The sequence below is a fragment of the Sesamum indicum genome, linkage group LG3 (genome assembly GCF_000512975.1).
Source record: "Sesamum indicum cultivar Zhongzhi No. 13 linkage group LG3, S_indicum_v1.0, whole genome shotgun sequence".
NCBI classification, from domain to species: Eukaryota; Viridiplantae; Streptophyta; class Magnoliopsida; order Lamiales; family Pedaliaceae; genus Sesamum; species Sesamum indicum.
The window spans coordinates 10,385,811-10,447,328 of NC_026147.1; the positions used below are offsets into that span (position 1 = coordinate 10,385,811).

The 61,518-nt window shown below is 33.4% G+C and overlaps 5 protein-coding genes and 1 pseudogene across 15 annotated transcripts; 4 read left to right on the forward strand and 2 right to left on the reverse strand.

Moving 5' to 3' along the window:
* Positions 5,760 to 13,975, reverse strand: LOC105157969. 8 transcript variants are annotated; one of them, XR_002286867.1, is made up of 8 exons: positions 13,836 to 13,975; positions 12,416 to 12,774; positions 12,126 to 12,316; positions 11,912 to 12,019; positions 9,656 to 11,802; positions 9,152 to 9,224; positions 7,284 to 7,486; positions 5,760 to 6,473 (listed from the first exon to the last, which is right to left on the reverse strand). XR_002286867.1 is itself a non-coding variant. In XM_020693048.1 (8 exons), exons 5-8 carry the CDS (start codon positions 11,981 to 11,983, stop codon positions 7,337 to 7,339), a joined length of 2,442 nt encoding a protein of 813 aa, XP_020548707.1. In that variant the 5' UTR covers positions 11,984 to 12,019; positions 12,126 to 12,316; positions 12,416 to 12,475; positions 12,547 to 12,774; positions 13,836 to 13,975; the 3' UTR covers positions 6,506 to 7,336. The 8 variants fall into 8 exon arrangements, 7 of the variants coding, with proteins under 7 accessions (XP_011072839.1, XP_020548705.1, XP_020548704.1 ...); XM_020693048.1 differs by lacking the exon at positions 5,760 to 6,473 and having other exon boundaries at positions 6,506 to 7,486; positions 12,416 to 12,475; positions 12,547 to 12,774; XM_020693047.1 differs by lacking the exon at positions 5,760 to 6,473 and adding an exon at positions 7,685 to 7,745 and having other exon boundaries at positions 7,353 to 7,486.
* On the forward strand, positions 28,345 to 29,094 carry LOC105158106 (agamous-like MADS-box protein AGL86). Its single transcript, XM_011074744.1, has one exon. The coding sequence runs from the start codon at positions 28,345 to 28,347 to the stop codon at positions 29,092 to 29,094; it is 750 nt and encodes a 249-aa protein (XP_011073046.1).
* Positions 31,627 to 36,849, forward strand: LOC105157970 (cell division control protein 6 homolog B). The gene is made up of 16 exons (XM_011074538.2): positions 31,627 to 31,890; positions 32,174 to 32,273; positions 32,407 to 32,627; positions 33,304 to 33,378; positions 33,453 to 33,559; positions 33,758 to 33,864; positions 33,950 to 34,009; positions 34,469 to 34,542; positions 34,993 to 35,043; positions 35,133 to 35,182; positions 35,370 to 35,502; positions 35,701 to 35,790; positions 35,990 to 36,052; positions 36,133 to 36,228; positions 36,361 to 36,450; positions 36,573 to 36,849. The coding sequence occupies exons 1-16, from the start codon at positions 31,711 to 31,713 to the stop codon at positions 36,603 to 36,605; spliced, it is 1,530 nt and encodes a 509-aa protein (XP_011072840.1). The 5' UTR covers positions 31,627 to 31,710; the 3' UTR covers positions 36,606 to 36,849.
* Positions 43,518 to 47,443, forward strand: LOC105157971 (biotin carboxyl carrier protein of acetyl-CoA carboxylase 2, chloroplastic). 4 transcript variants are annotated; one of them, XM_011074541.2, is made up of 7 exons: positions 43,518 to 43,942; positions 45,057 to 45,092; positions 45,237 to 45,370; positions 45,455 to 45,770; positions 46,321 to 46,392; positions 46,896 to 46,961; positions 47,204 to 47,443. In XM_011074541.2, exons 1-7 carry the CDS (start codon positions 43,796 to 43,798, stop codon positions 47,225 to 47,227), a joined length of 795 nt encoding a protein of 264 aa, XP_011072843.1. In that variant the 5' UTR covers positions 43,518 to 43,795; the 3' UTR covers positions 47,228 to 47,443. The 4 variants fall into 4 exon arrangements, with proteins under 4 accessions (XP_011072843.1, XP_020547877.1, XP_011072841.1 ...); XM_020692218.1 differs by having other exon boundaries at positions 45,060 to 45,092; XM_011074539.2 differs by having other exon boundaries at positions 43,520 to 43,942; positions 45,057 to 45,113.
* On the forward strand, positions 53,144 to 55,831 carry LOC105157973 (NAC transcription factor 32). The gene is made up of 3 exons (XM_011074542.2): positions 53,144 to 53,445; positions 54,307 to 54,590; positions 55,493 to 55,831. The coding sequence occupies exons 1-3, from the start codon at positions 53,235 to 53,237 to the stop codon at positions 55,565 to 55,567; spliced, it is 570 nt and encodes a 189-aa protein (XP_011072844.1). The 5' UTR covers positions 53,144 to 53,234; the 3' UTR covers positions 55,568 to 55,831.
* Positions 57,094 to 60,342, reverse strand: LOC105158107 (annotated as a pseudogene).

Here is a 61,518-nt window from a genome sequence, read left to right on the forward strand (position 1 = left end):
AACATTACATGGCTCTTCTGCACAATCGAGATAAGTTCGATCAAAAGACTTCCATGCTCGACATCGGATAGATGACCATTGACCCCTCCTCTATCTGATGTGTGGCATGCCACGTCATGTGCTCTGCAATTGCCCTCAAAGAGTACAACCTCTGCAGATAGGGAGTAAGCGGCAGGCGGCATGGGTCTCGCCCTCGAGTCGGCTTGTACATAGCGTTTTTACAAAACTTGCAGTACTCCAAATCGACATCATCCTTCCGGTACAACATGCAGCCATTCTTATACGCATCGATCTTCTCAATGGTAAACTCAAATCTTTTATCAACTTTTTCATGCTGTAGTAATCACTCGGCAGGGTGTGACCGGGGGTAATATTTTATTAGCCCACTGGGATATTCGTTCTCAGATATATGGTTGTCTACCTTGATATCCACCAACTCAACAACAGATGCCAATTGAGATTGGGTGCAACTGTTCCACAATGGTTGGTCGACAACATGCACTCCATTATAGAAACGATCTTTGAATCCTAACTCATAATCATAAGGACCACCGCAATAATAATATGAATTAGGACCCACATCAACAGGGCGGGAACTCGTACCATCATCAGGCACACTATCGTGAGAAGAAGAAAAATAACTCGGCCCGGATGCATAAAAAATCATCCTCTGCGCCCAATCCATATGTTGTTCATAACCCCAATTTGAATTACCTTCAACATGGGAAGTTGGGGTTTGTTCCTCCGACACTGGAGGGACAGCCACAGCCTTAAAGTACTTCTGCACCCTATTATCGCCATGAGAAATCTAATTATAATATTTTGGCATAAATCCCCGCATACACAAGTAATAACTGACATCATCAGGTATTCTGAACTTTGTGTTTTTGCATTTTCGGCAAGGGCACTTAATTTTGTCTCTATCCATATGTCCACGCTGACACTTTGCCCATTTTATGAAAGTCTCAAGCCCATCCTCAAACTCCAATGTAAGACCTGCCCTCCTTGGAAGGTTCTTACTATACATCCATTTCATCAATTCTCGTAAATCGATGATATATATCACTATATATATATATATATATCTGATTAAGTTTCTAATTTGACAACCTACAAATCTATAAAGATTACACTACACTATTTAGGAGAATAAATATAATTAATCTGATACAATATTAATAAAAATTTATAAAACTAAAATAAGTAAACTACAATTAATTTAATAAAACACAATAAAATATTAAAATTAGTTTTTTTACCTGGTCAACCAACTTAAGTGATGATCAACACTAGTTGACGATCCAAAATTTGAGTAATAATCTACAAGCTATTCAAATGTATATGCACGAAAATCAGAGTGTTGAGAGTGTGTGTGGTTAGTATAAGAATTTCTACAACAAATGAAATGAAATGAATATATAAGTTTTTTTGTACATGCTTTTGTAACGGCTTTTAGAACTCCTAATATAGCCGTTTAAAACTAACCGTTAGAAAATATAGCCATTATTTTGTAACGACTATTACAAACGAAGAACGTCTCTAATGCCACGATTTTTGTAATACCGTCTTTTTGTATGTTTTTCAACGATTTCTGTCACTGCTATTGTAACGGCTCCTTATTTCACCAAAAAGTCGTTACAAATATAACTAGCCGTTACAAAAATCATAGCAAATTAATAACGGCCTACAAATTATAACGGTTTTAGGCGCACATAGATTTTGAAATGACATTTGTAAAGGTTACGACCGTTACAGAATAATTGTATTTTTATTACCCCCTCAATGACGTCAGCATGGTCGCTCTATTACAAAATTGTTATAAAGGTTGTGTGTATTGGAACGGCCATATGGCCTTTACAGAAAAGTCTTTACAAATCCCTTCTTTTTTTGTAATGGTTCCTTATCTGACGAAATAATAAGAAAATGTGAAATCATTTGGTCGTACCAATTGCTATAACTAATTTATTTGTTTAAACGATTGACATTCTGCATCAAGAATTAATAGTGGAATCAAGAATGAACCTGACTTTAATCAGAAAGCTTTATATCATATTTATTCATCTTATTTAATTTCGTCTTTTTACTCTTATCACAATCAAAATCCCCCCTCCTCTTTTTATTTTCGAAGGAACCACTTAAAACACATATATGAGGAATAGACCCAACTCACCACTTTTCCAAAGTGTTTGTAGAAAATTATTTTTTATGATTTCGACACCCATCAATAAAATTATAAGTGTATCCCTTGAAATTATACTTTTAATTACAAGTACACTCTATATTTCATGACGAAATTTTGCATAGCACCCGTTATGGTACATTACACTAATATTCCCTACTTGTAGTTATATAAATGGCATAAAATATTTATATAATTAGGTTTAATCTAAATGAAGTGCCAATGTAATTTACCCCACAAATACTTTTCCTAAACACTTATTCATCCGCAACACCACATGAAAAAAGCGTCACAAACAATGTGTAACATAGTTAAACACGACAAGATCCATCAACAACACGTTACCTACAAAGCATGCATGTTTTGATCACATTCAAAAGTACCTACTCGACAGATAAAATTAATTACAAACACAATTATGTAAACCGCATTTGCAGAGCAGATGATCGAGCGGAACGAGATGGAGTTGAAGCCCAGAAAGCCTGCGGCACATGCTCTCAGTCCCATCTGGAGATTCAGCCCAAATCAAAACGGCAGCAACCTGCTCGACTCCTACGAACTCCAAGCAGTCACCAGACAGCTCAATCGTGCTATTCGTGCCTCACATGGCTTGCCAACGTCGGTCTCTCCGTCGCCCCACCTCATGAAATCCCCCTTGTACCTCCACTGTCTCAACAAGATATACAGAGAGAACGCCAAGACGTCGAAGAAGATTTCCGGATCGAAGCTAAGTGGAGGGGCGAGCAGTGACAGCAACAACGACGATGCAACGGGGAAGAGAGGATTCGTAGTGCGGCTCTGGAAGAGGATCAAGACGATATTGGCGAGAGGGAATGAAGAGCAAAGCTAAAGGTTCAAATTTATGGAAATACTTGAGTAAGAAAAGACCCATGAATTTAGTCGCTTAAATATATTTTTGGTCCTATAATTTTAGTACTTTGGTATTTTATCTTTTATTTTTCTAGAGTTGGAAAATACTCTTATGACTTTTGACATCCAACGATTTTATCCTTCCAGTGTCGGATTTTGCACAAGTTGTCGAAATAAATTATGTCTCCCTCTCTATTTTGGTATTTTTATTCTTTATCTTTCTAGGGCTGCAAAAGAGTTTTGTATCTTTTTAACATTTTGCAATTCTGGTCCTGTTTGGTGTCGAATTTTGCAAAAAGTTGTCAGAATAAATCATGTGCCACGTCATTTATTATTATTATTATTTTATTTTTTCATCCATATAAAAATCCATAATTTAAATGAACCACGTGAGCGTAATTTATTCTAGTGATTTTTACAAAATTCAACATTAAAAGAATCAAAATTACGAAATATTAACAAATTACAAGACTCTACAATTTAATAAAGATAAAAATTAAAAATATTAAAATTACATGATCAAAAATATATTTAAGCATAAACGTACTGGATGGAATACACTTCTAAGCTTTCATATATTGTTTCTTAAATGCAATACATTTGAACAAGTAAATGATATAGTGGATCCTTATTTTTAGTTGACCTTCATCTTGCCCCAAAAATAATTGGTTGAGATATTATATGAAAAAAAATTAGTTTATGAAAAAATAAAAAATGAGATAATTTAATGTCCTTGTTTCATTTTGTTTGGATTGAATTTTCTATTATAAATCATATTGCTGCGTGTTCTATCCCATTTACTATATACATTATATGCATACATAATAAAAAATACAACATTATTTAAAATAAAAAAATTTAATATGATTTCTGTTGTCTAGTAGATTATAGCATTTTCTATGTCATACTTAAATCATTCATGTAATCATACTTTTTGTAGAAAAAGATAGAGAATGCAATTTTTAAGGCCAGAGTGAGTTCAAAATGGAAGACATGTTTCTTGACAAAATTTAAAACCATGATCATGTTATTATTGATAATTAGTCCTATTCAGATTTTGTATGTAGTTTCAGGATGCTGAATTATGGAATTATAAATTTGAGAAACTATTTTTTGAATTGAAGTAAAATAATAAGTCTAATATATTGTGAAAAAAAAATTAATATTTCCATAAAGAAATTTCTTAAGGTACATACTATACTTTTCTATTACGGGCAAAATGCAATTTGCCTTCTTGTGTTATTTGATTCCTCCCTAAATTTTTAAAAATTAAGCAAAATACCCTTCTCACGCGAATGGTGTGCAACACGTGCCATTTTTTTTAAATTTGTGTCTTAATTTTATAACTGTTGAATCTTATCTAACACAAACCAATGGTTCATATTACATCCATAATAATTCACCGTCGATATAAAATCTTACTAAAATCTACTGTTGATATCTTATCATTTAGAGACTATGCTCCAAATTTAATTTGATATATATAATTTATACAAAAACTAAAAATATATTTCCAACAATATATGTATAATACATATTTAGAATATATGCGTATAACATATATATAGGGAAAAAGAAAATTTTCATCGTATAACTTTGTCCCGGATTCTTTTTGGTCCTTTAATTTTGATAATATTACATTTAGTCCATTATCTTTAATTTTTTGTAGATTCGGTTCTTTAACCTAATTAATGATCCTTTTGTCCTTTTAATGCCATCCTCATGCTCTCAAAAGGCCTCAGGTGCTTTCCAAATAAAATTTAGCCTCCATAAATTCATACTTTGTTTCTATTGCCTTCCCACCGAGTATTCCATATTCTTGATTTTACGGACTTTCTCCAACTATACTACCACAATAAACGATTTGCATGTACTTGACTCATTCAGTAATAAACAACACAGCCGTCTTTCGTCTCCTACCTTAAAGCGTAAGGCACTCCAAAATTTTGGATAATCAAGTTGAACAAAAACCTTTAATATATTGAAAAAATAGTTGAAATATTACATAGATATTTATGTCTCTATTGGCGGCGACAACTATTAGCCTCTCATGGATAAGATGGCTTGACTCATTTGAAAAATCCCCACACACTAAAGAATCCTAATACTTGAAAAATTTAAAGACTTAATTTATTTTCTGAAAAGTTAGAGAAGTTTTTAGATATCCTCCATCTGCTTCCAACCTCTTTATTTATAATAGCTTTCGGATTTCAAACCCAGACTTCATTGCATTCGTTACCTATTTTGGCTCTCAAGTTTCCAACTGTAATTGTTATGGCTTGTCAACTAGTATCCGTGACTGTTAGCGCGTTTGTCCTCTTTTATCAACAGACTTCTTTTTTACTTTTTATAGTTTGAGTTTTTACCTTGTTTTGTAAAAATCCTTTCTTTTATCCTTTTTTAATTTTGATTCGAGTTTGCTTTGGGTTACTCGGATCTTTGTCACAAGCAAGGATTGGTCTTATTTTTCACAGCAAGGTCATATTTGATTATGTCATTATCCGGCATGCATCATGTTGTATGCCTTCTTCCTTGTGGCTTTTGTTGCTCGCAGCTTATTCTCCTGAACGAGCATTCTTTTCTTTTCAATGAGCTTTTTGCAAACTCAGTGTTTTTCCTTATCATAGAGTTAAATACGAGTGATCCATTTAATTTAAATTCAAAAATATTTTAAACGAATATTTAACTTTATCCATCTCAGTGAGACAGATCCAAAATGTCCACTAATAAATACATACAATCCGGACAGAAATACTTTGATAAAGCAGTGGATTACTTGGAAATACAAAATCCAGATTTCAGAAGTAAAAATCTCGACGACAAATCAAAGAGCATCTGAACAAATTTGCAATTAGAAATCATCATCAGAAGGCCCGAAACAACAATTTCAATATTTGACACAAACATACTACTTCAAGAACCAACTCAACCGGATCATCACTCATCTTCTCCCACAGTTTGTGCTTTACTTCAGATGCAGCCTCAGACATGCAATCCCAGAATCCTCCATCACACCAATCAAGGTCCAGAATTCCTGAACGCATCGACAATGTCCTCGTCTACCTCTGACAGAAGAGGAAAACCGATCGCGATAGAGCCAGCTCTTGGAAGTCGAGGTTCTGGATATCTTCTCCTTCATGACAAGCCATGACAGAAGACAAACAACTGTATTACCCAGGCCCTTGGAACTCTGTGAGAAATGGGGAAGAAGCGGTTTAGCCATTCGATGGATTCTTTCACCAAGTTGGCAAGAACATTCAGGCCATCCCAACGAGAGAGACAATAAAGGACATGTTTCGATCAACGCAAACAATGTGTCTTGAGGAACTTGAAAAGGATTCATGAGCTGCTGAATCCATTGTTTGTTGGTGTAACTGCAGACTGTTAATTATATGTATCCTCAAATATCCAATGACTTGAGTTCCTGTCATCAAAGTTGGAGAGACTGTACGTATTCTCAAGAGGGCTCATACTCAATTACATAAAATCCAATCAACATGCATTGTTTATTTTATGTTATGCACAAAGTTTCTCAAGTATTTTACATTTTATTCATATGTACGTATCAAATATTTATGTTGTGTACAGGTTAGCACTGACTCAGTGGTGAAGAAATATCTATATTTTATCATGTAAATCTTTTGTTAGAAAATGCTTTTAAAATGTATATGAATTAAAAAAAAAAGCAGATGAAAATACCACATTTGGAAAATTCACATAAACCAAAAACACAAGCCCCTAATTTATCAGACTAGATTTCCTAACTGTTTTTAAAATAGGAACAGAAAGACTTAAGCATCCAAGTGTTGGACTTTGGAGCACAGCAGTTCCGTGAGTGGTGTATGTTAAATTTTGGTTTATCGATTACCAAACTGAATTAAACTAAATTATTTCACTATTTACCATACCCAACAACATTAAATCAGTTTGGCATCCAATTAAACAATTGATAACAATAATTCAAGTAAAATTGGAATTTCAATTCATTTCGGATCAACAAAAGATGAAAACAGCTCATTTAATGGAAATCTCAATTCAATTCATTAAGTATTTACAAAATTGCTGCTCATGGTCTACGTCCCTAACCTGAGTCACTAGATCCAAAAAGATGACATATCCTCATATTCAGAGTAATCCAAGTTATAATAAGGGAGGACCGAAGCCTAAGGGTGATTGAGCTTCAAAGTATAGCCACCAGAATTCAGAATAATCTATTACTCTTAGGCATATATACCTGCATGAAAATTACAAAACCTGCAGAAAAGCTCACGTAAGGGTAAAACTTCATCAGGGCTTTGGGGTTGCTTTGCTGAGATTCCTCCATTTATCCTTAAGGTCTACTGTTGAACGACTTTCGTTGAAAATGTTTGCGCCAAATTCCAAAACTTTCTTCCATGGCAATCTGTCATGAGGAGTAGAAAATTTGCGCATCCCCTCCTGTAACAAAGAGACCAGCAAATTATACTTGAGCAGGAATTAGAAGCACAAGTTCACAAAACTAAAACATTTCAATGGGTGAACTCTCCCAAACTTAAGCTTTACGTATGAAACTTTCAAAACTAGAAAAGAAAAAGAAAAATGACGTTTGCCAGAATGGATAGCACCTAAATCAGAAGGATTGTTATAATCTTACACCTTAAGTATGGAATTGCTTGTCTGCTCTGTAGTGGGAACTTCTTTCTTCTCCTCCACTCCCCTAGATTAAGCATTTGACTAAAAATTATGGCAAGTCTATTGAAAAAGTTTCTTGGTATGAAGACAGGAAGGATAACTTGGTGAAAGTGACTTCTATAGAATAAGAGGACGGAAGCATGGGAGTCACTGCCGTAATTCTTTTTATTAAAGCCTCATTTGGTTTGTGAGATTCTGCAGGATATGATAGTAATCCCTCGTTTGGTTTTTGTCATAGGAGTTTGTGACAAAACGAAGGTCCAATATACAAGCCATTAGCCATGGTATGGATGCACAGATCTCACATCCAAGGTTGGATGCGCAATCACACTTTTCTTGCTGTGGAACTAATTAGTTTGATGACCAAAATTTGCTCATCTTCCACTAGAAGACAAAATCTATTAATTCAATTGGGTACAACCGTACAAGTGTGTTAATGACAATAACTATACATATTTTGAACATACCCAATCTTGTACTGTTGCATTTTATCTTATATTCCTCATTAATGCATTAATGATTGTAAGCACTACAAAATGCAAAATGCATCACTTATATTGTTAATTACATTTGTGCATTATGAAACAATATTTTCAATATAAATAGCATTCAAATATGAAGAAAATGGAAATAAGTTAAATTATAAAATATATTTTTTCACCAATACAAATTAAATAAGAAATTAAAGGCGATAAAAATTCTTATATGTTTCCAAATTGAAATTAAATAAAAAATAAAGAAGTATGAAATATAGTTTGCCATTGTGTTATCAGTTAAAGAAAAGAGCATAAACATATCTAGAGGTGATATGTATTCTTGCATAAACCATTTATATGTAGAAGGGCATGAGCTCAATATCTTGAAAAGTCTTACCTTTGTGATATTTGTGCATGTGATCATTTTCAATGATAAATCTAGCCAAACACAAGAATGAGCTACCGCATGAGATATCACACTAGTCAATCCATCAAACCAAATGCAAGCTTATCACATATAATCCCATCCCATTTAATCATATTCTCTATAAGCCTATCACTTGAACTAAACAGGGCCTAAGAGTAATTTAAATAAACCCAGATTTCCTAACAGGATAAGACCCATCGCTACTTGAGATGCACTGATATATGAATATTATACAATTATTTTGACTGAAAGTGTTAAGAACAAGGCAAATGTGTCAACGGTTAAAGCTACATAAGCCTTTTCAATGGTCAGTCTAATCAAGACTAGGGAGATCTGACTTCTAGGGATAGACCACCTAGGAATATAAAGCAGAACATGATAGGTAATCATGTGAGCACTAAAACTGGGTATCTTGCTATTTACATTTGACTTTTTTCAGAACAGTGGCTCCAAGTGTGAAATCAAAAGTAGAAAAGGGAAAGAAAACTATAAAATACAGGTGAATAGAATTAAATGAAATTTTTCTACCTTTAATGCCTCTTCTTCTGCAGTCGTCCATGGGACTCTTATTCGCCTCAATTGTGGAAATGTCGGAGATGAGCTGCAGATGAATATAAAGATCGTCATTAACATTTCTGCTCTGTTCCTGAGATGAAATACATTTTATCGAAGAACATCTCAGAATCCTGTTTGAATAGAGTTATTTGGGCAGGATCATCCTGCAAGGATATACCTTTTTGTTTTGATTTTCAAAATCAATATATATGAATGCTCATCCAGAATAGATATAAAAATAAAGCTAAGCATGTTGTTAGCTAAAATACATCTCTGATATGCCAAGCATAAAATTGCACAAAGTTTCATGGCCAAAAACTAATTAATGTCATAACCAAACTTTATTTCAACCTTTAGATAAATATTGCATCTCTAGAAGCAGAATTTCTCTAAATACAGAGTCTCACTGAGACAAATAATTCCATAAGCAATGGTGGAGGTGGATTATCCTTACTTTACTCAGGAAAAAGAACTTACTGTTGCCTTTTGTGACTTTGAACTCTTACAAAGTATTTTGAGGCACCAGAATTTGCATTTTCTTCTTCAGATATTTCTTTAGCATCAGCAGATTCAGTAACCGGGGGAAAGTTGCATTCATGAGGTAAATCTGTTTCTGGTGAACATAAAACTCTTTTCCTGGATCTGATGTCAGCATGACTCTCACCCTCACTACCTTTCCCACGAACCTGGCAGGATGGATTTTCACCCTGAGATTTAAGAATTGCTAGTGCAGCCATCTGGTCTCCACAACGAACTCTCTGAGTTTGGGACATGCGCTCTGTGTTTCTCTCCTCTTGTTTATCTTTTTTCAAAGAGTCAGGTGTTCCATTGGCAGAAGCTACAGTTTTTCCTCCACAAGTGAGACTGTCACCAAAACTCAACACTGAATGCCCTGCCTGTTCATATCCCGATTTTCTCTTATGCTGATGATCATTGGTACTTCCATTAACATCTTTGTTGTTCAGTTTGTTACTTTGGCGCAAACCTTCATCCTGTTCAAAATGTTTTATCTTATATGATCTGTAAGACTGTTTCTCTGACTCCTTTCTGGCTCCCCAGCAAATAAACGTTGCATAGGCCTTTCTTGTTAAGGAGACCTTTTTCTTAATTTTCACGCTCTTTGAGATTGCTCGAGAGTGTGCACAAAATGGGCAGTAAAACTTTCTCCTTTTGTAAAGTTTCGCATCAGAACTCAAACAGTTCTCATGGATGACTAACTGGCAGGATTTAGTATTACAAACCAATAACTTTCCAGCTTTGTGACATTTCACACAAGCATTTAGCTCTCTCCAATCAATTGTTGCCAGAGAATCTTGGCCGTATGTGCACCTAGAACTCAAGAAAGCTTTCTTCTTTTTAGCAATATCAATCAATTCTTTATGATACCAATCACCATCAATTGAAATATAAACATCTTTAGCTTCACAAATATTCCGCATATCCCTATCAAAATTTTGCTCAAATTTATCCATGTATTTCTTAGTTGTTTTGAGCTTACAGGGACCTTCCTCACCAACTACATTCTCAGAGTCATACTTGCGCCCCTGTTCCTCATCAGAATTCTTGTTGGGTGCTTTAGTGCTACGATGACAAACCTGCGTTTCATGATGCAAAATTTCATCTCGCCCACCAAGTGCCTCTGACGAAATGAACTTGTTATTACCATCTCCAGGCTCAATTTGTTCCATGCCCCCAAGACAAGTTTGTTTCCCCAAGCTGCAACCTAGAACTTCACTGGACTGAAGAATTCTTGAAGATATGTTGGCTAACAGAATTAGATCTCTCCACTTAGTGGCTAAGCAATCTTGACGGTATGTGCACTGGCTACCATTAGAGAGGTGGAGATTTTCTTCCTCCTCACCATTGGGGACATTCTCTTGAATATCTTGCTCAAAGTTATCCATGTTTTCAGAAGATTTTTTATTAGAAAAACCTTGCATGTCACCTTTCAGTTCTCCAATCTCATTTTCTTGCCCATGTTCCTCATCATTTGACAGTTTATTGTCGAAATGAGGAACCTGATTTTCACGAGGCAAAACTTCAGTAGGACCAACAAGATCTGAAATATGCTCATTACTATCATCTGCAGGAGGTCCATGTAATTCAACATCCGCAACATGAGTATTTTTGTCCAGGCAGCAGCTTTCTCTTTCACTTTCTTGTGCAACTACCTTAGATGCATCTTCTAACTCTTCATTTACACCTGAAGATATTAATTTCCCACCTAAATCCTGTTTGTTGTGGATAACGTCATTCTTATGCTTCTTGACAGTTTTTAGATGGTTATTACAACCATTCTTTGATATGATCTGGTCTTTAGAGGACTTGCCTCCTGCACTGTCAGTTGTGGCACTTCTCTTCCTGTTAACTGATAATAAGTCTTCATTTGGCAAATCACTGGGTAAGAGGTAACTGATATCTCCAGGGGCAGGAGAAATCAACTGATCATTCCCCTCACTGATATGGGCATTTCTATCAGGTCCATCAAATCCAGGCTTAATGCTATTGCATTTATCATCATCCACTTTAACTACACTCTCAGGTTGATACCCACCTGACAAGCCACTTTGATCTTTCAAGGATGCAAAAAAGGAGGGGCTACCTGAAAGAATTGCATCCTTCAGCTGTTTTAGAAGAACACCAAGGAAAATTAGAAGAAGCAAGTGTAAAGGGCCCCTTTGTTTTATATTCTTGTTACGCAAATTTATATGAGGGCCAAAGTGAAGATTTCACCTTTTGTAGAGTGTGTTTATCCAAGCTACACCTTTTATGCGCTATAAAGGGATGAATATCCCATTTCCACATATCTGGTCCAGCAGCTTTTGCATTTGATAAAGATGTCTGTCAATATTTACATTAATTTTCAATACTACTCCCAGATGACGTAATTCTGAGCAGACTGTCTTCCTAATAATAGAAAATTTCTGAAACTGTACACATTAAGTACCTCCAGTAATATCTCTTCTAGGACTTCCTCACAGCTCTCAGATGGATCAAATCCAATTTTCGGACTTGAAGTAGATACATATTTGGATGGAGCTCCCTGAACGAGAAAGCTTTCTAAGATTCTCAAGGACACCAGTTCTCTTGCATTTCTACCAAGATCATCAGATAATAGTGGAGACTTCTCAACCAAATCTGCAGTACCATGAATATGTAACTGGTTAGAATCTTAACGATGAACTTTCAAAGTCATTACAATATTTCACTTTGTAAAATAAAAGGCCTCGCCATTACCAAGTAGAAGAGATGGATCAATTTGATTAGACCGTGCTAGTGTTTCGATGACCCAAATCCCTGGAAGAGGTGATTTAGATAGCTGGCAAGCCATTAAGGGCTGTTCCAAAGCTTCAGATACAGTGAGTTACCAGTCTGCCCTGTTATTCGCAAGTGGTCCAGTAAAAGATACACGCAACTCGCAAGTCAAAGTTGGGGGTGCTTCCAGATTGAATCCTCTAAGAAGCAATAGCCACAATAAAGATGCTAAAGAAGCATCAGACATGACAGCAATCAAGCAACTGTGTCAAACATATTGTCACGCCCAAAACACACAGAGGCCACAAACAAGAATGTAACTCAGGAACACCATAGGCAACCTGATCAAAAAGGAAAAGTAATAAATATGCATATTTTGTCATTCAGAAACTGGCTCAACCAAATTTGATAAAATAGCGAATGTCAGAGATGTATGCAGAGATCACAACAAAATGTGAGCACATATTCGCCATTGTCTAATCAAATATCATCCTGAAAATTACCGACTTGCATGTTTAAAATAACTTAAGTCCAGGCTCAAAGCATCCGGGGATTACAAATTCGATAAAGAAACTGACAATCAAACAGTTCAATAAGAAGGCAAAAAAATATCCCAAGATAAGTACAACATAAATCTCCTTCAAGTTGACCATAGGCATCCACTCATACAAAGTCAATGGTTGTCCTCCCGAAAAATTTTAAAATTGGGCCAACGCCACTGCTCAGCAATTAGCTATATATCATCCTAGTGTCAGAATGAGCATCAGAACTTTTGTTTCAGTAACCTAAATTAATAACAAATTTTGGTAAAGTCAAATGCAATTCAAAGGAATGGTAATGTTATAATAAACCCGTTGCAGTATATATAAACTACCCAACACGTACAAAGTGGTCAAATGTATTCCCGGCATCAATGAGGTCGATGTTTTGTTCGATTAAGAAATGAATAAGCGTCCAGAAAATGCCAATCATTGATCTAGCCAATATGGAAATCATTAAACCCTACCTAAGCCCCAATGACTCAATGCATTGTCAGGCTGAAAGAATCCCAATCAACATGACAAGTTTCACAATCAACCAACTCAAGAAGATGTCAGCAATTCTTTTATAATCAATGTTGACAATTGATTTTGCGAATAATAACTTGCATCATTCGCACTAAAAAATGTTCCTCGTTCATCCTATAATATAGATACAACGACAATTACCAAGCGAATCTAAACTCCGAATCATAGCGCAAAATAATTTAAATAAATAATTCCAATCAGTTCCTTTCAAGATTGAGAGCACGGTATTTGAGACACTTGCACTGAAGCATACGCGTACATAAAATATATATAAGCATTCACATACACACCGACAGAAGCGCAAAATGGCAGCACAGTGGAGATGAGAAAATCACCGGAAAATACACAGAGTTCTCGGAGGATTTGTCTATAGCTTCATTTTCATCATCCACTGCACTTCGGCGTTAGACAATCAAAACAGGTGTGTTTGTGTGAGTGTGTGTTTATATAGTCAAGTGATTGTACCTTTGCCCTCTTCCTGCTGCACCCAAATTGCATGCTTGGTTTAAAATAATTACTGCTTTATTTTTCAAAAGGTTATATTATTTTTTTATTTTTTTTTTGGATAGCGTTCCTTAAGTTTTGCGTAATTACATGTAAATTTCTTGTAGCTCGACAAATTATATCGAGTGCTCTTGAGAGGTGTTTCTGTGTAACAGTTAGTCAAGATTTTATCGAATTTATTGATATTAACAAAAGAAATTGAATGAAAAACGATGAAGTTATATCTTCTCATATGTATTAACTCGTGAACACGTATGAGGGTAATTTGATCATAAAAAGATTTACTTAACCAGCACCAAAATCAGTAATAAGTTAATTGAGGTAAATATAGATTCTTTTTTCTTATTTTTTTTTTGTTAATATCAATAAATTCAATGAGTTTTGACTAACGAAATGACTTATTTATTAAACGAAAGCAACATCAGGGTCTTCAACTTCGTCAATTGGCCTAAGCCTCATTAGCGAGTGAATTTATTAATTTGAAAGTAATAATTAATTTTTAAAAAAATGAATAAGTCCATATTTACATCAACATATACATATATCAACAATTTTTTTAAAATGTGTCTATAAATAATCCATTAAATAAACAAATGTAGGGTGTTCATAGTTCATGAAACCAGCAGAACTGCATCGAAACTAAAAATTCAATACGTATTAAACCAACCAAAAAATTCAGCTCGGTTAGTATCAGTTTACTGAATCGTACCTAATATCAAGATATTATTTTTTATATATTAATTAGTTTATACTAATTTTGTTATTCATCTATTAAAATTAAAAAATAAATAAGAAGTGTAATTTTTATTTTTAATATTTAGTTTTAAATTATTTTCATATTTTTTCACGAAGAATTTGGGTAAATTTGGATATTTAAAAGTTGGTACCATAAAAGATTTTCTTTTATAATAGTAAATAGATAAGCTCTTTTCCTAAAACATTTACCAAATACAATGTAATATGTTATAAGCTTTCAAAAATCTTATAAGATATTTTAAATGGCTTATAAGCTCACCCAAACAACCTTTGAATCTATTTCGCAAAAATATTTGATTGTGTTTGGATTTACATTTTAGCCCATTCCCGAGATGGGCCAAAATAATAGCAATATTTGATTTTAGTTTTTACACCTTGATTTGGTGTAGAAACAGAAATTGGCCTACTAAGCTTTTTCTTTTTTTTTTTTCTTTCTTAAATTTATAGGCCTATAGCCCATAAAACAGAAATCTATTTTTTAAAAAAACGTAAAATTGCAGCTCTCCTCTCTCAGACGACTTGAACCTTCTCTCCCTACCCATTTCTCCGTTGATCTGAACATAGCATAGCCCCAGCCGCGCCATCACCCGCGTCGGACTCCCACCACGGCGTAGTTAGATGAACTCCACCGACAGTACAGCCCCAGCGTCGCCATCACCCGCGCCCTCCCACCACGACGGTGTTACGATGAATTTGCCACAAACTCTGTTGGACTCCGCCGCCACTCGTCATTCATGTCAAAGGTGTGCCGTCGGCTGTTGGAATTGGTATCTCACGCGCCACCTAGTCCCCGTTCCACACACCACGTCAATCAAGCGAAAAGGCGGATTTGGGTCTGTAAAGTTTACCGAAAATTTCTTGTTCTTTTACTTTAATTGCACGCTTTCTTTCATTTAATTTTTTATTTCTAATTTTTTTGAAGATTTGAGAGTTGGGTTTGGATGTAGTATACTGAAAAGTATGTACGATTCAATAGTAGTGGCCTTCAGTAAATTATTGTCTGCAATGATTCCTGATTTCTCTATTCTTTCACATGGTGAACAGTGATATTTTCTTTAAATTATTGTCGGATTTTCACTTTTTCCTGAGGTTCCTGTTGATTCACACGTTGCACAGTGGAACAATTTTGAATTTACAGCAATCTGCAAACGGTTGTATCTCTATATATACCATATATAAAGTGTGATATAAACACTACATTCAAGCTTTCATAGTTCATATTGCTAAATCAGAGCGTTATAAGATTCGGATCCCATTTTATAAGGTTCTGAAGCTGCCAGTAAAAGCGAAACCTTAGTACCTTTTCCCAGTGAGTAAAACTGAACGGCCTATATGTATATTCAAGGATGTGTTGTTATTGCCTTCATGACAATCTGATGTCTATGATCTGTAGTGATGATTTATGTTTGTTAATACAGTTATCACTGGGTTAAGTTACTTTCTATGTCAGTTCTGTCTTGTGACATCTTTCAATTTTTGTTGCTGTTGAACATATTTACTGTTTATAATAGTAGATATTCTTCATTTCTTTTTGTCTATGTGATTAATCGGGAAATTAATTGTGGAGTGCGTCAGGCAGTTCCCTGTCTTATTTCTTTTAGTTGAGTACTGGATTATTTTGGTAACTATCATCTCTAACACTCACTGTGCCAAGTAATTGCCCATCTTTCTCAATATCCATGCAACTCATACAAAGAGGTATTTTTAGTGCTGTCAGAGGAATGAATTAGGGAGAAGTACAATGAAATTAAAGTGACTAGGCACAATGATTTCTTAACCTTGTAGTTATATTAGCTTAAGTTTGTATCAAGTAATCTCTGTGTGCCCTTTAAGGTGGGTCCTAAAGCAATTTTCACCCATGAGCTGTTGTCTAATGGTTACTACGGTGACAGATGCATTTTGGATTTATTAATTGCGCCTTCATGCATAATGTTTTAGCGTGCACTTGAAGTGTTCTAATCCCATTCCTTATGTTCTACATAATGAATGTGTTATAGTCATGGCTGGTCTCACAACAATCATGCCTGTTTGAGTTACTTTTATTAATACATCTGTGTCTTTCCTTCATTATGATTAAATTGAGGTAACGGGTGAGAAACTTTTGTTGTCTCCATTGAAAGTGTCTCAGGTTTTAGAGTTTTGGTTATGACCTCCAGCGGAGGTGAAGAGAGCTGTTATTGTGGTGTGCTTGGGCAGTTTAGAGGTTTTCTTGGAGTGATACAATGCATGTTTCCAACACAGGGAAATGAGGTTGTCATGGCTAGATGAATAGATTAAAGATATTGATCTTCTCTAAATGCACAATAGAAAATTATACAATTTTATAGATTCAGAACTATAAGTGCTGAACAATTATACACGTATATGGATTGAAAATTATATTTTCTCTTTCTTTAAGTTGGCACAATTTACATTTTTTCACCCCAACAAAGTGCTGCTTTCATCCTACCTTTGTTTAATGTTGTTGCACTTCTGCGTCTAATTTATTCATTAAAGTTCTGTCTAGTTTATATGTTCACTTTTCTATGAATTAAAACCATGACGCTGATGAATTCAATAATAGTAACATGTCACATGTTTTGTTCATTGTCTACACGAGCACACTTCTAAGACTTACATTTTCTATTTGATAAATTTGGTCTTAGTATTTGCTTACTTTGTTCTTAATGTTTTCATGTTTTGTTCAAGATAGTATTTTATTAAAATATGTTGCACCGCATAAGCACATCGAATAATGATGTGGTTATATATATAACTTTATGTTATAAATATAGGAATTGGAACCTATAACTAAACAAAATTTGTCTTGTTTTATTCTTTTTGTGGTAATGTAGATATTATCAGTAAATATATATTCTATGTATGTTAATTTTATTAAAAAAACAAATTGTTACTTTTTACTTGTTTCACACAAAAAAAGTATAAGGGCTAGGTGGTTGTTTTTCAATTTAATTAATGATAAATGTTGAGTTTGGGTGTTGTTTCTTTTTTAACAAAAATGTGTTATGTGCTTTTTTTAAAATCAGCAATTTAGTCAAAATTGTTGAATTTTGATCGAAATATTTTCTTCAAATATATATATATATATATATATAAATAGAATAGATATATTGAGATACTAATGCTGATTTAACATATAAATATAAGTTCAATGTTAGAACGTATAATTCGCATTCTAAAATTAATTTTCATAGCATTTTCGTGGTCTAGTTGTTTTTAAACAATAATTTTATAATTTGTGTAACATATTCATATCTCGTGTTTCAAAATGAGAAAAAGTAAAAATTATCATTATTAAAGCTGGTAAAATTCCAGCCAAAATATAGTTATTGCAATAATTATAAATTATTATAATTGGTGAATATCAATATTTTTTATATAACAAAAATGTAGCTTGCCTGTTAAAAGAGAAATTTTAAAAACAATGTTAGTCAATTTGCCCTATGAAGGTGGTATAAAAACTCCCTTTCTATTTAATAGTGAGTGTTGTTTTTAATATATAATAGGTATTGATTAAATATAATAGTAGAGGGGCATTTTTTATACGATCTTTATCTATACTATGTATAATTGAAAAGCGGTAAATTGACGTCTCAATTGTTTTAATATGATAATTTTAATATTTAATTTGAATAATTTATTTATTTATTAAATTTTCACTCATTTACTATCTTTCAATAGTTATTTCTTTTTTTTTCAATTTTTTTTCATTTTTTTCACTATATTTTTTATAATTTTAATAATTAACTTATTATTTTATATATACTTTATTAAATAATAAAAAATTATAAATATTGTACTTTAATAGAAATAATAACACATGGTTTTATGTCATACTAACTCATTAGCGAGATAATGATTGTTTGTTTATAATTCCAACCCCTTGTGACGTGCGGCAGTTTTTTTCCTTATGAATATATAAACGATGGTGGTTGGTGAACAGGTATCCTAACAACAAATATATCTCAGTAAAAGTTGAGTGTTGAAGGGTGCCAGACACCTACCTATAATGGTGATTGTACCAATAATGTTCTCCAATTCAGTACAATACTTTGTGAAACCGATGATGTCCCATATTGTCTTTGCATCTCCATATTAACGCTTTGTGCACAGTCCTCTGTGATAAAAAAAAAACACGTATGAAGAGTTAGCAAATAGACCTATCAGAGTGTACGTGGTAGAGACCGACTTCTTCAGTCAGATAATCTGTGCTAGTCGGTCCTACACATACAGCAAGATGCTGTGAACACACAAAAATTCATAATTTTCCGTGCAATTTCTCAGTGTCTGGTCCTCATTTGTGACAATGACTATAAATTAGTCCCAACATTGTCACACTTTAAAATGAATTGTTCCATTTTGTCAGTCTGCAAACATAATTTTATAAAATTAGGCACATTCTATTCATATTTTTATTAGCTGTGTAATACAAACCGAATGCGTACTAGTTCGTATAATCTAGGACGATACCATGAAATCTTCATGTTTCTTTCCGCCTTTTATTTTTGTCCACAAAAAAAAAAAGAGGCAAGTTGTTTTAACGACGAATGACAAAAACTTACTAATAAATAATGTAATAATTTGACAACCAAAGAAAATGAGAAAACAACGCCACCCCACTCATCCACTCTATTTAACCACACCACACCAACACAAACATACACACACTTCACCCTTCTTGCCTTTTCCACTTCTGAGATCAACCTCACGAAAAGACAAAGGGTGAAAATATCATTTATATTTCCCAAACTAAAGAATAGTCACCCAAATTAACTCGAAAGAGGAAAAAAAAATGGGTTTCACAAAAACCACCGCTTCTTTCGCATTGGCCATCTTGGCCACATCCCTCCTCCTCTCTACGGCGGAATCTGCCGTCAACCCCTTTTGCGACACAGCCATCGACAAGGCCCTCTGCACGCAAATGACCAAAGATGCAAAAACCTGGGAGGGGGCAATGACAAACGTGCTCAACGCAGCCTTAGAGAAAGTCATGGCCGGGAAGAAGATAGTTGATGGCGTCAAGTCGAAGCTGCCCGGTAACCTGAAGCAAGTGTCGAAGGACTCCATCCAAGAAACATGCAGCGAGGCATACGACAGCATCATCCACGACATCACCAAGTGCATCGGGTTTGTGAGGAATGACCCAACATCCGCCCTCAAGACTTATCTTGGAGGCGCATCGTTCTCGGATTGCACCGACGGTTTGGACGAGTTCCAAGTTTCGTTGCCCGAAGTGACTAATTTGGATGCAGAGATCACAAAACTGAGAAGCACCCTCTTGACTGTGGCAGGGAAGAAGCCATGAGAGGATAATTAACCAAATATAGTTATTATTGATCATATAATGAATTTTGTTTTGGACTTTGATGTGGGATTAATGAGTATATTTTCCCTTCTTTGGGTGTTTTAGACTGTTTACTCAAAGTATATAATATATATAGCTATATATATAAACGAAAAAAAAAGTATAATTTTTTTCGTGTAATTAATGAATGGCATTTTGGTGTAATACAACTCAATTTTTACAATCTAGTCCCATAATTTATAAAAGTTGACGATTTGAGGACAATTAGTTGTATATTTGTATGTAATCTAATTAAATTGAAGATTCAATGAAAATGGTTTGTGTTATCCTAGAATTAAATATTTTTAATCAGAGAAGGACAAGATTACGAAATTGATTTCAAAAGGATCAAATTTATCACCCGTCTATAGTTATTACGTACAAGACTGAAATTAGAATTTTTTTCTTATATTATTGTTATTATTAATTTTATTTTCTTGCAAAAATCAATAAGTAGAGGAAATGTAACACACATCGTCAATTTAGAGGAGAGATTTTTGTTTATTATATGTGAAGAGTTAACTATATTAGGGGAAATGTAAGTATTTTTAACCTCCAAAAATATTATTGCTATAATAATAACACAAATTGAAAAAAAAATTAATAAGCCTCTGATAGCTTTATGATCCACTGAGACAATTTACTTTCATTTATTTAATATAGAGAAAGAAAGAATATGGACTCTCCTAATTCTCTCTGTTCTCTCTCACACACTACTACACCTATAACTACACACACTTCACACGGAATTCACATTGCCACGACCGACAAGAATGAATACTATATGGTGGCAGGGACAGACGGCGGCGAGTTGGTGAATGTTGTTGACAAATATGGAGGGCAGGCGAACAGCAACAACACAGCAGCGACCGATGACAGTTTGGACGGGGAAGATGTGCCGACGATTAATCAGTCCCCTATGGAGTTTCGATTTGCAGATTTTATTGTTTTGGCCAATAGAGAATCAACAAAGGGGATGACGAATCTGTTCGTGCACTGAATGATCTCCACCGGCGTTGGACAGTGAAATATGAAGAAGGCTACAGGAATTCGCAGGAGCTGCTGTTTCGCCATTTGGTGCACTTGACGGCTGAACAGGCGGCGGATCATCTTCCTTGCTTGGCGCCGTCGATGCAGATCTCTTAAAATAGGGCTCCTGCAGATTTGAATCTTAGGGTTTCTGTGGCGCCGCTAGCAGCGCGAGATGAAGCTGCCATGGTTCCGCAGCCAATTACTCCTAGCCCAGATCGGATACATAACATTGGAGAACCGGAGATGATGATGATGGAGGTTCCCATAGCTCTGAATCGTCCATTGATGATAGAAAATCAGAAACCTTCGCTGCAGGTTTCAGTTGAGAACGCTTCGCGATTGGGTGCTGTTTGCCGGTCTGAAATTGCTTGGATGTTGTCGCCTATCCCTGCTGCGGATACTGCAGCCACTGCACATATGGCGTCAGCGACTGGACGGGTTGAAACTGCTAAAACCGCCGCTGCAGCAGTTTCGGCCATTAAAACAGCTGTTGTAACGCTGCCGAAACTGCCTATTGCCGACGCTGTTTCTGTTGATGCTGCGCCAGTGCACGTGACTGACAATGCCACATCACAATTACCGACATCTTCGCCCATCGGAATCTTCATCATTAATGTACCACTTCAACCTTGTTCAAACTTCATGAATTATTACGATAAAATTGCCAATATTTTTCTTAATTCATCTTGAAAAATATTGGTTTATGCTCCACCTATAATGCAAAATGGCGAAATTATTGTACGACCCACGTTGGATATGGTTCGAGATGGTTCACCTAGCTAGAATGCGACAGCATCGGGTAATTTTTTTGGCAAAAGACCGTAATTCATCACGTAAAGGACTATGTCAAATTTATTTGGCCATTATTAACAGAATTCACGGCCATGACAAAGCGATTTTTCTTCTTCCGATTCAAAATTATAGTGGCAATGGAAGAAGTTATAGAGGGCGGGCCATGGTTGTTCCAAGGACAACCAATCATGTTGCTGAAATGGGAGCCGGGCATGGTCCTACAAAAGCTGAAACATACCCAAATCCCAGTTTAGATTAAACTTCGACACTCGAAAGTTGAATTATGGACTAATGATGGCTTGAATATGGTGGAAAGTGGCATTGGACGACCTCTTTATCCGTATGCGATCACACGCCGCACATGTACGAGACTGGATTTCGCTCGTATATGTGTCATGCTTGACATCAATGCCAAACTCCCAAAGCATTTGGTTATTATGTCGCCAACAGAGGAAAGTAGAGAAATTGCATGCAAGGTTGACGTAAAATACGAGTGGCTGCCCCCTAAACGCACCACTTGCATGAGCGTCGAACATGCCACGAAGGATTGCCCTTCCATGAAAGTACCGAAATCACCGGTCAATGTTTATGTGCAGAAGGCACGAATGCAGCCACCCATAGTTGAATCGGGTAAGGCTGTGGAGGAAAACAAAAATAACTCATGTGGAGATATTAATCAACAACCTATTGTATCTGAGACTCCGAGTACCCCTGTCGCGCATGGAGTCAATGAAGGAATGAACAAGGGTAAGAATTAGTCATCTTTAACATTTTTGATGCATTTAAATCCCTTGATGATGAAGATGATACCATTCGGGGTCCTAACATAAGCAGTCCCGCCAGGTGATCCATGTTAAACGGTGCTGTGTGGAACGTGCGTGGCCTGAACAAAAGGGACCATCTGTTGGCACTAAAAGACGTAGTAACTGAGTTCAGGTTATAATTTATTTGGCCTTCTTGAAATGCGTGTATAAATTACTGCTCGTATACAATCTTTCTTACTGCATCAATGGAAGTGGTTTGTTGATCCTGTGTCTGTTGGGAATCGTATATGGATTGAATGGGATGATACTATTCTTGATGTTAATGTGATAGAGTTGGCTGATCAATTTGTACACTATCGTGTACACTATCCATACGAATGTAATTATTACTATTGTGTATGGTGCCAATGAAATTGCTGAGCAGCGTGAGTTATGGCCATCACTGGGGGTGCTTGCGAGTCAGTGTGTGAATGACCCATGGATAGTAGGAGGAGATTTTAATGTTGTTCGTGACCTCAGTGAGGTGTGAGGTAATTTTGGTGATATAGATTGGCGATGGATGAATTTAATGCATGCATACAGGATACAGGATTGCTACAAATGCCCATATAGGGTGAATGGTACACGTGGCATAACTGGAGTTCGAATTCGAGAAGTTTATGAAAGCGTTTGGATCGGATGCTCATAAATGACACATGGCTTGAGCGTTTCCCTAACTCATACAATTCAAGCTTCACCCCACACACCTCAGATCATTCACCATTTGTGTTATATGGGGATCGACAACAACAACTGGGAGGTTTGTTCAGATTTGATAATTACCTTACTCTTTCACCCAATTTTATTCCTAGTGTGCAGGATATCTGGCAATACGACATTATTAGAGTACGCAATTACGCGGAAACTAAAAGCTTTAAAGCTAATATTCCGACAACAACGGCGCAATAAAGGAGATCTTTGGAGAATGTAGCCTGGCTAAAGGATTCCTTGAGGAAGCACATATATTAGTTAGCTTTGATAGACAGAACGACCTCTCTATACTCCTGGAACACTGTTGTCGTTTGGTATACGCCAAGACAGAAAAAATGGAACAAATCATGTTATAACAGTGAGCTAACATGCAATGGATGAAGGATGGGGATCAATGCTCACGAATCTTCTTTTGCAAGATAGCTCAGCGACGTGCCACTCGAAGAATCTTGCAAATAAATGATGAACACGGGACCACGTACTCAAAGCTAGGAGCGGTTATTCATGAGTTTGTCTCCTTCTATCAGGCTCTGTTAGGCGGAGAAAGACGGAGACAGGTGATAGATATCCGGTATTTGAGGCCATGGGCTAGACATATCCTCAATGAGGAGGAAGGGCTTCAGCTCCTTACACCCGTCATTGCAGTTGATGTTAAACAGGCAATGTTTGACATTGCTGAAGATAAAGCACCTGGACTTGATGGGTTCTCATCAAGTTTTTATAATGCTACCTGGCCAATCGTGGGTCTGGAGGTTACGAAGGCAATCTTGGAGTTCTTTACCACGGAAAAACTACTTAAGCAAATCAACACCACACTTCTAGAACTTATCCCTAAGGTACATGCCCCTATGCTGGTCACAGAATTTCGCACCTATGTACATAAGAGCCATTGTATGCTGGTCTTTAAGCTGATATGAACTTATCCCTTGTGCCATCTTATTATCTCTCGATCTGAACAAGGGATACGGGGAGCAGCTGTTAGTGATGCTTGGCTTCCAGGAAGGGCACCTTCCTATGAGGTACTTGGGACTTTCTTTACTTTCCTCTAAATTATCGTTAACAGACTGTCAGCCTTTATTATTGAAAATTGATCAACGCATTAATGGTTGGAAAACAATGAGATTATTGTATGCTGGGAAGGTATAGATTATTAAATTTGTCCTTCTGGCGTAAAGTTTATATTTGACTTCTGCATTCATCCTACCTAAAGGTGTTATAAGGGAGATTGAGAAGCGTCTGAGAGCTTTTCTGTGGAAGGGCACAACGACCAGTGGATATGCCAAAGTAGCATGGAGGGATGTTTGTAGGCCGGCGTCGGAGGGGGGTTAGGGCTTACGGGACATCGCTACTTTAAACCGTGCCTTGATGAGCAAGAAACTGGGTGATGTTATTCGATGTGATAGAACATCAATCTGATGGTAATATAATGGGCGGCTACATGATAAATCTGTATGGACGGTCACTAACAATGGGGGTTCGTGGGGGTGGAGTAAACTCCTTCGTCTACACCCCTTGCTTCGATCGATGGTAGACTATCAGATTGGTGAAGGAAATTCATTTTATTTGTGGAATGATCCATGGCATCACCTTGGACCCCTTATTGAGAGATTCCCACGGGGTCCACGTCTGCTTGGGCTTGGGATGGCGGACAAGCTCAGCAGTGTTATTATGGAGGGGCAATGGCATTGGCCTCTCATTACAGACATTGAGTGCTTGGAGATTTTGCATGCATTGTCAATAATTCATGGCGAGACAGATCACATTATTTGGCGATTTGAGACGGGACGACCCACAATTGCATCTCTTTACAGGCTATTGGACCTATCGGGACCCAAGATAGGTTGGTCTTCACTATTCTCAGGTTTCCTAAAGATCCCCAAGCATAATGTCATCCTATGGCTTGTGATTTTGGAGAAACTATCCACAGCTTATAAACCATGGCTATCATACCTAGGCGATAGTATATTATATGATGAGGGAGCAATAGAGACACATACTCATCTATTCTTTTAATGTCGTTATGCCAGAAGATGCCTGACAGCGATTCGACGAATTGTTCGGTTTGAATGGCCTAATAGAGAGTAGCCACGGGAAGTTGAGTGGGCTGCAAGAAAATAGAGAGAAAAACATATCATTAACTTGGCTTATCGTGCACTCCTTGCTGCTTGCATTTACCATATTTGGAGGAACGAAATTTGAGACGCTTTAAGCATACGGAGTGACCACCAAGCATCATAGCCACCTTCATTGTGGAAGATATAAGACAAAGGATTATCAGTGTTAATTTATCTCGTTCTGTTAGACTATGTGCGTTATATAGATTATGGCGTATCCTTTGGCTTATCGAGGAGAAACCACCAGTTGAACACTGTTTTACTGTTCGATTTTATTTTATTAATGAAACTTACATTTACCCAAAAAAAAAAATTAGAAAATTTTATTTTGAATTTAACAATGACATGAGATCCTTAAGTTTTTATGATTTAAAAAGTTAAACTAGCAATCAATTCGAATTAAATATGTAATAATAATTTACATATTTTTTAATTGATTTCCAAAAATTCAATGTATTGGAAAATATCTTGCATTAATTTGACTTAATGATAAAATTATGAAACTTAGTACTCTTTTTTATAATATATCTAGTATTCGTTTAGCAGGAATATAATTATGAAAGAATCAAAAGATGTAGAAAATATTGATTGACTTGTATAAACATACATAATTTTGTATGATTATATTTATTTAAAGAATACATGATTTAATATGACAATAGCAACTTTAAAGGTATGTTAGTTTTATAGCTTTTATTTTTTGTGAATAAGAATATGTAAAAGTTATAAAATCTTATTTTTAATTATATTTTGATTTGCAATAGTATGTGTAAATATTAAAAGTACAAAGTCTGAAAAAAAGTAAGATAATGGTGGAAGCATATTACAACAATGTGATGAAATCATCAAGTTAAATTCTTACATTTATTAATCATATATAAAATCTTAAATCTTAGAAGAAAAATATTAATTAGTATCATAACTATTATTATTCTCTTTAATGTTAATTTGTATATTATCAAACTTATATATTATTACTACTACTACTACTACTACTACTATTATTATTATTATTATTATTATTAGGGTTAAATAAATTTTGCACCTCTTGCATTTTGTCTCATTTATACCCCTAAAATATAAAAGGTAACAAAGACATCTCCTGATAAAATAATTTGATATTGATAGGACAAAAATGCCCTTCTCAAATACCCCTTACATTTTATTTTACTTTCTAAAATATATTTTATTAAAATATCTCTCCCAAACTATTTTTTAGTGACTTAAAATTTTAGTCACATTTTATTTTAAAAATAATATTTATGATTTATATTCTTTTATAAATTATGAAACACCAAAAAATTTACAAGCTCAATATATGCAAATATGTTTTACAAACTAAATAAATTATGTTAAAAGGTACATGTAAATAGGTGTCAATACACTATGCATATAATATGATAGAAAAAGTATGTTATATAACTTATAAATTTTTATTCAATTACATGTCCATATAATAAAAATATATCATATTATTATTTAAAAAAATATAGAATATTATATTAATTATATTATAGATTTGCATATTTTACAATATATGTATATATGTTCGATGTAATATTTTAAATTTGTATTGATAATTTATTTTTTTTAAAATTAATATATATAACAACAAAGAAAATTTATGTAAATTTTTTTTACCAATTATGTAAAATATATAAAAATTATTTATGGAGTTTATACAAATTCTATATTCAATATAAAAATGATAAATTTTGGGTAGTATTTATTTTAAATAAAAGAATTATAATAATTCAGATTATATATAGGAAAATGATTCTTAATAGAGATAATTTAGAGGTATAAATAATAAGGGCATTTTGTCATAAAAAATTAGTGAATACCACGAAGGACTATTTTGTTATGGTTTATAATTTAGGGGTTTAGATGTAGTTTATGCATAGTGTAGGGGTGCAAAGTGTATTTAACCCTTATTATTATTACTCAGTTGGACGCATTATATGCAGTCTACTAAATATAAACTTGAACTCGATTTCAAAATGAAAATCTTTTAAAATTGGTTCAAAACCAACCCAACCCACTCTTTGTCCGTTAATCAGGACGCGGTTTGAATTGGATCAATCAATCAGGATAGTCCAAGAATTTTGTTGAATACCCCAACGAAAAGTACTCTTGAGGAATTTATTACTATGCGAGTATTGTCAAGATCACAAATATTTCATTTAAAATTTGTGTTTTACTTACATATTTGAAATTTTCATTTATAGGCCGTTGGATTTCTTTGTAACCTTTTCAAATAATTTGACCACACCTCTTATAGACAAATAAAGACTATACCCTTGCACATTTGTTCAAACGGTTGAACAAATATCTAATTAAATTTCCATTTTAATTCTCTCAAAATAATGAAATTAACAAATAAGTCATTTTATCATTATATATATACAATGGAAAGTAAGTAAATTGTTATCGACTAATATTTATCCAAATTTAAGAGTCAACCTTTGACTACATTCAACGTTATAATAAGTTTTACTAACCATAACAGTAATCTTTGGGTTTAATACAATTTACCTCCTATAATATTGTAAATGAGCAAATTACCTCCTATGGAAAAAAAAATATCAATTTACCTCCTTGTGTCTAGGGAGTTGAATTGCTTCTTTCTAAAATATAGGGGACTAAAATGCTTATTTTTTTTTCATAGGGGGTAATTGTTTATTTGTAATATTATAGGGGGTTGTTTGCGTATTTTCGGTAAATCTTTTCTATATAATTCCAAAAAATATTTGTATACTTTAAAAGTTTCATATTATGAGGGAGAAAGATGGCAAGAAAAAAGATAAAACATGAGCAAGTATACCATGAAAGTAAGAGAAACATTGTGTTCAGGACAAGGCTAGATGGCTTTCTTAAGAAAGCAAATGAGCTGTCTATCTTATGTGGAGTTGATATTGGCATAATCATTCATAAACAAGGAGAAAACAACGCAATCCAATGGCCATCCCCACAAATATTTAGGGAAAGGCTGCACAAATTCTTGGACATCCCAAACTTGGAGAGAACCAGGAAAATGGTTGTGCATGATAGGTACTTGGAGGATAGCGTGAGTTACGAGACAAAAAATGTGCTGAAACTCCGGAAGAAGAACGAATTGAGACAGTCTGAACAGTTGGTGAATGAGCTTTTTCAAGGTAAGAGTTTCGATGAACTTGATTTACATACACTGAATGGTCTGCAGTCGTATTTAGTTGGAATGCTCGATAATCTTCATCAAAGGGATATGGAGCTTAATGACGAGCTGCAACCTTCGTCATGTCCTGCTCCGATGCCAGCACATGGTGGCGGGATGGTGATGAAAACATCGTCAGCAATCCCTATATTTCTGGAGAATCCTAGGACTGATCCCTGGTTTGTCGAGACCGTGTCTCAAGAGCAAGATATCACGGGTTTTATGAACTTTCCGCTTGTTGCCAATAGGGCAACGACTAGGATCGATGGTGAAGACGCTGCACGACAAGTCGATGACGTGAATAAGCCATCATGGCAATATTGGAGTAACAATGTTGGTTCATGATTTATCATAGTAATTGTGGCACAATAGGGAACATTTGTAACATGATGTGTTGTGCTTTCTTTTTTTCTCCAATTATATTGTGAGGATGCTTATATTTGTATGCTTTTCATGTACATTTTTTCAGAAAATTAATGGGCATGAATTACTATATGTGGCTTCTTGCAAATTGTATATCATTAACTTCAAATATAATAAAAAGATTAAAAATATATAAAATCAAGATAATCAACATATTTCATATTTAATAGTTTAGTACGTATATATCAATTCACTCCACTAAGGTATAAAATAAATAAATAAACAAATGAAACAAAAACTAGTGAACATTTTATGTTTAACTATATATATAGGAAAAAATGCAAGTAAACCCCTTGCGATATCGCAAATGAGCAAATTACTCCCTTATGAAAAAATAAATAGCGATTTACCTCCCTGTATTTTTTAAAATACAATAATTTACCCCCCTATAATTTTTAAAATGAAGCAATTTACCTCCCTGTATAAAGAAGGTAAATTACTTCATTTGAAAAAGTACAGGGGATAAATTGATATATTTTTTTAAGGGGGATAATGTACTTATTTTCAATATCACATGGGGTAAATTGCTATTCACCCTATATATTTATGCAGTTAACATATGCTTTATTAATAATCAAATTATACATACAAATATTAAATACGAATTCGATAAATTTTCGACTGGTCATCTAATTACACGAATAGTAATTAATCTTTAACTTTTTTTCATATATAATTGGTTGCTACTTTAACTTACACACATATTTTCCTTACCAAAATAATAGGCTATTTTTTAGTTAGCATTTACAAATCTGTCAATAATTGAGCTTATCGTAATCTTTTGACATCCCTTATGTATCACATTTGGTAAGAACAGAATTGACGCAAGTATCAGCAGCTAGTTCGCAATGCAGTGTCCCTTACTTGGATTATTCTTGATGAGCTTAGATTCTGTATACTTAGTGCTGAACTATCTCATAGCATTACTTTGTATAGAGTATGGCGGATACCATAACCTACTTAAATTGCCATTTCATTTGTACACTCTGTACTTTTCCTTAATGAAATTTATCATTGTTGAAAAATAATTGAGTTTAGCAATAGGTCAATAATTTACGATATGTTGGATTCACATTCTGACTTTTTTTTTTCTTTTTTCCTCCCTTTAATGATTTAATATTGTATTCTAATTGAAAATCATAAAAATTTTAAATCATAGCGCACCTTGATTAATGAAAGGTCTATATATAGAAAAAGAATGATAGTTAGAGCAACTACTTCAAAACTTTTATATTTTACTATGATAATTACCTATTTATATTGGTGAAATAAGGTACGCGATAGATTCTAATGAGTACATCATTTGTTATATTAGAAAATTATATTAAAATTATGTAATATCACGACAACATATCACCAATTAAGTACATTCGAGATAATTTTTGTAGTCTTTTAACTTTACCAATTATATGAAAGTGATGTAATATTGATGTTTAGGATCGAATTATTTATTTTAAAATGTTACTTTGCACTTAAAAAGTGTCGAACAAAGAAAATATCAATCACAACTCAACTCGAGCTTGATATAAGTTGGAGTTCTTTCACAAGTCGGTCGAGATCTCTAATATCTCAATTCGAAACGGCGTGAGCCGACTGCGAGATTATTCCTTTTTTTATATATATTTTGTTATTTTCTATCCTCTAAAATGTATTTTTATTTGCATACATATTTTAAATTCGTCTAAATCGAGCCCAAGATAGAGCCTTGATATTTTACGAAGATTGACTCATTTACGCCTTTACATACACGAGAATTGATAACAAGAGTTAAGTTTGCGAAAACGAAAAGGTTACACATCAAATGAGAAGTATTAGACCATAAATTGAAATCTAGCATCAAGCATAAAAAAATTAAATTTAAAAAAAAAAAACAAAGATGTTAGAATATAACTAACATCATTTATAAATGTATTCAATACTATTATTGATGAACATTTAATTAAATGACAATCGATTTTGTTTATTGGTTCACACGATTTGAACTATGTGCCCCCTGATTAGGTCACTTTTCCATCGTTCTTGTAAAATAATATCACTACTTAAATCACTCGTAACAGACTTGTCATACAATGCACGTTTACAAGTAAAACGTCTTATTTCAAAGACATTGTAGTATGACACTGGTGGGTTTCGAATTAAGAACAAAAATATTGAATTAATCCATATAGGATTTTGACTAATTAAGGGAATTATTTATTAGACGAAAATAAAAGCCACAAATATTAGTTAATTTTTTAAATTATAGAAGATATATTTGTAATTATACTAAGTATTGGGGAGGACGGAGTAATTATCAATTTTTCGTACATGAGGGGGAAAATGCAAATTTGGCCGAAGTTTATACTAGTTTGAATCTTGCAACCAAACGCGCTCGAGCTTCCACTGCTTTCCCGCCATTGGACCCATTTCCCGCCGTTGTGTTCCATTCTACAATAATAAATGTAAAACCCCCTTTTCATTCTTCAGTCCAAATCGCATTCTGAAGTCCTTCAATTTATACATTTCTATAGCTTCTCGGCGCAATCCCGGCCTATAGAGATGCCGACCGTCGCTGGGCGCCGCTCATCTCGGGCGGAAGATCCGAGAGCTGAGATTGGTATCGCCGCTACTCCTAAAAAAGGCCGATTGAGATCAGATAATGGTCTAACCGAATCGCCGATGCGTAAATCTCCTCGGTTCTGCAATCAAAGCAGCCCTAATAGTCCGGTGAAAGTTAATGTGAGCTCGCTTATTGTACCAAGCTTGTTAATTGTTATGATTCTGTAATCTAATGGATTAGTGTTGTTTAACTATGGATAATGACTGAATTGTAATTTCATACTCGTTTATTAAAACTAGCAGTTTTGCGTTTATGTTGCTGCTCTCTTAGTTGATATTTTACATTATCTGGAAGCTAATGATGATACACGGTCAGATAGGAGTTTCTGTAGAAAGCTGTACAATCTTTAAAATCTACACAAGTTCAAGGGAATTCACAATGATCTTTTGCCCGTCGTGGCAGGTTGAGAAATGCGTGAAGACCTTGAAGAATTTCAGTAGATCAGCACAAGAACAGAAATTATCTGAGAATCTTCTGGAGAAACCGATTTGGGATCCAAGAGGTTAGTGTTGATTACCGAAAGAGCGCATTGTTATCAGTATGTCGGTATGCAAATCTAGATTATACTTCATGCATTTTGTGGATGATTTATTTCGCATTGGTTAGTTCTTTTATGGTGATTCCCATGCTAGTAGATGTGGAGCAATTGAGAGCGGTTAAGGAGGCACTACATGTTTCCACAGCCCCAACAACTGTTGTTTGCCGTGAAGATGAGCAGAACAGGATCTTAGATTTCTGCAAGAAGTGCACCCAACAAGAGAAGTCTGGGAGTTTATATGTGTGTGGTTGTCCGGGAACTGGAAAGTCATTGTCAATGGAAAAAGTAAAAGAGATCCTTGTGAATTGGGCAAATGAGGTACCCATCTTGGTACTTCTCAATGTGGTTGCAATTAGGTTTAATTACTTGTGGGATGAAAATTATTTGTCCCTAAATGTTCTTTTAATTCTTCTATCATTTTAGCTGTTAAGTTCCTTTTCGTTTTCCTTTATGCTTTTCAATCAATTTGATGTTAAACTAAAGTTTGGAGCTGCCAAGTGGCATTTTATATTCATTGAGCTTCAGAAAGTGAAAGAATTGACATCAGAAAGAAATTTGATCTCTAAATGTAATGATAGAGTTGATGGATGGGATATTTGTTTGAATTTCCATATCAAATTTTCTTATTGATATAAAAGTACATATGTTTTCAATTGATCAGTTCAATCCTAGTTACATTGGTTTCTGAGGCCAAATTTGTCCATTTTCCTTGAAAGATGATCATTTATGTAATTCAATCATTTCATCCGTCCTTAATCTGTGAGCACCAGTAAGAATTTCTTTCTGAAATGTGATTAAAGAATGCACCTGAAATCTGTTCACCTGACATCCAAGGTACTAATAGGGGATCATTTTTTCTTTTTGAAACTATATGACCAATCTGTGCTTCTCCGACCATCCTAAGATTATTGTTCAGTGTCTTTTCCTTCTTTTTAACTAAATTTACATCTTGGTGAATGATCATGAGATCTGTCCTTTTCTTTTACCTGGTCAGGAAGATATACAGCCGCCAGATATATTAACCATCAATTGCACTTCTCTGACCAACACGACAGAGATTTTCAGCAAGGTACAAAATTTTGATGTACGGTGGAATTTCAAAGCAAGAAATACCAGATATTTAGCTACTGTATCTTCCTACAGATTCTCGGACAAAGTCATCCACAAAAGAAACCTGATCGATCTTCATCCTCTTTACAAGTTCTTCGCAATATGTATTCTCAGAAGCACCTACCTGGTACGAAAATGATGTAAGTATCTTGTCCTAGTATTCTTTTCCAGTAGCTCCTGATAAAGGTGAAATGTTGCATGGTGTTTTATTTTTAGCATTTGTGGATATTTAGTATCTTGAGTGGCAAGGGCTTTCCGATTTTTGTATTCCGTTGCATATTATATATGAAAAAAAATTATCACCAAGCTCTTCTAATCGGTTTAAAAATGATCAACAGATTAGTTATTGCTGATGAGTTGGATTATTTGATTACAAAAGACCGTGCTGTGCTTCATGATCTTTTCATGCTAACAACAATGCCATTCTCAAAGTGTATTTTGCTAGGTACGTGTAATGGTAGTAATAAGATCCAAATCATTTCAGCAGTCATCTTCTGAGTTGGTCTTAATCTTTTTCATTATGTTTTCAGGTATTGCTAATGCAATTGACTTAGCTGATAGATTTATCCCGAAACTGCAATCCTTAAATTGTAAGTGCTTGTTTTTGCCGCAAGTCATACTTTATATCAGCTAATTTGCTAGGATTGTTTGAAAGGCAGACAGAATTCTATTCTGGTTGATCTTTTCTCTATCATTATTCCAAATTGTGTGAGAAAATATGTTATCCTTGAGCATGATCTTCTTCTGATCCTAATGACTATTTCTTGACAGTTTTATAGTTTTTTCTCTATTTATCTCAAAAGATCTTGTGTGGTGCTATAAATGAACACAATGTTCTCTTTTATTGTAATGCCTTATTGTGCTGTACCCTCATCTTTTGGCGGATGTACTTCCTTTCAGTTTTAGCCTCCATGTAAAATTATTTCAAAAGAAACAGCCCAGTTAACCTCTCTTTTCTTCCAAGTGCTTTGTTTGAAGTTGGCAAAATTCAACCCATTTATCTTCTAATTGTGGGGTATTTGTTCTTGAATTTTCTTCTTTACATCTAGGCAAACCTATGGTGATAACATTTCGTGCCTACTCCAAGGATCAAATCATCACAATTCTTCAAGAGAGGCTGAGGGTAAGCCTTAAGCCTTTAACTTCCATGTTATTGTGCATGCAGTTAGCTGCTTACACTATCATTATTGGTTTCAGCATTGAAGTAGTTTATTCATCAGTTTAACTGAGACATCAAATATGGTATTAAAAACACTTGTCTTGAGTCATACAGAAGGGTGAAGGAAATTTACATTAGACAACCTGGTACAATAAGGTTGATTTGAAGAGCAGATTGAACGCCTTTGAGCTCTTCCCTCGGCTTGTGGGACATCTTATCTTTATTGGTGTATTTAACAAGTGAATTAATAAGCTTGACAAGAAAAAGAATCATAAGAGAAGTGAAACGATTGCTGTTGCTTTGTGCATCTAAAGTAGCATTATTGCAGGTCTTACAGTTTCAAAATTCTTTGAGGGGATAATATATTATCATTCTGATCTTACTGCGATCCTGATCTTACTGCAATCCTAACAGGAGCTTCCATATTCAGTCTTCCAGCCACAAGCATTGGAACTCTGTGCTAGGGTGAGGTCAATCTATAGTTTTCACTTGAAATCACGTGGTTATCTATCTAATGTTATTTTGACATATCTATCTATAATTCATTGCTGCAGAGAGTTGCTGCAGCATCTGGAGATATGAGGAAGGCTCTCTCAGTTTGCAGGTTAACTAATGACTTTTGTGTTTGCTTATTTCATTTGCATTTTAACTTTAACTGCCTCCAGATCAAGCAGTTAGACATATCAGCTACAGTAGAACCTGTTGAGTGATGAATGAGTTAGTACTAAAAGCATGTGATGCTTCACCATTATGTACTACAGTATCAAGAATTTTGCTATTGTGTTGTCTAGGAGTGCAATCGAGATGCTAGAAGCTGAAAGAAGAGATGCTATAAGCAACTTGAGTTTGTCATTGTTAGAGAGGATCGAGGATCAACAGAAACCTGCTGCTTGTGGTACAGTGAAAAATCAATTAAATAACATGGTAAGTATTATAAGACAATGGTCTATCCTAAAGTTTCATTTTGGGATACTAGAATGGTCAAGAAAACACAATCAAGATTAATTTCTTGATCTTTTGCACTATTCTGTACCTCTGTTTTCATATTTTTCCCTAGTGTATTTAACATGTAGCATTATAAGCTGCGTACCAGTTTTCTTATAAGGTCTGGAATTGTTACAGGTGAGAATAGATCATGTTGCTGCTGCATTATCAAAAACGTTCAAATCACCAGTGGTAGACACTATTCAGTCTCTGCCACAACATCAACAGGTAAGATTTTCTCGCAACATGGTGAGAGATCCTTTCATGGGATGACTATGTTAGAATGGTTGAATAAGTCTGATTGCCTGGTGATTATTTCTGCTTTCTATTAGTTCTGTTGTTAAGTGTAACGCCAAGGGCCACGTGGTTTACATTTAGATATCTGTGTCCTGTTACATTTTCTAATATCGAATAGCTATTTTATCAGATCATACTATGCTCTGCTGTGAAACTTTTCCGAGGGGGAAAGAAAGATACAACTATTGGCGAGGTATGGTTTCTACCAATTGTCACTAAATTTAAACTTTCTGAAGGAGCGGATTGATGAACACCTTCCTTCCGTGACTGCAGTTGAACAAATTTTATGTGGATGTATGTAAATCGACTCTAATTCCACCAGTTGGCATTGTGGAACTTGCAAGTATGTGTAGAGTCCTAGATGACCAGGTAAGATTACTTATCAGACTAGACCCAAGGAAAATATATGACTCTGCACGAACATGAACTATTTTCTGTTCCCATAACAAGAATAAATATGACAAAAGATTGCATGCGCTCATCAGAGACACCAATTTGCAGGGTATTCTCAAACTAGGACAATCACGAGAGGAAAAACTAAAAAGAGTTGCACTGAAGGTAGATGGAGCAGACATCGCTTTTGCACTGCAGGTATGCAAATTGCACTGCAAAGATTTTTGGATTGTGTTCGAGTAATATCTCCTATGAGACTTCTTTATATCATTGTTGATAGCAAGAGCACCTTTGTTTATGTCATGATTATGTTGGAACAGGGTATTCGTTTCTTTCGGAACTGTCTGCAATGATTTTGGTGTGTCATTCTGCCGAAGCTAAGCTGAGGAGATAGAGTTAGTAAACCACATAATTTACACATGGACCAGCGTAGCAAGACGACAGATAACATCCACAATGTGGAGTTGCTAACCAATGGCTGTAAGTGGAAGAATTAAACAGTCAGTACCTCTGAAGCAATATGCATCTCAAAATTAGACCGAGATGCGTGGATGAATCGAAGAGTATGCCTTGCACTGAGTTGCCTTCGGAAGGACATTCAAAGAACAAAAGATGCCAAGAAAACCAGATCTGCGCGCCAACAATGTGATTTATTTTACACTGTTGGTAATGAAAATAATAGTATATATTTTCCTAGTGAATCTATATTCCCTTGTTCTTGTTCTTCTTCCTTTTTCTGTTTCTTGTCTTTTTAGCGATCATATCTGCGGTCATAGGTAGATTCATTTCTGTTTCTCTTTGTTACAAACAAACTTGATAAAATTACTCATGAAAATTGTAGCTAATGGATCTTCTTACCTTTTGTCTTTCACATTTAAAAATTCAACTACATTGGTGAGGGTAATTACAAGAACTCGTCCTTGAAAATAGTGTGGTTGTTGATTATATCTTCTCTTTTGGAATTATTGGAACATTTCTTCTAGGTTCTGCCTTTCACAATTTAAGTGAATACAAATTAACAACCTCTTCTAGTTTAAACTAAGAACAGAAGAGCTCAGTGAGGTTAAATTAAGCTGACATTTTATGAAGTTATATTTAATCACATAAAAACTCTGTAAATTACAAAATTTTAAATTTGTCCTTTGAAATTATAATTATAATTATAAATACATTTTTGATTAATTGGTGAAATTTAAACAAACACCTCTTGATATATTATATGAAAATTCCTTCAAAAGTAATATAATTTTAGAAAGAGTAGGAAGGTACGTATGAGGGTGTATTTATTACTTTAGTGCAATTTTCATCACTTTAGAATTTAGGAGGTATGAATTTTGGTTCATAAGGTTTCAACCGGAGGTATTCATTTGGTAAAATTGAATTCGAATTGTATGGCAACATACCATACCGAAAATAAAGTCGACTATTTGGTTCGATTGAAAAAATCACCGAATTTTGTTTGGTATTTTGGTTCCACATTTGGTAAAAAATAATTGAATATGAAAAATGATAATTACAATTCTTATTTGCCTTTTTCATTTTTGTTAAGTAAAACAACAAAAATGACCAATCTATATCTATATATTTTTAAAAGTACGAATTATTTAAAAAAAAGTTAATTCAATTAAATTAATTTTGATATTATTTTTTAAGGATAAAAATATAAAATAGTATACTTACTAATTCCTATTAATTATTTTTCGCATTATACACATTTACATTTATTAATTACTTTTCACATTTTTTATGTTTATTTCTATTAATCACTTTTCACATTACACTTATTTATTCATATTATTTTTTGTATATTATATTCATAAAATAATACATTTACTAGATCCAAAATACCCATATGATATAATACGAAGTGACTAGAAAAAATTATGAAAATCAAAAGGATTAATTTAATATTAGAAACTTCTCAGTATAAATATAGGTGAAAATTAGTTAGGTCACTTGACAGATTAAAATAGGCCAGATGACCAAAAATGAATTGTAACATAGGTTAAAAGAAAAATGAGAGTCAATTAAATCACTTATCATGTAAAGTGAACATTTTCTTTAGTACGATATACTAAAATATAATTTAAGCATTTGAGGTGTAATTATTGAGTACATGATATCGTTTTTTTAATTATCTCTAATATAACAGAACAAAATATTAATGTACAAGATTTGATATTTTCAATAATGTACGAGAGAAGTTGCTCCTTGTAAAAATATATCAATAAGTATAAATAGTACTCTTAAAGTATCACCGTATTACTAGATTACTCATTGACAGTAAATTATATCTACAAATTAGTGGTTCGTGACGGGGCAAAATTGATTTCACCCCCCCCCCCCCCAAATTTCCCCCCCCCCCCCCCAACAAGAATACTTTAACTTTGTTGGGCACATTGGTCATTCAAATAAGAGGGTGTTTAGCTGAATTTATAAGTTTCTCGAAATATCTTATAAGATGTTTGAGAGTTTATAAGCTCAAAGAAAGTGTTCGGCTATTTTGTTTTGAAGAGCTTATAAGATTTCAAAATAAATATTTTGGATCTTATAAGCTCTTTAAAAAAAAGTTAGCTTTTTTTTTTTATAAGATCTTATAAGTTATATAAAATTCATGTCAAAAGATTAAAATATCCCCATTCATACATTTATACACTCTTTGTCTCTCTCTTTCACACGCGCGCGCGCACACACACAAACTCTATGATTTAAATTCTTTTTTGCTATTTAATTTTTTTAATATTCAAAAAGGAGAAAATACTTTATTATTTAAAAATAAATTATAATAGTCAAATAAAAAAAAGACTGGTATTCATATTATATTTACTGGAAAATATAAAATTTACGACATTATAAATTATACGACTAGAAATAATCATTGCATTAACAAATATCCGTTATATATTTATATTGATATTCGACTAGCATGAATATACGTATATATTATTTTTATTCAAAAATTTAGGTAATAATTCATCATTTTTTTTTGTTATTGTAAAAAGATTATTATTAATTTTTATTTAAAATTAAACTAATGTGTACTATTTATAAAAGTATTTTAAAAATATTTAAAACAAAATATGTCAAGAAATAACAACTTATTTGATTCTAATGGTATACATATCTATTTTAGTTGTTTTATCAATTAAAGACCTTATTATGCCAAACACCCCATCATTTTATAAGATGTTTACACATCTTATAAATTTTAATATTTTATTTTATCCAAACGCTTTAGAAATTTATTTTTAAAATAAGATCCAACATCTTATAAGCTCTTAAAACATCTCATAAGATGTAGGGGGTTATAAGATGTTTTAGAAAAACTTAGCCAAACACCCTCTAAACCTCCAGCTCGATATGTGTTTTGGAAAGGACTCACCACCTGTCCTGCCGTAATTCCTCTTAAGTCCTGTATTGCGAATCGAGGATGACCCTGACTTCATATAGTTGCCAAATCATCTCGTAATGTTTATACTAATATAAAAAGAAAGATTTTCTACACAATGTCAGTCATACCATTGTATCAATTTTTAAATATAATAATTATATCCTAATTAGATAATTTAAAAAATAATTATAATTATCTTTTCTTTTACAAAGTGACTCCACGTCATTTTAACACCATTACATCAGTTCTTTTGTTATGTTGATATTACCTTAAGATTTCCAAATAAAAGAAAAAGATAATACCTTAAGATAGTTTTTTTTTTCTTTTATAAAAAATGATTTGTTGATTTATATATTTTATTTTTTTATATTATATCTTAAAATATAAAACGATTTGTCGCAACGGCTAATTTATAAGATAAATAAAGCCACGATGGCATGTCACTATTTTTTTTAATGCATTAACAAAATAATATTGAATTAGTTTTTCTTTTTTCTCTTTCTCTCTCTTTTTCTTTTCTACTAACCTCTCCTCTTTATTTGTTTAATTGTATCTTCACTATCTTTCATCTCACTTTTCCTATCGAAGGTTCTATTTTTTATTTTCACTTATTCTATTTTATGTATTTTTACTTATTATTTCAATAAATTGGTAAAGCAATATAAATAAAAACTAATGTTTTAGATTTTATTTTTATTGTATCAAATAAGAGAAATTAAGAATTTGGCATATTTTTTTTCTTTAGATTATATTAGCTATTATGACACGCCGTCCCTACGTGTTGATAATAAATAACCTTTTTTATATTTTAAAATATATTATAAATAAAAAGAATATATAAATTAACACGTCACATTTCAGAAGAAAAGGAAAAAAGAAAAGAAAACTAACTTGAGGGTATTATTGACACAAAAAAAATTTGGTATAATGGTGTTACGAATTGCTGTTTGTGAATGAAAAGTGTATTTACTTTTAATATTACTATAAATAAAATAAAATTAATTATACTAAGACCCCCTCTAAGAATTAGTTTTGATATCCACCGATATATGTAGTAAATCAAGCATAGTCTCTGTTGGGTCAAGCATGCAATATTGTTTAGCTTGGTTATCGTAACCTTACTGATACACTAATAAGTTATACCTAGTTTTATTGGATCATAACATTGTGAATCGACGCCTGTCGGCTTATAAGAGCTGTACATAGTAAGACAAGTCCAATTTTCACTGAATCAAGTATTACGATCCGACCACAGACATCACATAAAACCTGTAAACCCTCATAGATGCTCGAATTTGTGACACTTAAGCATTGGAGAATTGATCACGAAACCACCATATTGGTGATTCCCTCCTTTTCATTTTTTCTCTCATTGAACCAAAATATCGACTTTATTATTATAATCAAAATAATTACTCAATTACCATTTATACCTTTTTACAAATTGATATGGAAACCAGGCCCAAATTTTCCAAAATGACTGTAACATCTAGGTACTGTAAAATAGCCAAAATCTTAAAAAATCTTGCACTTTTATTTTTTGAGTCGATTTGATCTGAGCTCGACCTCGTAAGATACTTGGTGTTCAGGATCATCCCTTATTCGATGATTCATGTTGGGTTGTATACTTCACTAATTACTATAAATATACTCTCAAATGTTAGGTATATTTTAGGATAACTTACAACGAATTTTCTTAACATTTATCATAATTACAAATCCTCCCTTAATATTTAAAAAATTGTAACTATATCTTAACATTATATATACTCTAACAAATACCCCCTTATAATAACTCATTGTAAGAGGGTATTTATAATTTCAAAAAAGTATTATAATTTTTTAAATAATATAAAAATATTTATAATTAAGACAAATATCATAAAAGCCTGTCGTAATTTACCCTATATTCTATTTACCACATTTGCTAATTTTGAACTATTTTCTTGCACCTATGTCACGAGTTAAGCATTGAATGTAGGAGAGGTGCACAATATTGTTCATACCCACCTTGTGAATGCAGGTGTACCTAATTTTGCTCATTATCCAAGACCCACTAAAGGACCTAAAACACACCTACATACCCTAAATCCAGACCATAAAATCACAATTAAAAGCCATTAATTGGGATTCTCTCATAATTTAATATGTTAATTAAATATCATTCTAAGTCAAGTCACTTTTTTCTTGTTTTTTCTTTGTTTTTGTATTTTCTAATAATTAAAATAAATTTATTAAATGCAAAAACAATTATTATAAAAATAATTAATTTAATAGTTGATATTATATATTTAAGAGATATACGTATAAAATACGAATTTTTTCAGTACATAGAGTAGTGTTCCCCAAACTCGAAGGGTTGGCGCAATGGCGTGGGCTAATTAGATTCATATGTATGAGTCGTGTCTAGTAGGAAGTTTCGTGTCCGAATTCTCCATAATTTCAACATTCATTCGTGATAATGACAATCATGAACCACGAACGGGAATTAGTCTGGATTTTCGTCTTGAATAATTTTACACTCGAGAAATTTCATAGAGACAATCTTTTTGCGACATTCTTCTCTGGCTTTATTCTCAAATCTCTATTGCGTCTGTTTGGAATCAGCATCAAGGATTCCTTGATGTAAATATCAAAGAGGAACATTTGGGGCGTATTTGAACAGCTTTGGTATTATTTGTTTATAATTTAACTTAAAGAGATAAAAATATTTAATATTTGACATTATATGATTGGTCAATTTGTAATTATCTGGTTCATAATATTTGTATTTTTTCAAGAGATAAAAATCAAATTGTTTGTCTTGATTTAGTTGGGACGTACATGCATGTTCCACGTAGCGCTGTTTGATTGGCTCAATCTTTGACTGCAAAACATAATTTGATTGGCTGTCATACTTCAGTATTAATATTTTTCGGCTGTTGATTTAATTAAAATATCAGTTATCTTAACAGTTTATACTTAGAATTAACTTAGGGTTTGTTTGGTTCAAGTGAAACGAAAAGAAAAGTAAAAGGAGGAGGGGAAGTGAAAGGGGGAGGGGGAGCGAAACACTAATAGTTTTTTTTTTTTAAAGTTGTTTGGTATAATTGGAAGGGAATGAATCTCAAATACTTTCCTTTATTTGGTACGAGAAAAAAAAATTAAAAAAAAGACTAACTTTTATAATTTTATTGAATTACCCTTCTCTTCACTTTGTATTAGGAAATAAATAAATTAGATCATACTAATATAATTTAGTATATCAAAAATTTAAAAAAATTATTAATAAAAATATTTAGCAAATAAGAATAAGAATATTTTTGTTAATAAAAATGAGTATTTTTCATTTATTCTAAACTATTTGGTTTAAGAAAATAAAAATTACTAACAAGATTGTTTACCTAATTATTGACTTCGATACAGTAATTTTCCAACTATTTTGTTATTTTTCCCTTGACAATTATGTACGGTATTATCAGCGAGAATGAGAAAAGAATTGAAAAAAATGATATATATATAAATAGATATATATGGGTAATAGAATAAATAAAAATAAAAATTATACTTTTTTGTCTTTTTGGCCTTATACTTCTACTTTTCCTCCCAATTTTGAACAGAAACAAAATTGGATTTCGAAGGAGTTTCATATACGTCGAGTTTTAATTCACCTCCATATCTTACTCCTAACCAAATATAAGATTATCTCTTATACGTGCTTTCATAAATATAAACAAAAAATAAAATATAATAAATATATTATTTTATAATTATCATTATTTAATTGAACGTAAATTTGAGTTGTGTAGAGACTACAGAGTACACATAGTTTCCTCCAACTAAGAGAAAATAGTATTAAATGGGCCGACTGTATAGCTCATTACGTCGTTGGTTAAACCACCACATTGAATTGGACTTATGGAGGGAAAAGCCGAGGCACAGGATACCTGAAAACGACTACGTTTTTGCGCTCCCCCTCGTGCGTATCGCCTCCTCTCTCTCCTCCTCTTCTTTGTTTCTTCTGCTAATCTCCCTTCAATTTTATCGCCCATTCTTCCCTACAAAACCCTCCAAATCTTCTCTACTTTTACTTCTCAAATTTTTGATCCAGAATTCGTTCAATTTCGTTTAGTTTCTTTGTGTTTTTTTTGTCTGTGTGTTGAGCAATCATAAATGGCCTCTTTTAGTGTTCCATGCCCGAAGGTTTCGCCTACGTTGGTTGCTTCATCGCAGTCGACCCAGAAACTGCAGCCCATTGCTTCTTTTCCTCGATCTGATTCTAGATCAAACCGTGCATTGGCGACAGTAGCCCAATTCCAGGTTTTTTTGTTTTTGCTTTGTTTTCGTTTTGATGCCATTTTATAGTGTGAAAACTGGTCATGTTTGAGTGTTTTTTAGTTTGTTATTTTAAGTTAGTAATGAAATTTGAAGAGACCGAATACGAACATAGTAATCTGGAAAGAATTGCTGATATGTCGAAAGGAAATATGTCGAAAAGAACATGGATTTTGTTCGCAAGTCTAAGTTTTGTTGCTTTTTAGTAATTGTTGTTTTTTGTGTATATAACTTTAGGTATCTACAAAAAGAATTGAGACACTTGGAAGCATGTTGTGCCAGGGTGGGAAGTGAAGTCTCGGTGGAAACGTAGTTGTAATTTTCCTATTTTTTGGAACAGGGGGAACCTTGTCGTAACTATTAGTAGAAAAATTTGGTTGATTTTAGTGATTATAATCTTGAATGGGTCCTAATGTTGATACATAAACACTGACTGAAAAAGAATCAAAATGCAAATTTAGCAAAAGAAAGTTGTGGACTTCAATATATTTAAATAAAATATACAAAGTTTATGGGAATATTGCATAGTGTGTTTCATGACATAAACTTTATCTAAGGAGGTCTTAGTATTGATTAATGAAACAATCCATGGATCATGATTTTTTTTTGGTATTGTACAAGAAAATGAACTTGTAAATAAATCGCAATTGTGTTAATAGTTTAAGGTGAATTTTATAGAAAGTATGAGAAAACAAAAGTGTATGGTATTGTGTCATGCATCTGAACCGAGTTTCAAGTGGAACTATGGTTTCTTGCACACCCAAATTTTCAGAATATATGAACATTAAATTTAATAAAACAATTGGGCAACAATTTGAGATTGATGGTTCTAAAATTGAATAAACCAACTAAATGTTGTGCAATATATATAATCTTTGCATAAATGTACATGCACACTCCAAGTCAGGGCCCACCATCCTAGCCCGCCTAAATCCTTCATGGTGTTGTGTGACATGTGTTTAGATGTCAGTTATTGTTTATTTTTGCTCGAAAATTGTATTCAGAAGGTGTATTAATTTTCTCGTCCGTTTAATGGTTATGAATATTTTGAATTTTATTTTGCATGTTTTGCTGTGCTTAAAATATGTTCCTTGTCCAGCAGGGATGCAGTCGTCGCCAGTCAGATGTCTTTAAGGTGTGTGCCCAGCTTAATCAGGTAGCATGAAGGCATTATCATTGTCCCTTCTTCAGTTCCGCTTGTCTCTCCTATCCCTGCTTTCAATTGTTAAGCTTGGCTCTGCCTTGAGCTTTAACTAAGATTATTCTCTACTCTGGCAAGGTTGCTGTTGAGAAGATATCAAATGCTACTCCAGCTCTGGAGACAGTGCCGATGAACAAATCTGAAAACCAACATGAAATTCCAGATGAATCATCTATTTTAACTTTTATGACCCAAGTGAAGGATCTTGTCAAGTATGTAAAACGCTTTATGTAGAGCACATAATCACTTTTTGGCTTATTCTCGGTTCTAAAACTTTTTGTTCTTGATATGGGCAGGCTTGTAGATTCAAAAGATATTGCAGAGTTAGAGCTCAAGCAAATGGATTGTGAACTTATTATTAGGAAAAAGGAAGCACTGTCCCAACCATCAATTGCAGCTCATTATTCTACACCACCTCCTACTCACCAGGCTTTGCTGCCACCACAACTGCCTCCTGCAAGTGCTCCCGCTCCTGCTTCTCTTCCATCAGCTCCAGCTTCAGTGTCACCACCTGCACCATCAAAACCAAAGTCATCACACCCCCCATTTAAATGTCCAATGGCTGGAAACTTCTATCGTTCCCCAGCTCCTGGTGCACCACCTTTTGTGAAGGTTTGTATTTTCATTATGCATGCATACTACAATCTCTAATAAAACTATGCTACTTTTTATTTCTACAATATTAGGGGGATGCAAATTTTGGTAAGTCAGGTTGCTTTCTGGAATAACGTTCTCTTATAAAATGGTTTCATCTATCCTAATCTTTTGCCTGAAATTGATCAAATACTGTGACATGTGATCTTTACTCCATCTTCTTGGCAGATTATTTGAGACATGACTGCATTAGTTTTTCCCTTATAAACAAAGGCTCCATGAGGCACCCTTGTCTATGTCAAACCTCCACAATTGTCTTAACTGAGGAAAGGGGAAATAAGTTATAGAACTTTGAAGTGAGATCAGTATGTTATTCTGTGTGTTGAAGACACTTGCTTTCTATTGCTCTAAACTCCAATTTTCTAAAACTTTTAACCCTTGAAATATTCTTTCTTGGTTGGTGATATAGTGTTTTCGTGTACTCTTATGCTGAAAATGTAAGAATGTTTTCTTGATTCTTTGTCTACGTGCTTCACTTCAAACTTTTCCTGTTTCCTTGATTTTTTAGGTTGGTGATAAGGTGCAGAAAGGACAGGTAATATGCATCATTGAGGCCATGAAACTGATGAACGAGATTGAGGTGAGTTCCCAATCTATGCAAAGCTGTTATTTTCCCACATTTTTGGTTTACTGGATTATATTTGTCACTATGATTTTATTGAAGATAGAATGAGAAGAGAAATGCTTGTGTTAGATAATTCAGTCCGTGGATTTTTTATCTAATACTTAAGCTCCTCAATCTGTTGATATGTTGCTGGAAGGTGCAATTCATGGAACTTAAGAGAAAATAAACACATCCGTGCTTTATTATGCTGTGGATTTTATGAAAATAGAAGAGCCAACATAATGGTACAGAAAAATTCAGACCTATTTTTACTACAAGTGATGTGTTTTCCAGAAGTATTTTAAAATTAACAGTAACAAACCTTTAGCAATTTTACTGATGTTTCTTCACTTTTATAACTCTTATGATGCTGAAGTACGATGTATAACTTCCTTTACATTCTATATGATGTATAACTTCCTTTACATTCTATATGATCTAGCTTTCATATATTACATTGTGTATCTAAATTTTTTCAGGCTGATCAGTCTGGCACTGTTGTTGAGATACTTGTAGATGATGGGAAACCTGTCAGCGTGGATATGGTTAGTTTTTGGCTTTTCTTCACATCAATTTTTTTAGTTTCATAGTAGACTTCCAAATGCTTAATTTGGGTTGGGCGCTAAAAAATTTAAGTGCTAGAAAAGCCTCTGCTGCTTTTGAGTATTAACCCTCCAAGGATGATAAGACATAGAAAGCAATAATGATGATGTATCACTTCAAGGCCCTTCTATATCACTTTCGTGTCCATTAGTTCTTTCCATGACTAATTATTCCTCCTTTGCAGCCGTTATTTATCATTGAGCCCTGAGGAACCAAGTTGATCGCCCGTGCAGAACAATCACCGAAGTTATAAAGTATGAATTCTTTGGTCCTTCTGAGCAAATTAAGTATGAAAATAGGACAAAGTTGTTTTTACGATTATACTGTTTGACTCATAGTAATCTTGGTACTTATGAATTCAGAACAATAAATATTTTTGCAATGAGATATTGGTGGTTATAGTATTGACTATGGCCTCTCTTTATTTTCCCTGGTTATCTTACATGCCATACTTGGTATATCACTACGTTTTACAACTTATTTGCATGATCAACCAATCATCAAAGATATACCAGAAGGTATTTGCTAAAAATCTAGCAAGATAGAAGGTCGTTCTCGCTAGACATAAGTTACGTTGACGAATGGTGATTATGGTCCAACCAGCTGAGTCTTCTAGACTGCACAGAACAAAATGGGATTTGATATTTGAATTGGCATGTGCAACTTGTTGAAACTTGAATTGCATAAAAAGTTACACTCATTAACAAGTTGAAGTTGTAATGCGCTTATGAGATACCATCCGTAAGTACTAAGTTGAGTTGTGGAAAGATGGTAAAATTACACTTTTGGTCCATATGTTAGGGTAGTTGACACATTTAATCCCACAATTTTATGAGATTGCACATTTACTTTCAAAATTGGGAATTTTATTTGACCCAAATGACGTTTTCTGTCAGAAAATTAATGGTAGTGGGACACTTTAATTAGAGGGAAGCATGCGACTAAATGTGTAATCCCAAAAAATGTGGAATTAAATGTGTCGATCCCGTAACCTGTGGGACCAAAAGTGTAATTTTGTGTAAGATTTATATAATCATTTTATTTCATGTTTTCTTTACATTTTTTTATGTATTGATTTTTCAAAAGGGTTGCTGAAGTTCTCCATCTCTGAATGCTACTAAAGTGATGGCACATAAAGTACATTAATAGTTGTAATTTTTAAAATATCGTTATAATAATAAAATAAATTTATATCTAATGTGATAGTCATAAAAATGAAAATAATATCAAATAGTTAAATTATTTAATTGTTGCTAATGTTTGAATTAGTTAAAATCAAGTTATTTTCTACCTTCTGTATCAATTTTGATTGAAATACAAAATATATTAATTATGTATTACAAATGGAATTTTAATCGGCAACAAACCTACAAAAATTCGTTCTCTATATGAATATATCAAACAAACTTAGATGCTGAAACAAACATGTTGAGTTGTTGGTTAAGAGAAACATTTGATTACTGAAAACAAGTGTCTCTCTTAGTTGAATAAATTTTGATTCTCTGAGAAAAATTGTGGCATTTAAAATACCGTTGAATTTTTATTTTCTTGGAATAACTTGTGATTCAGTAGTTACCTTACAGGACGACTTTTATTTGTTATATCTGAGTAATTCCTTTTTTTTTAAGTTTACCTTAAGGAACTACATCTATGCAAGTTAAGATTGTGAATTACTATTTAACACCCCAAACTCTTCAACGCTGCCATTGAATCCTCTTGCTTAAAAATTTATATGATGTACAATCTTCTTCCTAAAGAAAATGCATAAGACATGCCATTCAAATAGGTAAAATTACACTATTGGTCCCATAGATTGGGGGTCGACATATTCAGTCTCATATTTTTTTTTAAGATTACACATTTAATCCCACACTTCCCTCCAAAAAGTCCCGCTAACGGGCATGCGGACGTGACCTGCGTGTGCCGTTAGTTTTTCGCCGAAAAACGTCCCAACTTGAGACTAAATGTAAAAATCTCAAAAATCATGGAACTAAATGTGCTGATCTCCTACCTATGGGACCAAAGTATAATTTTGCCTGGAAAGATGGATTGATGATATTGTGCGAAACTCCCTTTGAAATGCGTTGAACTATTTCATGTAAATGGAAACGGTTGATGTGTTCCTAATCGGAAAAAATGCAATTTAACTCTTGTGATATTGTAAATATACAAATTATCTTTTTATAAATTTTTTTTAGTAATTTATCCCCTGTGTTTTTAAAATGCAGCAATTTACTCCCCTGTATTTTTTTAAATTAAGCAATTTATCTCTCTGGACAAGAGATAAATTGTTTTATTTTAAAAAATATAGGGATAAATTGCATTAAACCCATTTCCAAAGCATTTATTAGTTTCTTTATATTTTCAAGATTTCCCAACTGGAAAATTAAAATATTTTTGAAATTACTACTGTGAATATATGTCTTATATTATTACTCCTTCTGTATGCATTTTCCCACTTCTCTTAGAAACAGTACATCTAAGGAGTTGATGCCATATTTGGCACAACCAAACTATTAATCGAAAAATATTATATTTCTCGTCCCATAGGATAAAGATATACACTTTTTGTTCTTGCCTTTACGCGATTTTTTGAAAGAAACATTTCAAACTTTTCTCGTATTTAATTTCAAGAGCACCTTTCTGTTAAAAAATAAATGGCAAAATAACGTGTTTTGCATGTGACCATTATTTTTTTTTACGAAAAGTTATGTGACTAAATCTCGACTTTTTTTGAAATTTTGTACCAAAAATAAAATTTTGAAAAAGGAGACTATCTTTTTAGAACCTCCTATTCTTTGGACCAGAAAAGCAATTTGCTACGATATTTTCAATGCTCGAGGAGTTACTTGTATTCGGATTCGGACTCAATAAATATTCGTAGTCGTTATTTATATACTCTATTCCAACATTATCCGTAGAATATCTATTGGGTCTTATCCATATAGACAATATAATTGGGTAGGATTTGGATCTTACCATGTTAAAATAAATGAAGCAATTATACATATATATATATATATATATTTGGTAATTCTATCATCATAACATATTACTAAAAATTAGTTTATTAAAAATATTTCCTGAACTTGTGATCGATGAGAATTTAATAAAAAATAATTCAAATTATTTTTTTCTTTAAGTAAGAGCGATGAAATATTATTGATTGTAAATAATTTATTTCAATTAATTATAATTCATCGTTCTTACTTAAAAAAAAAACTCCATAATGTTTTTTTTCAAAATATCAATATGTAAATATTTAATAAATAATGTGCAAAATTTAAGAATTTTATATGACAAATAAATCTAGTGAATTGATTTATAAAAGAAAATTACAAATTCAATGATTTAAGTTAACAAATAATTATGAATTTTAATAGTATTAGATTTTACTCATTCGATACCCATACTTGGGGGTTTTTCAGGGTTTAGACCATACCTATATCCAAAATACTTATTTCAATAGATATGAATTTGGGGTTGAATCTAATATAAAAATACTAAATTCGATCTAGGTATTAGTTATTATAATGAGTTTGAATCTGGGTATTATCCGTACATTGAAAAGCCTAAATTAGATTTTAATATGTTTAGAACACTCATATATATATAGGTTTTCCTCAATATTATCTTTTTGAACCATGATTAAAAGTATTAGCCGATATATTAATCTGGAAGGATTCTTGCCAATTCGAGAATATTAGACGATAGCTATTATTCTTCATGTATATACGTATCGCCCCTAATATTTAATAATTCTCAAATATACCCACGTTACAATGATATTATCAACAATAATATCTAACATTATATTGTCGCAAACAATATATCCATTCATAAAATTTATGCTTTTTTTTCGAAGATTCCTCATATTATATATATGATTTATCTAACGTATTATTATATGTGCAATGAATATTTTCTTCTTATTATCATTCACAAATCATTTTTAGTTATAACAAGTTTCGACAATAATAAGTCACTTAATCTTATTTTAAAACTTCTCAACATAAACTACCGAGTAGTAACTTACGATTTTTATAATTTACTATTCTTACTAAATTTTTAGAATTTTTTAACATTCTATAATATATTTATTTCATATCATCAAATAATATTTTAATATACGGCGCTTGATGTAACACATCATTTATAAATATTATCATCAATACCGCAATTTTAATCTATGCTTTGCTTTCCAGCCATCTCATTTCTTGTCTTGCTGCATCCCCAGCAATGGCCCCGATGCTCAATCCAACTCCATCTCCTGGAACAATTCCTATAAAAGTTCAACCACACATGTATTCCCGATTCAAGAGGATCTATTATTTTTCGAATATATATTTATCATCATTTATTTTGGATAATATCGACAGATAATAACAATAAAATAATATTATTGATCGTGTTGGGATATTATAAACGATAACATCCGATAACGTCGTGTTGTTGCAAATATTGTGCATCGATCCGTTGGTGTAACTTATACAAATTTTTTTCGGAATTCTCTTATTGTAAACATATGATTTACTTATGGTATTATCTTCTCTACAATAATTATAATTAGTTCAGGTTTGATAATATATAATATTTTATTTAATTTTATTCTAAAACCATCTCGATACAATATACTAATGAAGAGTAATCTATGTTATTTGTATTTTATTTTATACTTTTTTTTTAATTTTTTAGAATTTTTAAACATCCTATATAATGGTTTTTTTTATATCACCAGATAATATATCAATGCATCGCTTTTGTGTGGAACAACGTCTACCATTGTTATCGCTGATATTGCGATTTTGTATGGTCTATTATTTGCGACTAAAACTGTAAGTTCCGTATTATTTGCATATTTTATGATTTTAATTATGTCGTCATTATTTGTATATTAGTATGGGTTGGTAACGATAATTTAAATACGGTTTTTTCGCACTGTTAATTTATGAAAATCATTATCATAACGGAGAAAAGTTTTATTTTTTTGTATTTAAGAAAATGGAAAAAAGTTCTTATCGTTCAATATATGTATATAAAAATAAATATTGGCTCCACTTGTAATGATTTATTTGTTTCATTTGTTTTTCAACATATAAATAATCTAAATGCAAACTATCTGATAATTATGTTTATGTATGACATAATTCAATAAAGTTGAAGATTCATTTATATAAAATCTCAAATTTATATAAATTAATTAACAACATAACCTTTAATTCTTAAATTCACTTTTTTCCCCAATTTTCCTTTTTTTTTTCTTTTTTTCATTTTAGTCCTCTAAAATTTAAAAAAATTTGTCATAAAAGTATGTAAAAACAACCATTTTTCTGAATTTGAATTTCTCCCAATATGTTGTTGGTCACCAAGAGAGCAGCCATAAACTAAGCACCAACAATTAATTTTTTGGGTAGGAAATAGCATTTTTTAAAACTTAAAGGACTAAAGTAAAAAATAAAAAGATAAATTTAAATCTAGTCCGATTAATCTCACTAGAAAAATTGTCGAAAGGACTAGTTTGAAACAAAATCCAAAATTTAGGGATCCTAACACGAGAAAATAAAAATGACGGGCTAAAGTGATTTTAGACAAAAATTTAAAAAACCATCTAGCAAGGGTATTTACCACAAAAATAAAAACACTGCCTAAACACTTAATCTCTATTCAAGTTTACAAATTTGATCATTTGAAATATTTAATGAAAATGTTAATATTTATCAAGAACACGAGAGCAAAACTTCCAACCAAAACAATCATTTCCTCATTTACTTGCAATTATACAATTAAAAAGAATATTAATATAATTAATCTACCATAGTTTTGCATGCATGACTGCATTTAATTAAACTTAATAACTCAATTACCTAAAAATTAACTGAATTAATTATAAATTCTAGTGTACGTCAGTACACTCCCACGAGAAACGAAGTCTAGCATGGAAAGAAATCCGGTTGGCATGGCAAGTTTTTTGCTCCCAAGATGGCCCAAGTTTGAATGTTTCAACGCAATCCATCTCGATTAGAGTCCCTAAACTGAGGAAATGCTGCATGTAAGAGTTCCACACGTTACTTCGAAGAATATATGCTCATTGTACATTATAAATATGTGTGGAGTCTTTCTCTTCGTCTCAAACATATCACCACCTTTCTTGATATCACAAAAACAAGCCCGTAAGTAATCAACATACGTAATATATTCATCATTTGCTCATTGAAATGCCGTTTGGAGATGGGATCCTTCAAGAATTGCCAGATGCCAAAGATGGGATTCTGCAAGAAATGCCGGTGGGGTGGCGGTTTGCACCGACCGACGAGGAGCTAATCGTCTCTTATTTGACCAAGAAAGTGTTTGTAGGGTCTTTACCAGCTCGGGTTATAGAGGAGATCGATGCAGATGAGTTTTACAACAAACGTCCTAAGGATCTTGGTAATAATTAGTGTTTGTTTTATGTATGAACGTAGACTTTATGTTGTACGTATATGTTGATGTTGTTTGTTTGGATATATGATGAGCATATATTATCTCCAATTTTATTCTTTCACCCGCACATACATATATAATAATAAGTTGAAAATGTGGTTCAGCTCGGGTTTTTTTTCGAGTATCGAACAAATGTGCAATGAAAGAAGAGGTTCAGTGAGCTCCAAGTAATGTCTATCAAACCAAGGAAGGGATCTTGTGGTCTCTAAGTAACATAGTTGATGTTCAAAAGTGAAATAAAGGAAGAGATTTTGGAGTTGTGCAACGGAGAAAGGGATCTCTTGGTCCCTAATTAACATCTATCGATGCAACCAAGGAAGGGAATTCCTCGTCTGTAAGGAAAATGTTGTTGAGGTTGTTCAGATGTGCAATTTAGTCGGGCTAAGTAACAACGATCCAGTGAAATATCCAGCTTTGTGAATTTTTTTCATATGAGATTTTTCTTCGAAAGTAAGATGGACGGAATCAAGGAGTTCTCCGAATGATAACTTTGGTTTCACATCCATTGCATGAAGAAATGTCATCAATAATTCTGACATGATAGGATGAAAATGGTGAAAATGTGCCCCATGATCTCTTCATGTTTTTTTTGCTCTAATTATCTAGAATACATACATACATACATACATATATATATATATATATCTAGCTAGAGATATACCAAATCGAAAATATTAGTCTAGCTTAAAGATTCTTACAATATGTATACTAATTACTTGATTTTGATCATGACTAATTATTACATTGCTTAGTAAATATATTTTGTCTACTTTTTCTCTTATTAGTCTCCATTTCTTTAATTCAAAGTGGAGAACCTTTCGGGCGAAAGGGAGTGGTACTTCTTCATTAATGGCGATCAATACTTCCATGGAAAAATGGAAAAAGATCGAAAGGTTGCAGACGGGATAGGGTACTGGAAATCTATTGGAAAAGAAAATCCAATCCGCGATGCTGAGGGAAATGCTTTTGCGTTCAAGATACTGTATACGTATTTTTCAGCAAACCCTACACAGAAGAACTCTAAACAGAAGAGAACACATTGGAGAATGGAAGAATTCCGATTACTAAGGCGAAGCACAAAGAATGAAGAGGTATGTTTAGTTGAATAAAACATTTTCTTTTTATTAAATTGTTTTACCTAATCATATATAGGGATGATCGAAGATGAAGGCAAACTATTTATTTATTTTTAATTACTTTTAATCATATTGAATTTCTGATAAAATACTAATAGAAATGAATTATATTATTTAATTTTTAATAAAAAAGTTTACTATGTTCATTGGTTTATTCGAGAAAAATGAGTTCAAAAAATATTTACTCTGTTCTAAAGAGTGACCTATTTTAATACAATATTTTAACTGTCTAAGTTACATGTATCATTGGTTTTTCTTTTTAATTTTATTTTATAAATTGGATAGTCTATAACTTACTACTTATGGAAATAATATGTATTAATTTTCAGCTTTTTTGACAAAAATGTACTTTATTATTTATTAATTTATATTGAGAACAAAATTCATGGCTAGCACTTTAATCATAGAAGAGAGAGGTCCTTTTTCTCTAGATTCTTACTTATTTTTTCGAAATATATATATACTTACTCTATTTCAAAGAATCATGACTAATTTTGTTATAGGAAGAACCCAAAATTTTCAATTCTAACAAATTTTATGCATATTGATTTTTTGATAATTGCAGTACTACTACTATAAATATCTAAATCTTAATACCAATCCAAATAGTTCATATAATTATTAGATTTTTTACAAAAAAAAGTTACTACATTATTTATCATTTACATTTTGAAAAAATTACCCGTTAATCATAGAAATTAGAAAATAATTAATTCGGAGAGAAAGAAATATAATTTCATCATATGATATTATTACCTAGTAAAAGCTTCAGATCATGACATTATATATATATATATATATATTATATTTAATACACTTTTTCTTGACATTGCCCTTTTCTCGTTTGTTTTTGTCAGAATTTTCATATGGAGGAGTGGGTAGTGGCAAGAATCACACGAGGAGAAGATTACAACGAAAGCAGGTTTTATTGACTTTTTTTTCCCCCTAAATAGATGATTCTCTCATTTAATTATGAAGAGGTAGTACGATGTTAATAATGTTGATTTTCTTGATTCTCTTATTTATGATCAAGAGGCAGCATAAACACATGTTAATAATGTATTCATTTTCCTATTCTTGTAATTAATAGATAAATACAGGAAAATGTCTATAACTCTTTTATTTTTTTAATAAATCTATGTCAAGGTGGGGCATTTTTTGGGTCCCCACCCTTCTCAATAAACTTCAAAACTCAATTATATAAATATTTGAAACTTAATTGCCAAGTTGTTTTTTTATTTTTATTTATTGTTTTGGTCTAATAGTTATAGACACAGTCACACACAGACATATATATATATACATATTTTTATTGCATACAAAAAAGAACTGCATGCACGTGAAATTAAGAAACAAAAAACAAAAAAACACAGTTGATAATATAAATAATTAATAGTATTTTTAAGTATGTGTGTTTGTGGAATTATTACGGGATTTGTGGAAGCAACATTCGTCGCAATTGATATATTGTTGTTCGTCACAGACCAGCCCGTCGCAGATATCGTCACAATTCTGGGTTGCCTACAATTATATATAAGGTCGTTATGGCTTTGTTGCTTATTTCTTCGAAGGTATAGTGGTCGTATAGGATTTTTTATAAATTTACAAGGGACGATTTTTATAAGAAACTACGTCGGGCACTAGAAATAATTTTATATTGGCTCCTAATTGAGAAACTGTCGGGAAAATTAACAATTTTGAGAATAACATCACTTTCCGTTGCAATATTCCAGTAAGAAAAATTGAATTTTTTTATAGTTTAAATGTAATTTTGGTCCTCTAACTATAGCCAAATTCTGTTTTAGTCATTTAATTTGTTAGGGTTTGGATCTGAATTGCTCAATTTTGGAACTTTTTTTGCTGAAAAATTATCCAATCCGTCGGAAATTTCCACGTGGAGCCCATGTGGACCTTTAAATTAGGGCTGAGACATAATTGGTTATTTTAAGCTGACTTGGCCATTTTTCGATTTTAAAAAAAAAATTGATGTGGCATAAAAATCCACATCACACACTTGATAGGAACACCGAGGGCGTCCAACAAGCAAAAAAAATTCAAATGGATAAAGTGGTCCGTGACCTGAGGAATGTAAATAGTCAACCACGTTATATGAACGTGACCTACCACTTAGAACATTCAACCAACCACGAGCACGAGTAAACCAATCCACACAACGACACACTTGGGTCGAGCATGAATTGGAGGCTTTGTGAATTTGAATCACCAATCTAATAGACTAGATTGACAAAGCAACGGTTTCACCAAAGTTAAAACAAGTGTATAACTTTCCAAAGTAAGAGAACACTCAATATTTTATAAACTAGATCAATTTTTGAATAATTTGATTGTATCCCGCATGCATGGCTGGTATGTGCCTTTTATAGGCCTAAAACACTTCCAAATTAACATTTGAATCTCTCCCCCTCTTAGTCCTAGGTAATCCCAAAAACAAAGTCTATTAAAATATCTTCCAAGGTATACTAGGAATAGGGAGAGGCATGTACAATCCATGGGGATTAAGCTTTGATTTTGCCTTATGACAAACTAGCATTTTCCCACAAACTTCTCAACATCTCTACGCATTTTTGGCCAATAAAAGTGTTTGTTCAAGACTCCCAAAGTCTTAGAAATACCAAAGTGACCCATCAAACCCCCAGAATGTGCTTCCTTTAACAATAATGAATGAATAGAACAATTAGGAATACAAAGCTGGTTGGCTCGAAATAAAAATCCATTATGCAAATAGAATTTGTCCCATCCAATGCTTGGGCTGCAATTTCCAAACACCTTACCAAAATCAACATCATTAGCATACAAATATTTGATGAACTCAAAACCAAGAATTTTAGCATCCATTATTGAAAGTAAAACACACCTTCTTGAAAGTGCATCAGCAACAATGTTCTCCTTACCTTTCTTGTGTTTGATCATATATGGAAATGACTCAATAAACTCTACCCACTTTGCATGTCGATGGCTAAGCTTGCTTTGACTTTTAATATACTTGAGTGCTTCATGATCAGAATGTATTATAAACTCTTTTGGCCACAAATAATGTTGCCAAGTTTTCAATACTCTAACCAATGCATAAAGCTCCTTGTTATAGGGTAGTTAAGTGTCGGCCCACTTAGTTTCTCACTGAAATATGCAACCGGTCTTCCTCCTTGCATAAGAACTCATCCTATGCCAATCCCACTTGCATCACATTCAATTTCAAAAGTCTTACCAAAGTCGGGAAGGGCTAGCAAAGGTGCATGGGTAAGTTTCTCTTTTATAGCTTGAAAGGCTTTCTCTTGTGTGTTTCTCCACTTGAATGGAACATTCTTCTTGGTTAACTCGTTCAATGGGGCTGCCATGGTGCTAAAGTCCTTCACAAATCGCCTATAAAAGCTTGGAAGGCTGTGAAAGCTCCTCACTTCTCCAATAGTGGTGGGGGTTGGCAATCTCGAATAGCTTTGACATTTTCTTCATCAACTGTGATTCCTTCACCACTCACAATAAAACCAAGGAAAACAACTTTGTTAGTGCAAAAGTCACACTTTTTCAAGTTTCCAAACAACCTTTCCTTTCTTAGAACCTCTAGGACTTGTTTTAAATGTGTTACATGCTCTTTCATGGTCCTACTATAAATAAGGATGTCATCAAAGTACACTACCATAAATTTTCCTATAAATGTACGTAAAACATGATTCATCAATCTCATAAATGTGCTAAGTGCATTACTAAGTCCAAATGGCATAACTAACCACTCATAAAGCCCATGCTTTGTTTTGAAAGCGGTTTTCCACTCATCTCCTTCTTTTATCCTAATTTGATGATAACACTTTTCAAATCAATTTTAGAAAAGATAGTTGAATCATTTAACTCATCAAGCATATCATCTATCCTAGGAATAGGTGGCGATATCTTATCGTTATGTTGTTAATGGCTCAACAATCAACACACATCCGCCATGTGCCATCCTTCTTAGGCACGAGCAACACCGGAACTGCACAAGGACTAAGACTCTCCCTCACATAACCTTTGGCCATCCATTCTTGGATTTTTCTTTGAATCTCTCTGGTCTCTTCGGGATTGGTATGGTATGCTGGGCGGTTTGGCAAGGATGCTCCCGGAATGAAGTCAATTTGATGTTCTATCCATCGAATGGGTGGCAAACCTGGTGGCATCTCATCCAGAAAGACATCTTCATAATTCTACAAAGGAGATGTAACAACACTAGGCAAAGAAGAGGTTAGGTCGTTAGAATTCAACATAGCCTCTTTGTACACAAGTACTATAAGGTTTTGTCGAGAAAATAAAGCTTCCTTGATTTCACTCTTCCTAGCAACTAGTAAACTCCCTTTCTCTTCTTTTTCCCTCTCCTTTTTTTTCCTCTCGTAACTTTGCTTTCTTTTTCTCCATCTTTTGAATCTTTCATTCTTTTTTCACTCTCATTTTCACTTTCTTCTTTTCCTTTCTCTTTCCTTTTCTCACACTCTCTTTTTTTTTTCTCTCAAGATTTTATCTTGCAAAATCTATTTTGGTATCATCGGATTGAGAGTTATTGATTTTTCGAAGCACAAAAGAGTAACGATTTTGGAATCCATCATGTGTTAAATGCCTATCAAACTGCCATGGTCTTCCCAATAGTATGTGGCATGCTTTCATTGCTACAACATCACATAAAACCTCATCCTTATATCTTCCAATTGAAAACAATACCTTTACTTGCTTGGTCACCTTCAGTTGTCCACACTCATTCAACCATTGAAGCTTGTTTGGGTGGTGGTGCTTGATAGTAGGTAGACTTAATTTTTGAACCAATTCAATACTTGCCACATTGCAACAACTACCACCATCAATAATCATACTACATACCTTTCCATGAACTTGACAGCGTGTATAGAACAAGTTTTCTCTTTGGCAATTATCTTCCTCCAACATTTGGGCACTAAGGGTTCTTCTAGTAACAAGCAATTCTCCTTCTTCGGCATCCTCTCCATCACCATCTTCTTGTGATATTCTTCTTTTATCAGTGATTTCTTCCTCAGTTTCCAACTCTCCATGATTGTTGAAGATCATTGTACGTCGGTTAGGACACTCACTTGCTATGTGTCCTCTTCCTTGGTACTTGAAACACTTTATATCACGATTTCTTGAAGAATTGAGTTCGGGTTGTACCTTTTTGGTAGCAACTTTGTCACAATGTTTAGGATCTTCCTGCTTGAATCTTGAAGTAGAAGGAGTGTCTTTCTTGGGGTTGTTCTTCCATGGACCGAATGTCAACGAGTTAGAAGTCCTCCTCAAAAGTCCTCTTCGCTTGAGTTGTTGTTCCTACATAGTGGTGCATCTCCACAACATCGACAATATCCCGATTGAGCCCATGCAAGAAACGAGCCATAGTTGCTTCGTTGTCCTCTATAATGTTAGTTCGAATCATGGCAATCTCGATCTCCTTGTAGTACTCATCAACACTTTTAGAACCTTGAGTAAGACGTTGGATATGGTTGTGAAGCTCACGACGATAATAGGATGGAACAAACCTTCTCCTCATGATAGCTCTCATCTCTTCCCATGTTGTGATGAGACGTTCACCATTCCTAACCCGTTCCTTTTGCATCTGATCTCACCAAGCAAGAGCATAATCAGTAAACTCAAGAGCTGCGAATTTTACCTTTTTACTCTCTGAGTAGTTGTGGCATGAAAAGATTTGCTCGACATGCATCTCCCACTCCAAATACACTTCGGGATCACTATGAATGGTGACCTTAACTCTAGTGGTAGGTCATGTTCATATACATGGTTGACTATTTACATTCCTCAGGTCACGGACCACTTTATCCATTTCTATCCTATGCCGTAAAGATTGGACCACCCACGGTCGATACCATATCAACACTGATGTGGAAAAGAGGGAAAATACTCAGCAGCACATCATGCACGTGATTCACTCTAAATAAAAGCCAAATCCCTAAAATGACGAACTCAGCAGCCCTAAAAAAACCCGATTCTTTCTCCTCCAAATCGCATTCACGTAATCCCCGAAAATCCGACGAAAACAATAGGTTTTCACTTTCACCTGGTGCACGATGGTGATGAAACGGCCTGAGCGTTCTTTAGGCTTTGCCTCCGCCTATGTACCATAAGTATCTTTATGTTTTAATGTAATTTTTTTTGTTGTTCTGTGAGTTATTTGTCTGTCTTTTGCTGTAATTTCTTTGTGTTGTTTATTGCTTGTGGTCCCAAAATGTTTTTTCTTTAGTGTATTGTTGGTATATGTGTTGTCACTTTCCAAATATTGTTTATTGCTTGTGGTCCCATGATTTATGATTTATATGTTTTTTTAATGCTCTACTTGTACGTACTGTTACTGTTCAATGACATATATATATATATATATTTTCAATTATTATACAGATCCTAAGAGTGATTCTATTACACTTTTTGTGCACTATGATGGTGTAGCCACGCATGTTCTGAAAGGCATGTACATAGGGGGTAGTGTCTGTAAATTTAACTATGTTTTGCCTAAAGAGTGTTGTATGGAGACATTGAATATTATATGTGATAGTGTTGGGATAATGTTGGGATAATGAGGGGTAGAAGATTTTACGTACTTGTTAACAAAGGGTTTAAATTATTATTTGATAACAATAATTTCAAAAGGCAATGGAAGAGGTTTAAAAAAGATAGAGAGATGTCAGTATATGTGGAAGTGGGTGAGGGGCTTGAGGGTGTTGAGGTTGGTGAAGGGGCTGAGGGTGAGGGTGGTGAGGGGGCTGATGTTGGGGAGGGGACTGATTTTGGTGAGGGTAAGGGGGCCGACTACTTAGTTGATAGTGATTTTGAGATGGAGCAAATGAATGAGGGGGGGGGGGGGGGTTGTGGGTGCAAAGACCGG

Bases quoted from the DNA above. Each gene is read 5' to 3' on its own strand.
- LOC105157969 (XM_011074537.2), bottom strand. From the start codon at position 12,509: ATGGCTTGCCAGCTATCTAAATCACCTCTTCCAGGGATTTGGGTCATC. The intron at 12,317-12,415 runs GTAATGGCGAGG...ATGGTACTGCAG, and splicing joins TGATCCATCTCTTCTACTTG to ATTTGGTTGAGAAGTCTCCA. The intron at 9,225-9,655 runs GTAAGTTCTTTT...ATTCATCTGCAG, and splicing joins CAAAGTCACAAAAGGCAACA to CTCATCTCCGACATTTCCAC.
- LOC105158106 (XM_011074744.1), top strand. From the start codon at position 28,345: ATGGCAAGAAAAAAGATAAAACATGAGCAAGTATACCATGAAAGTAAG.
- LOC105157970 (XM_011074538.2), top strand. From the start codon at position 31,711: ATGCCGACCGTCGCTGGGCGCCGCTCATCTCGGGCGGAAGATCCGAGA. The intron at 31,891-32,173 runs GTGAGCTCGCTT...CCGTCGTGGCAG, and splicing joins ATAGTCCGGTGAAAGTTAAT to GTTGAGAAATGCGTGAAGAC. The intron at 36,053-36,132 runs GTATGGTTTCTA...CCGTGACTGCAG, and splicing joins AAGATACAACTATTGGCGAG to TTGAACAAATTTTATGTGGA.
- LOC105157971 (XM_011074539.2), top strand. From the start codon at position 43,796: ATGGCCTCTTTTAGTGTTCCATGCCCGAAGGTTTCGCCTACGTTGGTT. The intron at 45,771-46,320 runs GTTTGTATTTTC...TTGATTTTTTAG, and splicing joins GTGCACCACCTTTTGTGAAG to GTTGGTGATAAGGTGCAGAA. The intron at 46,393-46,895 runs GTGAGTTCCCAA...AAATTTTTTCAG, and splicing joins AACTGATGAACGAGATTGAG to GCTGATCAGTCTGGCACTGT.
- LOC105157973 (XM_011074542.2), top strand. From the start codon at position 53,235: ATGCCGTTTGGAGATGGGATCCTTCAAGAATTGCCAGATGCCAAAGAT. The intron at 53,446-54,306 runs GTAATAATTAGT...TTTAATTCAAAG, and splicing joins CAAACGTCCTAAGGATCTTG to TGGAGAACCTTTCGGGCGAA. The intron at 54,591-55,492 runs GTATGTTTAGTT...TGTTTTTGTCAG, and splicing joins GAAGCACAAAGAATGAAGAG to AATTTTCATATGGAGGAGTG.